The sequence below is a fragment of the Colobus angolensis genome, unplaced genomic scaffold, assembly GCF_000951035.1.
Source record: "Colobus angolensis palliatus isolate OR3802 unplaced genomic scaffold, Cang.pa_1.0 Scaffold268, whole genome shotgun sequence".
Taxonomy (NCBI): domain Eukaryota; kingdom Metazoa; phylum Chordata; class Mammalia; order Primates; family Cercopithecidae; genus Colobus; species Colobus angolensis.
The window spans coordinates 4,747,977-4,820,065 of NW_012115910.1; the positions used below are offsets into that span (position 1 = coordinate 4,747,977).

General features: G+C 38.9%; 2 protein-coding genes and 1 pseudogene across 4 annotated transcripts in view; 1 reads left to right on the forward strand and 2 right to left on the reverse strand.

The window, feature by feature from the left end:
* Positions 1 to 8,240: 8,240 nt before the first annotated feature.
* On the reverse strand, positions 8,241 to 58,401 carry LOC105515695 (chromosome unknown open reading frame, human C7orf72). Its single transcript, XM_011947562.1, has 9 exons — positions 57,849 to 58,401; positions 49,405 to 49,502; positions 38,784 to 38,860; positions 34,366 to 34,504; positions 32,433 to 32,500; positions 27,916 to 27,957; positions 26,398 to 26,505; positions 16,292 to 16,399; positions 8,241 to 8,994 (listed from the first exon to the last, which is right to left on the reverse strand). The coding sequence occupies exons 1-9, from the start codon at positions 58,399 to 58,401 to the stop codon at positions 8,871 to 8,873; spliced, it is 1,317 nt and encodes a 438-aa protein (XP_011802952.1). The 3' UTR covers positions 8,241 to 8,870.
* On the reverse strand, positions 41,127 to 43,471 carry LOC105515694 (annotated as a pseudogene). Its single transcript, XR_001002370.1, has one exon. The product of XR_001002370.1 is annotated as a protein FAM161A pseudogene (transcript).
* A 2,813-nt stretch (positions 58,402 to 61,214) lies between the features above and the next one.
* The window catches only part of ZPBP (zona pellucida binding protein), a 147,746-nt gene continuing 136,871 nt past the window's right edge, over positions 61,215 to 72,089 (forward strand). For both annotated transcript variants that reach the window (XM_011947563.1, XM_011947564.1), the window contains exons 1-2: positions 61,215 to 61,405; positions 64,976 to 65,056. In XM_011947563.1, coding sequence (XP_011802953.1) covers positions 61,279 to 61,405; positions 64,976 to 65,056 — 208 coding nt within the window. In that variant the 5' untranslated portion in view covers positions 61,215 to 61,278. The remainder of the gene's footprint in view (positions 61,406 to 64,975; positions 65,057 to 72,089) is intronic.

The window sequence follows — 72,089 nt, forward strand, 5'->3', positions numbered from 1 at the left end:
GTTCTAGAAAGTTAGAAACTTAGGGAAATAAAAGCTAAGTATTAGGGAAAATTTCCACCAAGAAGGCAAATACTCTTGTCCCACAGCCAGAGGCAGGGGTACGTGAGCGTCAATCTCAGCACAGTTGGAATTTCTAGGTCCCTGCATGCGCAGAACGGCTGCTCCTCTCCTCACCCCTGCTAAACGTCCTTCCTCCTGTCTCTCCCTGCCCCCTTCAATGCTGCCCCTCAGGCAGGAAGTGAACAGGAGCAATTCACTCACAAGAGGTGCCTCCAGGGAAAAGGGGTGCCTCTCTGCAGGGTATGATAGAAAGGAAGGGGTGCTGTCACTGTGAAGAGGAGTTTGCTTTCAGGAGCCCCAGACTCCAGGAACCTTGAAGGACAAACCATGAAGAAATGAAAGGAACTAGAATCAAACCACAACCAACATAAACACGTCACTGCCCTGCCTTAGCTAAGCTAACATTTTAAGCAGAAGAGGGTGAAGGTTTTGTAAAGGTCCTGGTGGTTTGGAGAAATACCCCATGCTCTCACCTCCACAGCACCATGGAGTTCACGCCTGAGCTCCGGCAGCCCTCCCCAGGGATAGCCTGGCATCTGGCATGAGGATCTGGCTTGTCAAACTGCATGAAAGGCTGGGTCATGCGCCCATGGGCAGGGCCTGAGCCTTCACAGAGCCTGGACTCCATCTGGGGAGAACCTTCACTTGGTTCCACTGGTTTTCAGAGCCAACAACTAACTTAACTGCACAAATGGTCAGAGCGGCCCCCAAAGAGCAGTGACCACTTGTCCTTGGATGATTGTGAAGTCCCCTGTGTATAGATCAAAGGAATCCACATGTGCTCAGGTGGGGCATTTACTCAAGACAGCTCCTCGAGAACATGAGAGGAAGGCTCTGGCCTGCCAGGCCTGGCAGCTGCTGTAAGGGAAGCACGCCTTGGCCCAGTTTCTGCTGTGCATCCCCTTTTCTGGCTCTCCTTCCTTCCCTACTTGCTTCCTCAGCTCCTTGGCTGAGGTTCCTGTCATTTCAGGACTCTGCCCCGACTTCTGGGGTGTCTGAACACCACATGGCCATCCCCTTGTCATCCTCCGAATCACAGAAGCCCAGTGGCTCTTCCTCCTCTGTGTGTATTTCAGTTGTGTTTAAAGCTTACTCAGGAGAGGTCCTTTTATTTTGCTACTGGTAAATTCATTATTAAATAATTCTTGAAGAGATACAGGCCACTGATTTTCTGCAATTTGCATCACCACACTTTAACTTATATTGAAAGCTGAGCCTTTTGGTCTTCTAGTTTTAGAAGTATATTAATATTTCTGTGACCTTTCCCAGATGGCAGTTGAGACATATTCTTTTAAATAGCAAGACCAAGAAAACCAATAACCTAAAATGAATATTTCTGACCCTAGTTTGATGAGCAAATTAGGAAAGATAAGTTTTTTCCCAAAGAAAAAATGAAGTCAAGGGGACTTTTAAGTTCAAATAAAATGATATGTCTGTATCTATCCATATTCCAAGATATTCAAATATGGATAGATACACAAAATATTGAAATATGAATATATTGATATATAACATGAATGTATGAATATATCCATATTCCAGTTTTTGTAGACATGGATTCAGATACATCTTTTGATATGCTGTAGCACTTTACACCCCTTTAAATTCCATATTACATCTTACATAATCTGCTTGCATATTAAAAGGATTACACATTTAGTATTTGGATGACAAAATGAAAGATAAGCTTTCTGCTCAGCATGCAGGGCTGCTGCCTTGAGATAGATCAACAGCGAGCACGCAGCACCTTCTCTGTCTTCCTGCTGAATGCTCCTCTGTTTCCACAAACGTTGGTCCAAGCGTGGCAGGGCCAAACTTGACAATAAAACCTGGATTTAGGCCGGGCATGGTGGCTTACACCTGAAATTCCAGCACTTTGGGAGGCCTAGGCGGGCCTGATCATGAGGTCACGAGTTCGAGGCCAGCCTGTTCAATAAGGTGAAACCCCATCTTTACTAAAAATACAAAAAAATTAGCTGGACATGGCGGCACGCACCTGTAATTCCAGCTACTCGGGAGGCTGAGGTAGAATTGCTTGAACCCAGGAGGTGGAGGTTGCAGTAACCTAGGTCACGCTACTGCACTCCAGCCTGGGCAACAAATTGAGACTCCATCTCAACAACAACAACAACAACAACAAAAACCACCACCCTGGATTTGATTTTGCAGCCATGAGCCTGCTTCCTGGGGGGTCCCAATGGCTGAGGAAGGTAGAGTTGCAGTGGTTTCTCCTACCCCTATCCACATTGCTGAGCTCAGTTCAGCATAAGCTGGACCTCACGCTTTGAACACTGAGCTTCTTACCAAGGCCTGTGTCTTAACAGAGGCCACTCCACCATGATGCATGCCAAGGAAGCAACCGGAAGGCCAAGACTTTCCTTGGAAACCAGCCCAGGTGCTCCCAGCAGCGTTTGACATGGCTATTATCATAGCAGTCTATTTAGGAAAACTTTAGATTGTGGACTAGGAGTCTACAATTGCTCACATGGTCTTAGAATCATCCCAGGAAAGGACCCATAGCGGCTCTACCCTGAAACACGGACTTTTTAGTCAACTTCTCAGGGAAGACTTTGGTTGTATCTGTCTTCTTAGATAACTGGGTATGAAAGCATAGTACTAAGTCATTAAATGTTGGGGAATATTTACTCAATATACTGATTTGTGTTTGGAAGTCATTCTTTTGAGCAGGAATTGGACAACCGTCAGTGTTCTGATACCACCCCCTACCCTCAGCTATCAGACATCAGTTCTCCTTAATTTCTGCTTTGCGCAGCGCAGCTCCCACTCAGCCCATAGCCCTGACCAGAGCTCAGCAATCCTGCTTTGGAGCTGTGCTTAGCATTGCGGGGTTGCCATCCCAAGGCTACGCCTGGACTCTGCCCATGGGTCCCTCCAGAGCAGACAGCCTCTAGCTTGTGACACTGGCCTTCCAGTGCAGATACCCCAACCTTCCACAATGTGCACCCTGCAACCTCAGGGCACCACACCCTCAGCGTCTCTTCCCCACCCCTCCTCTGCCCAGACACCTCTTCCTGCCTGTCCTCACCCGGCCCTTTGCTGTCTCACTTTATCTTTTATCTTGTAGCTCTGCCCACGGAAGACACAATAAAAACAATCTACCAGCACTAGAAACATAGATTTACACTGAACACTTTTTAGGGCTTTATTTCCAAAGTGTGCATGTAAGGAAGTAAATCTGTTTCCATTTACACTTTACAGACTAGAACCAATGGGGTTTGCCCTGGAAACCCAGTCTGGGTAACCAGCCAAGTCTGGGCTGGCACAGAGGAAACCAGCACTCTTCCTGTGCACCTGTAATTAGCAGGTAAGATGAACAGGGCTGAAACAGTTCTTCACTGTCAATTTCACCACTCCATGAGGAATCTACATTTATAGAGGATGAAATGGGAATTGTTTTGATAACAGTAATTGTATTATATTTAAACCAATCATAATTTTAAAAAAATACAATAGCATCAAATAAAATCACAGTATTGTTTCTGAGTACCATTTGGATATGATGCATTTTTACACAAAGTAAAACAAACAAACAAACAAACAAAAAATGCTGAAAAACCATGTCACCCAGCCCAGAGTCTACACTGTGTAATGGGAGCAAATAGATTAAATTTTGAGTAAATTTGGAAAATTTTCACTTATTAGAAAATAATTCTGGGTTGGTAAGTTATTTCTACTATTGGATAATTGCCTCCTCTGACCACAAAGGCAATTTGGGCAATTATTAGGAGAGGGGTCTAATTTTTTTTTCCCTAAAACCAGTGCTCCATTTTGTGCATGAAACACTCAGGGGAAACAAATTAAACATGAAGTCATGTAGGTTTTAGATTTTTCTGTGTCCACTTTAAGACCTTACAGTATTAGGAGATACCTCAGATCCTTCAGGAATAGAAAAGATACAAATTTTATTAAAATGTTGCTAACGCAGGAGGAAGCAGGCACACAGCCCTCAGAGTCATCAGTGGTTGTCAAACTTGAACCTGGGTCAGGATAACTCCGTTAGTGACTTATTCAAATGTCAGTTTTAAATATGGAGCCCTGGCTCAAGTGTTTAAGCCATCAGTTCATATATTTATTCACTTCAGCTTTGAGCTCCCTGGCAGGCAGGGGGAAGTAGAAGCACTTTACCTTATGTAATTTCACTCCTGTATATATTATAAACAGCAGATTTTAGAAGAGATTGAGGTGGGTGACTTACATGATTCTCATACTCTAAAACCAGTTTTGTTTTTTTTTTTCAGGAGGGACAATCATTTTTCTGGTTCTAAATTATTAAAAGAATGTTTTGGATAGTTTCTTATGTAAGGACCTTTGAAGAGAAAGGGCATTGACTTTATTATAACTTCTCAAGCTTTCCAGTTTTTAACAATACATGCCTACTGTAGTAACAGTATAAAAGGGTAATCACCTGTAATCACAGAACTAGTAACTATTAACCTTTTCTCTACATTCTTCTATGTATACATATATTTAAAATTTAAATATTAAATACACACTGTTGTAATATCTGCTTTTGCATTTGCCAATATTGCATATATATTTTTTCATGATAATCAGTATGAAGATGTATTATCTTTTTAATGCATATATTTCAGTATATTAATGTACAACAATTTATCACATTTTCTCTCTCTCTCTTTTTCTTTTCTTGAGATGGAGTTTCACTCTTGTTGCCCCAGCGGGAGTGCAGTGGCCCAATCTCGGCTCACTGCAACCTCTGCCTCCTGGGTTCAAGTGATTCTCCTGCCTCAGCCTCCTGAGTAGCTGGGATTACAGGTGCCTGCCACCATGCCTGATTAACTTTTGTATTTTTAGCACAGATGGGGTTTCACCATGTTGGCCAGGCTGGTCTCAAACTCCTGACCTCAGGTGATCTGCCAGCCTTGGCCTCCCAAAGTGCTGGGATTATAGGTGTGAGCCACTGCACCAGGCCTATCACATTTTCTTTTGATGGGCATATTGTATTGAACTATACATCTCAATAGGGAAGACACTAGGTTCAAGAGGCTGAAGAAGAGACCCAGAGACAGCAAATGAGGCATGGGATTTTATTAGGAGCATACATACAGGGGAGAGAGTCCAATGGAGGTAGGCTGGATAATAGGACTGCCTTAATTACAGAAATGGTGGTGGTAGCCTGGACAACATATAACCACATAACCCAGTGGCAGCAGGCTGGGCAGAAAAATTGCAACTGCTTGCAAACAGCATGCAGTTTATATAGCATTTTCACTTAACATCCTCCTCCTAGTGAACTCCACCTGCCAACCTTCATGAACCCAAAACTCAGGGCCTCAATCTCTTGTTTGGTCACGTTCTGTGACAGGGGCTCAGATGTTTATCATAGATAAGAAACCAATCTCTGTGTTGGCCATTCCCAGATTCCCTAGCTCAGAACACACATCAGGTGCATCTGCCATAAGGGTCATTCTAAGAGTATGCTTAAGTTATTGCTATCAGTTGTATTTACCATACAGCACAGTAAGTTGTTCTCATTTTCTCTCAGTTAAATAAAATGCTGCACCTTTAATTCTTTATGCAAATATATTTGCTTACTGCGTGATTATTTGCTTTGACAAAATCCAAAAAGTGAAATGACCAAGTTGAAACGTATGCCACTTGTGAAAGCTCTTAAAACGTTTTGCCAAATATCCCCTAGGAAGGTGTTACCCATGTAAACTCCTACTGGTGGTATACAGACATCTATTTCTGCTCATTAGCATCAATGTGTGGGTGAAAAGTAAAATACTACAGTCATTTCTCTAATACTACTGAGGTGTAAAAATTTTATTGGCCATTCATATTTCTTATTTCTTGTTAATATCCTTTGACTTGTTTTTACTAGTATCATCATTTTTAAATCATAGGCTGTTTTTACAATGAGAGTATGAATCCTTTGACATATTTTCCTGGCAGTTTTATCTTAAAATTGTGGTTATATTTTTTATGTTGAAAGTAGCTTTTTATCTCCTTCAGTGTCCTTTTTGGAAATTTTTTTCACACCCTCCACCTTATAAACCAATTCCCCTGAATTTCCAAGTAATCTGTAACTTATCTATTTAAGTCTGTATTCCAAGAACAATTCATTTAGTGGATCTTTTGTTTCAAATAGTTGTTCCAATACCATCTATTGAAAAAAATCTATCCTGTACTCAGGGATTCAAAATGCTTTCCTTCGTTTGAGTCTAGTTTCCATTCTGCTCTGTGTTGAGTGCCATATTTTTCATATTATTGTACTTTTGTAATATTTTAATATGCTGCATTCTAACATCCTTATTTGCTGGAATAAGAGTATTAGCATGGATTTTCTTCTGTCTTTCATTTTCTTTCTTTCTTTCTTTTTTTTTTTTTTTTTTTGAGGCAGAGTGTCACTCTGTAACCCAGGCAAGGGTGCAGTGGTGCCATCATGGCTCATTGCAGCCTCAACTTCCAGAGTTCAAGCGATCCTCCTATTTCATTTTTTGACTGTTTTGTAGAGAAGAGGTCTCACTGTGTTGCCCAGTCTGATCTTGAATCCTCCTGCTTTGGCCTCCCAAAATGCTGGGATTACAGGTGTGAGCCACCACCTGGTAGCATGCATTTTCTCTCTCAGGTGAGCTGTATAATATATAACATCTTTCATCTAAATGCTATAAAAAATGCCACAGTTCTCTGTATTTGGGTCATCTCTGGGGATAGCTGAAAGCTGAGAGGGTGACTTTATAGAGGAGATGGTGCCTGGAGGGTAGGGAGTGAGGGGCAAGTTGTTAGTCCGAGGAAGCACAGCTGTGATGGCTCCTGGTGAAAGAAATCATGCAAGACCAGAATTCACAATCTGAAGAGCAGATGCATATCCCTGAGACTATCTTCCATGGCTTTTGTGACTTTTAGTTGTAATGTTGACCACAGAAGCCCAAATACTACAACTTACACCCACAGGTCAGGGTCAGGAACACTGGTAATTCTATGTTCTTCCTTGTTGTGACTGACCTTGGATTCTAGGTCTGTGGTGAGCAGGATATGCATTTTATCTTCACAAGTGAGAAGTCTGAACAAGTTAGAGTGCAAATGGAGAGTTACCATCTCTCTTTTTCTGAATGAGGCCCAGAGATGCTACAGACCAAGTCAGTATCCTTCTAGAAGCAGCATTTGGGTGTTCAAGTGCTCTGACAGGTGTCTAGGTATCAGCACTGTAGAGAATGGAAAAATTATCTTAGCCTGGAAAATGCTAAGATCCAGTATTACTGAAGCCCTGTCCAGGCCCTGAATGATGAAGAGGTGTCTCAGATTTTGAGCACCACCACCCCCTGACAAAGTGGGCTGCCAGGGATGTTTACTGCAAAATGTAATCTCAGGTACCTACGTTAATCTGCTTCCTGAAGGAAGATAACACTGCCCCATTTGTGTTTTGCTGAGAATGTTCCAAAGTTGAAGATTTTTATTTGGGTCTATTTTGTTTCCAATTTACTCTTTCTAAAAATAATTAAACTACAAGATTGGGGTCAGGGGGAGCCATTCCTTTTGCATGCAGGGACATCCGCCCTCAGGATGGATGGCTGTTGTCCTTCCTCTTTCATCCTGGTAGAATACTCACCAGCCAAGTCTCTGTTGTTGTCCATTGAGGCAATACATGATTCCATCACAAAGGTAGCTGACTTCTCCCTTTCTGTGGGAAAATCAAGAACAAACTACCCCCAAAAGCATTTACACATTTACTTGGAGTTCTGAGGTATAACTATCTTGATCTGAATCTCTTAGAAGAAGTCAGATAGAAACCCTGAGACACTTCAGAAAAGTCTAGAAACACAGGGAGGGTTTTTTTTTCTGTTTCTTTTTATAATTCATTGAAGGTTATCCAATCTGCTGAAAAAATGAAAGGGTAGGAGAGGTATAATATTTAAACTTAGAAAACCTCGGTTCTAGTTATAACTCTACTAATTACTAGTTGCGTGACCTTAAATACTTCACTTTTCCTGGCCTTAGTCTATTTTATTCATAAAATGCAAGATATTTGCAAAATGCCTGCTACAAGAATTTATTACGAGGTTGCAGGATCAAATGAGCTAAGGTTTACAAAAGTACTTTGTAAACTCCAACAGGCTTTGTGTATGTGTATGTGTATGTGTGTATGCAAATACTATGTAAATATACTTTAGGTATATATTCCGAAGACCAGAGGGCTCCCTTTCAGCCCACATGCACCCCTGAGAGATTCTGCGAGCTGGTGCTCTCTTTGGTCAAGGCCGGGTCAGGCCACAGTCTAACCCAAAGTGGTCCTGACTTAGACCTCAGGACCCTCATGGGGCCTGGGGAACGCTTCTCTCTGAAGGAAACACTGGAGCAGGCCAAGAGAGGGTAGATATTGTCCCCTTGTGTGATGTCCCCTGCGAGAAAAGAAGAACGCACTTTCTCAGCTCAGTGTTCCCACTGGCAGCATACGGATTTTTCACTTTGAGATTCTAAAATCTATGGTCTGCTCTCTGCTGTAGAATCCCTGCACTGAAGTGGTCCGATGTGAAACCTCTAGTTAGACCCAATAATCCAGCCCTAAAGAGGAATCTTCTGCAATACAGTCCCTGTTCCCCTGCTGCCGGCGGCTTCGGAGACTGAGCCGTGGCTGGCCGGCGCCCCGGGTCCAGCTGAGCGCTGCCTACCGGAGGAGAGAGGCGGGGCTGGGCAGGGATGCGCAGGCCAGCGGAGAATAGCACGGAACCCACTACACTGCGCAGCGGGGAGAAGCCGCCTTTATTTCCCACCGCCGCACAGCCCTTCCCCAGGCAGAAGCCTGGACAGCCCGCGCCGGGCAGCCTCCTCTAGTAGGCTATGGTTTCTTTGTCCTTCTTGTTGAAGGGGTTGTAGGGTCTCACAGTTGTGACCAGTCGAGACAGCGGAGCCTGGTGACGGAAGAGGTCAACTGCCATTTCTTTCTGTAAGACGCTGAGGCAGCATGGGGAGAAAAGGAGGAAAATGAGACGTAAAAGACATATAAAAACATACAACCTCATCCAACAAATGATACTCATGTGCGGGAAGGGGAAGAGAGCGCGGCACCACTGTAGGCAGGGAGCGAGGATGACTCCTGCTGCGGAGCTCTCGGCTTCAGGGATTGCACTTCTGCGTGGTGGGTGCTAGGAATGGGGGTGATCTGCAGAAAGCCACCCAGGGAACCCGACCGCATCGTGTCTGGGGAGGGCCCAGGGCACGCAGGCGAGAGCTCTCCGGGCTGGGCGGCCGTGGGAATTAAGAGGAGTGTCCTCCAAGGAGGAGTGAGGGATGGACAGACAAGGCACAGGGAAGCCAGGACAAGACATGGGGCGGGCAGACCTCGCTTAGAGGGTAAGAGGGAACATACTTGCGTCACCCACAGGCCTGGAGAAGACATGGGTGACATGGGAGGGGGAATCCGGGCCTCACCCAGTGGCCGAGAGGAAACATGGGTGGAGTGGGCCAGGGCCTCACCCAGAGGCCCCAAGAGAAGACATGGCTGGGTCACTCAGAGGCCAGGAGAAGACATGGGTGGGAGGGGCCCGGGCCTCACCCAGAGGCCAAGAGAAGACATGGGTGGGTCACCCAGAGACCTGGAGAAGACACGGGTTGGGGGACCGGGGCCACACCCAGAGGCTGGGAGAAGACATGGGTGGCAGGGACTCAGGCCTCACCCAGAGGCCAGGAGAAGACATGGCTGGGTCACCCAGAGGCCAGGAAAAGACATGGGTGGGAGGGTCCTGGGCCTCCCGCAGAGGCTGCTGTTGGAGGGTGAGCAAGGCCTGGTGTACAGGGTTTTACTGGCTCTGCCAGAGCATTTAAGCTGCCTGTTCCCACAGGAGGCTCATGACTGGGCTTCATTTTACTTTGCTTGTATACCCAGTAGGAACAAATTTGCCCTATCAAGTTTGGTGTGATAACTAAAATAATTTTGTTTAAAAAAGCTTTGAAAATGTGGAATGCTTTGCAAGTGATGTTTTATCCCCTTGGGTTGCAGGCATTCTCAGACTCCCTATTATGCCTGGAGGTGGCTGTTCCAGTATCACAGGAGTTGGGCCAGCTATTATGAGCAACCCCACAAGCCCATGGCCTGAAGTAATTTTGCTGTGAATTTGCTGCTATTTGAATCACACACAAAATGCAGTGCTTGTATTAGCAGTGAGTTACAATGCTGGCATGGGAAATTAAAAAATTAAAAATAATTAAAATTAACCCTCTATATAGTGACTCCATCTAAAACGGCTTTGTTTTATGCTACGATCACCTTGAACTAATATTTTATTTTGCTTTATATATAAAAATACACACACATACACACACATATATAATATGTTGTGAGAAATGGCTGCAGAGGTGGGAAGGCAAGTTTCTGTGAAGGTTACATTCTGGTGGGAAGGTGTGGGCAAGAAACACTGGACAGTCCTGGAAAAGGGAGCTAGAAAAAGCATTTGTGCCTGTGTTCCCCTTGCTCACGACTTTGGAGATTGGTCACATTGCTTCTTCTCCACCTCCAATACATCCCATCTCCTCACTTCAAATCTCTTTCAACTGTCCCTTCCTCTCAGTTTACATTCCATCCCAATATTCATCCTGAGGCACTGTGGGGGCCCTGTGTACTTTGCTCCAAATATGGTGTGGGAGTATATGGCCATGGACCCCTTTGTATCAACATTTGAGGCCCAAACAACTTAAAACCTCCAAACCACCAGTACAATTTTCTCAATTACAGAGATCCAGCCAAATGCACTGTTCCTTGCCTCTGCATCAAGAAGATTCAATGGCCTCTCTCTTGTCCCCCTTCCAATGTACAGCCTGGCAGGCAGGAGCATGTCACTTGACTGCTGGTGTCAGAATCTAGAGCCAGGAGGTTCAGGTTCAGGAGAGAGTGGGCAGGAAGGAAGTGAAGGCAGGAGGCCCGGGAGATTAGCTGTTTGCTTTTTCAAGAAGTTTAGAGGTGAAAGGAACGAGAGGGGAGAACAGGGTGGCAGCTCACAGGGAAGTTTGCTGGGGTTCTTCATAAACAACTGGCTAGCTGGGAGAGGCCAGCACAGCAGGGCAGAAGGAAGGAAGCAGAACTGGGACCACAGGACTCAGAGCTCAGAAATAATGATCAATAGTTTAGAAAAGTAAGAGCATGTCTTCCTGGGGGAAAAGGGAGACAGCAGTGAAGGAAATAGAGCCTGGGATGTGGAGAGGAGGAGGGGATACTAGCAGGGAAAATGAAAGGGTCACGTTGGGTGCCCCAGCAAGCAGGAGGCAAGGCCAGCTGAGAGGGGTGTGGGGAAGGGACTAGAAGCTCATGTGGCACAGAGAGGTTTGAAGACAGCCACCATAGGAATGGCATTAGCTCTTAATAAGCAAGGAACCCATTGCAGAGGAGCAGTGAGAGTACAGTAGTGGCTAATATTCAGGAGTTCCCAGGGGATGCCCGTGTGAAGATGACTTCTTAGAAATAACAGGAAAAAACGCATCAGATGAAGCAGAAACAGTCAGGAGGAAGTTAGCTCACTACGTTCTCATGACACTCATCAGAGAGAGATCAAGGCTCATACTTTCACTGGAAAGTTTTAGAAAAATAAATTATAGTGTTAAATAAAATCAGAGTGATACTTTTTGATGTGAAGAGCCTAGAAGGCCCAATTTTCTGACCACAAGGGCCAGGTCTTCCTGCTAGAGGGAACTGTCCTTATGAAAGCACGGTGAGTTTTTACATGTTTTAATTCCCTCCTGTTCCTCTGCACTGTGCTTTTTCATGCCAGAAAAAAGCCACCGCTTGCCAGGAGCTGCTGTTAGGGCAGAAGGCAGAGGTGCAGGCCTTGACACCTGGGCCCAGCACGAGCCATCACTTAGTTGTGGGTGACACTTTGGTTAGTGTCACTTTCTCTAGCGTGTTATCTGCACCCTGAGAATGAGAATCCCAGAGACGCTGCCTCAGAGGGCGCTGGTTCCCTATTCAGGCCATGGATGACAGCTGTATGTGCAGTATGTGTGTATATTGAGGACCATGGATGACAGCCATATGTGCAGTATGTGTGTATTGAGGGGGATTGCGAGGACCCCCAAGAGTCAGCTATGGGCCTGAATCTGAATGTGAAAGTCTGACTGAAAGACACAAGTTATATTCTCTGGGAGTAACAGTAAGGGGCCGTTTTTCATTTAGAAATAGAGATTAATCTGAAAGATAATAGGAAACTTTTATCACATATTGGATGGCTTGATTATGCGTTGTGTAGATACATTAGAGCAATAAGAGATCAGGGTGGGGTCCGAGATTTGGGGGTGAGAAGATGGATTGTTAAGAAAAAAAGAAAAGGGATTAGCAATGTTTATATCTGCACTGACAAAGAATCTCTGGATCAGATCCCTCCTAAATCATGAACCAGCCACAAGGTTTCATCCTAGCTCTCTTTGGACGGTGAGTCTAAATGATCAATATAAGGATGTATTTAATTTTGACATTGTTTTATGTCCCTCACATGAAGTAAATATATATTACTTGTCTAAATGTCTACCAGCTTTGCCTTTGGAAATGGATTTGTCACATTTCAAAATATGTCTTGACATTGGCCTTGGCAATGATTTCTTGTGTATCACACCCAAAGCTTGGGCTGCAAAAACAAAAATAAGTAAATATGACTATGTCAGATTAACACACTTCTGTGCAGCAAGGGAAACAATCTGCAAGATGAAAGGGCAGCCTACATACTGGGAGAAAATATTTGGGAACCATATATTTGATAAGGGGTTAATATCCTAAATTTATAAAGAACTCACACAACTCAATACACATAACCCAATTTAAAACAATTTAAAACCCAATTTAAAAAATAGGCAAAGGACCTGAACAGACATGTCTCCAAAGATAACAAAAATGGTGAGCCGGTATATGAAAGAGTGCTTAACATTGCTCATCAGGGAAATACAAACCACAGTGAGATATCACCTCACACCAATTAGGATGGCTGCCATCAAAAAGACAAGAGATAATAAGTGTTGATGGGAGTGTAGAGAAATGATAGACTGTTGATGGGAATGTAGGTTGGTGCAGCCATTATGGAAACAGTATGGGATTTCCTAAAGAAATTAAGCATAAAAATAACATATTCCATCTCTGGAGATATACTCAAAAGAAGTGAATTACCACCTCATATCTGCACTCCTGTGTTCATTGCATCATATTCACAATAGCTAAGATATGGACACAACCTAGGTGTCTGTTGACAGATGAATGGATAAAGAAAATGGAATATTATTCAGCCTTAAAAAGGAGGAGATCCTGCCATTTGCACTACACGAATGGACCTGGAAGTCATTTTGCTAATAGACACAGAAAGAAACATGTTGCACAATCTCACTTATATGTGAAATCTAAAAAAGAAATAAAAGGTGAAATATACAGAGAAAGTGAATAGAACAGTGGTTATGAGGGATTCGGTGGGGGGTAAGGCAAAAGGAGATGTAGGTCAAAGGATGCCACGCAGAAGGAACAAGCATGAGACATAAGATCCATCATGAGGACTATAGAGAGTCATAGTGTATTGTATTCACGATTTTTGCTAACTGAGTAGATTATAGCTGCTCTGACCACAAGGGGAGGGGGAAAATGGGTAACTATGAAAATGACAGATATGTTCACTATAGTAACCATTTTACTATATACCCATATCTCATCGTAATATCATGTTGTTAGGATGATATACATGACAGAATTTATCTTTTTAAATACAGGCAAATATTGAGACTGGGAAAAAATGTGTCTTGAGAAAAAACCAAATGCAAGTTATTAGCCTAGAAAGCCATGGACCTCCTTTTAAAGTATTTCTCATCAGATGGCCTGGAGGGATGCTAGACAATTACCAATCCAGAAAGTGAGAGGCGTTGATAAAGCCTCCTGTTGGCAGGCACCTTAGAAAAGGCCACGCACACAGGGCTTGTGGGATGCGTAGAACTGTCTATACACGGTGGCCTACAATGGGCTAGTCGGGGCCTGAGAGCTGCCCCTTATGGTGCCTTTACTGTGCCATGAGGAATGCTTGCTGCCCTCAATTACCTGGGACCAAGCCCCACTCCTTCAAGTCACTGCATGAGCCACTCCTCTGTGAAGTCTTCTTTAGTGCCCCCTCCCAGAGCCGCAGGCAGCTTGTGTGTGCCTCAGTTTCCTTATCTGTAAAATGGGGATAGTAACATTCCCTTCCTCACAGGATTCCTGGGACGGTGACTTGAGTTAGTACCCACAAAGCACTCAGCTAACAGAAGTGATTATTAGTGTTAAGACATTTTTCGTCATCCTCTGCTGCAATTATTTATTTCTCATTGTGAGATGGTGAGCTCCTTGCAAGCAGTTCTTGTGATTTATTGGAGCACAGTAAACATGCATTGACTCAGTAAAAGGTCATGTGAATCCACCAGCAAACGGATGAGTGAATGAGAGGATGAGCAGCTGGGTGGACCAGGAGCCACAGCTCAGGAGGCCCATGCATGGCAGCTGTTCCCATTCACAGCCATTGCGTTTCTGAAAGTTTAAGCAGCTGATCAGAGCAGGAGCTCGGGCTTGGTACCCATGGCCTGACAGTCACCTCCTCAGAAAGCTCTCCCTGACCACCAAGCTCAGTAAGCCCCTTCTGAGGAACTCTCTCCTACATCAGTCTTTCTTCTTCATTTCACTAGCTAAGATTATTATTTCATTTCTTCAGTTACTTGTGTGCTTCTTTACTGTCTATCTTTTGTACCAGAAAATAAGCTCCTGAAAGCCAGGACCTTGTCTGTTCATCCCCGTATCTTCAGTGTCTTGAACACTGCCTGGCCCAGAATTGATGCTCAATAAATATTTGATAAGGCTAGGCACGGTGGCTCATGCCTGTAATACCAGCACTTTGGGAGGCTGAGGTGGGAGCATCACTTGAGGTCAGGAGTTCGAAACCAGCCTGGCCAACATGGGAAAACCCTGTCTCTACCAAACATACAACAATTAGCTGGGCGTGGTAGTGCACGCCTGCAATTCCAGCTACTCGGGAAGCTGAGACATGAGATCTCTTGAATCCAGGAGACAGAGGTTGCAGTGAACTGAGATAGCACCACTGCACTACAGCCTGACCTACAGAGCACTCTGTCTCAAATAAATAAATAAATAAATAAAATGTGTGATAAACAAATGAATCCTCTACCAAAAGAATGTGATCTAGGAGAACAAGCTCTCCTTTTGGGGGAGAACTGCCATCCCTCTAGTCTGCCTTCCGACTGTGCTAGCATATTCATCTGCACTGGGCCAGCCACTAGACATCATTCATACTGTGTTTGCATTTCAAAACTGTTTGCAATGCCAGGAATTCCATCAGGTGCTTTCAAATTTGAGTTATAATAAATGAGTAACGATGTGCTCCTTCTCACTAGTAGCTTCAAATAAAGGAATCTTCACTAACCTTGCATCTAACATCTCCTGTTTTCTGGGATTTTTTTTTTCTTTTTAGATGGAGTCTCATTCTGTTGCCCAGGCTGAAGTGCAGTGGCACTCTTGGCTCACAGCAACTGCCGCCTCCTGGGTTCAAGTGATTCTCCTGCCTCAGCCTCCAAAATAACTGGAATTACAGGTGCCCACCACCACACCTGGCTAATTTTTGTATTTTTAGTAGAGAAAAGGTTTCACAATGTTAGTCAGGCTGGTCTTGAACTCCTGAATTCAAGTGATCTGCTCACCTGAGCTTCCCAGAGTGCTGGGATTACAGGCATGGTGAGCCACCATGCCTGGCCACATCTCCTGCTTTCAATCTGCAAAATGCAGGTTTAAAAATATATGTGACTTTCAACAGAATTTTGTCTTTTATGAAAAATAAGGTGACTGTTCACAAGAAGTAACTATTTGATGTATGTTCCATGTGTCTTCTGATGGTCATGCAGAAAGGTAATGTGTGTGCATAGCTGTGAGTCTAAGAAGCAAAGATGCCATTCCTCTAAAGTGCCTGAAATACCTTCATATGCCCTTTGGGCCACATTCATAATAACATTAATCTACACCTGGTTTTCAGTGCAATTTTGGGTAAGATTCAAAAAGAAAACACATACAAGGCTTAATAAAGTTCCCCTCAGTAGGAAAATGGAAAATTATCTTTTTTCTGTTTCGGACTTGATGCCACATTTTTAAAAACAATGAAATTTGCTTTTACTATTTAATTGTCCTTTAATGGAATAAACATAATTAGGATTTCCCCTCCTAATGTATCTGAGCAAATTGAGTAAGAGGATTCATACCTACCGGTGCAGTTCTGAATCTGGTGATGGGGTTGTTGATGGAATATTAGAATTTGCTGGGTGGGTGGCTGTGAAATGAACCTTGCCGGTATATCCTGGAATATTTGCAGCACTAAAGTGAAGAGTTAAGAGAGGAGGAAGAGAGGAAATTAAAATGATGATTTGTGAAATTGTCATGGTAACTAGCACCCAAATATGAAAAATATAAAGAAAGATGCAGTCTAATATTTTTTTTCCTGTATAAGGTGTGGAACTTGGGCTGTCCAAAAAGGAAACAGTGCAGGCCTGGGGCATGCTTATGCAAAGGTACTTAGATAACAGCCCTACGCTGGGGTCAATAAAATTTACTTCAAGTTCATGTTTTTCTAATATTTTAAATTTCCATGTCTTTTATAAACTCACTGCTGACTCTGTTTCATAATGAAGGAAGATATCAGGTCTTCACAGAGCAGCAGACCTATATCCCATATATATTTCTGTAATGCAGACTCTAATATTAATGAATATGCACACTTACATTTACAGCATTGTTACTTTTATCAAATATCTTTCTTATCACCATTAATGTACTGTACTACAAATTTCAGATGATTTCCTAAAATTACCCATTGGAAACAAATGTACCCCAGCATTAATTCTACAACAGTCTGTTTAGTCGAACTCCACTGACTCTTCTGCTTCCCTCTTCTTTTCTCCACCAGGGACAGTGGGAGATAAAAGGAAAACGCAAGCGTGAAGAAGCCGTCTTCAGTGTGTATAAAAGCTCTCTCTCTCCAGAAAGGGCAAACGAGTATTCAAGAGAAAGGTTTAAGTAGGTAGTTCAGGGGAAGGAATGTGAAGAATAACAAATATTCTTGCCATGATAGCACACAAGGTGGTTTACACAGATTATTTCCTAGGAGGTGAGTAAGGCTTATGGGACAGGCCCAGCACGAAGCTCCGTCCTGTGTGCTGCAAGGAGTTGAGGAAAATAAGATTTAAATTGTATTTCAAAGTCCAAGAACACGCCATTTGCAGATCATGAGGCTCTGTGTAACAACCTACCATCTTTGCAGAGTCGTATCAAGGCCTTGGCCTCAGCTCACTGTGCTGGCTTCAGGAAGGAATGAGAAAGGCCACCATCATGAATTTGCCCCCAGTGAGGAAAGGGCCAGTGGGCAGCTTGCAAATTTCACTCATCTCAGTGGCTTTCACTTGCCATCCTTGGGCCTTTCTCTGAGAGCAGGACATCCCTGTGTCATGGTTCCCTATTCAAATTGGCGCCCAGACAAAATGCAACACAGTAGCAACAAGCAGACCTCTGTGGGTGGTGGAGGAATGGTTCTTCAATGGCTGCCTTAGTTACATCCATGACCTTCCCACACGACCAGTAAGCCAAACAAAGCCTTCTCCAGGAACCACTTATCTTAGGAGTAATTTTCAAAAATTGGAACGTATAGGAGTTGCTCCTGAAAGTATCAGGTGACAAGGCAGGCAGAAGAGAGGTTAGGGAAAGGGGTGTGTGCTTAAGGGTTGGGAGGAAGATTCAGACCCCGGTTCCCCATATCATCTCTGGGATCTGGACTAGACATAATCTTCTGGAGCCTGCTAGCCTCAGCCTGACCCCAGGTAGTGATACCAACCAGAAGGACTTGGGTGAGGGAGAAGTGGAAACAATGAGAAGGATTCACATTGCAATTTCTTGGTGTCCTTCCCACATTGATTATGTGCAAATATCAAAATGTTAGGGGGAAAATACATATCAGGCAGGGAATTGCACTAATAAATCTCTAATTCTCTTCCAGTTATGTAATTTATGACTCTGTTGGTGATGACTTACTGGCTTGCAGGTGATATAATCAAGGACACCCAGAGACTAACAAAGTGAAGGGAAATTACACCTATGGCAACAGCAGAATAAACAGTACAAAATAACAGATTTTGTGAGACTAGGAAAATAAGGCAGCTAAAGACTGGGGGAAGCTCACTGCATTGAGAAGCAGGCTTCTGTGGCAAGTCTGACTCTGCCCCTCAACCAACTGTGAGGTTTTACTCCAGTGACAAAAGCTCTCTGGGCTTCAGCTCAGTCAACTGCAGCATGACGACAACAACACTAACCTCTTAGGGGCACTCTGGGGATTAGAGGAATTAAATGAACGTGAAAGCGGCTAGCAAATTGTTAGCACTTAATAGATGCTAAACTAATTTCAAATGAAATACAGTAATTTAAAGAAATAAAACATTTACAAAATAAGGGCCATGCACATGGAGACTGCAAAGTTTATCCAGTACAGACAGCTGAAAGATGCTGAGACAGAGGTTTCCAATGGTGCTGCACACTGATATCTCAGGGGCATCTTTAAAGGTACCAATGCCTGGCTCCCACCCCCACAATTTTTTTTTTTTTTTGAGACAGAATCTTGCGCTGTTGCCCAGGCTGGAGTACAGCAGCACAATCTCGGCTCACTGCAACTTCCGCCTCCCGGATTCAAGTGATTCTCCTGCCTCAGTCCCCTGAGTAGCTGCTGTTACAGGCATGTGCCACCACGCCCAGCTAATTTTTGTATTTTTAGTAGAGTGGGGTTTCACCATGTTGGTCAGGCTGGTCTCGAACTCCTAACCTCATGATCCGCCCACCTCAGCCTCCCAAAGTGCTGGGATTACAGGTATGAGCCACCGTGCCTGGCCCAGCCCCACATTTTAATGTAACTAGTAAGTGGTGTGGCCTGAGCACTGGGACTTTTGACAGCTCTCCAGATGATTCTCCTGTGCTGCTAAGTTCAGGAGCCTCTGTTTTAGAGTCACACTGTCAAGCTTGCTGGAGGGACCTAGGTGAGTGAACTGAAGCTGCCAAATTCTAGGCAGTGCCCTGCAGGATTTCTTGGAATTTTGTTGGAAAAGTGCAGATGTAAGTTAGAGAGGTAACCCAGAATGAGGCAAAGTTATTCATGCGTGTGTCTGTCAACCATTCATTAAAGCTTCCATGCATGTTACAAAGGAAATCCCCTCCATCTGTGTGAAAGGTTTTTTCCACTGCCTTTGAAAACACCTGCAGAATTAAAATGCCTCTAAAGTCATATCCTCCCATCAGAGCAGTTAAGAAGTCAGAGGGATGGACGCAGGCCATCTGTCAATCACATGAAGGGCTTGAAAAAAAACATTGCACAGCCTCTGAGCCTCTGTGCCTCTGTGGCATGCAGGTTACTGATGCTAAATGGTATCATATGTTACACTGTCTTAATGCTATTAGATTACATCATATTTAATACTAACATATCATGAAAGGTAGACTGATTAGCTGCTCAGGCTTGAGAATTAATTCACTTGCATAATAAACTGCCAAATATTTGAAAACGAAAGTCCTCACCCACACTACTTCTAAATCTATTCCATTTAACCCTGGCACATATGGCCATAGCAAGGGGAATTTTGCCATCTTAAGTGCAATACGGTGACCTCATATTAAGAGGAGAATACTCTCTGGGGCACACTTTAGACTGCTGCTGATAGGAGATGTTATTTTTCAGCTGGAGGGAACAAAGCTATTAAAGATACTGAAACATACAAGCTGGGAAATGGATTTCCAGATTAGATGCATGTTCAAAGAATTCCACTCCCCATTTGAGAAAAGCAGAAAGAAGCAGAGAACCACTTAAAAATAAGAAATCTTCATTTTTGCCTTTGCTCCACAGCTTCTAGTTCTTTAAACACCTTATTTTGTACTCCCTAGTTCCAAATAAACCAGGATTTTGTTCACTAATTGATACATTTGAATATATTATTGCCCAAGTCTACAACGAATTGGTTCTCAACAAAGCGTAATAAAATAGAAATTAAGTAATTTAAGAAAATCAAGAAGTTTAGTAACTCAGAAGAAAGGAGTACAGATGGTATGTAAGTTAAATATGAGACAGGAAAAATGTAGAGGAAACCATGTTACATGTAGACTCTAGTATTGTATATGTGCATAAAATTTAGGCATGTATACAAATTCTCACTCTGCACTGTAAACATGACTAATAGTCATTAAGTATGTTCTATGTTCCAGGCACCCTTTTAAATGCTTGATGTAAGTTGACTACACAGTAATCTTGTGCCATAGGTCCTATGATCATGCCCATTTTATAGATGGAGAAACTGAGACAGAGAATGTCTAAGTAACATGGCCAGCAACAACCAAGCTGGCAAGTGGTAGAACTGGACCTCAGTGTGATTGAACTGAATGGGAAGGGCCATTGGTATTACTCCCAGCCCAGCCAGGAAAGCCTTGTTAGCTCACGGTGGGCTGCATTTATACGGGGTGGGGTGTAAGTGCAGGTTCAAATCAATGTGGCAGTTTTTTATTTAGAGCCATTCTATATCAGGTACAGTTCTAGGCAGACATCAAGCTGATTTAGCTCCCAACAGCTTTCACACTAATACTTTTAATTTAAAAAATGCACATTTAAATGTTTAAAGATCCCAAGTGGACAAAGACCATGGATACAACATAAGGGAGGGGAGTGTGAGACAGACACATTTAATTTCCAGGGCTGCCCTGACCAGCTATGTGAACTTAGACCTCAACTGAAGTTTTCTCAGGCATCTCACCTATAATTGGCCATCAGTCAGGGTAGATGCACTCCCTTGGAGGGTGCTGGGGACAATGTGATACAAGTAAAGGCCCGGCACAGTGTCCAGCATGCAGCAGGTGCAGACCCATGTGAGAGGAGCAGCAGGAGACGGATGGGAGTTAGGGTGGACAAGGGGAGCAGAAAGTGGGAGAGGGAGGAAGAGTAGTAAAGTCCAGGCTTGGACGTTAGGGAGGGTCGGCCCAGAGGGCTGAGAGAAAGGAAGGACTATGGAGAACTGTAAAGGGGATGCAGCTGGAGAGGAAAAGACAGGAGTCCATTGTGAGTTGGGGTTTGTCTGATTTTATTGTTCAATGACAAATGCAAGTAAAACTGGAATCATTTTGCAATGACTTTTGGTCACTGGATTGCATTTTTCTGAATATCATAAGATGTCATGGCCACAAGATATTTTTTAGGAATTATAGGTTTATTGATTATTCTCTTCATCTAGTGGGTATAGTCTTTCCTCCTGTTTCCTTGGGATCTTCAATTCTTCCATTTAGAAGGGAATGTAGAAACAGTATAACTCAAAGCTTTTATGTTAAAGCTGAGGCTGGAGCTCTAAGAACCCATTATTTGCCAAAGGCAGAAGCCACGTTTAATGTGAGTTAAGGCAAGAGCTTGCCCTGGGGATTAAGAGGTCAGTTCTCTGGACTTTTTGCCACTCATGAAATGAGTGACCTTGCCTCTTTATGTCATTTCCTCTGGCCTCAGCCTCCTCATCTGCAAAATGGGGATAGTACTTGCACCTTCACATCTGGCCTCATCACATTATTTGAAAAACAAATGAGGGAGTGTGTGAAAGTAGTCTGAAAAGGCAGAAGTGTTGGGCTGATCTAAGGAACTACTATTCATAGAGTTATTCTTTAACCTGGGTTGTGGTAAGATTTTTTTGTTAAGCTGCAACACAGTCCAGTGGCTGACAGGGAAGCCCCCTTTTCGTTGGGAGACATTTGTCAGGGGCTGCCTGGGGGTCCATGTTGGACAATTCCTCTTTATTTGCAAATGCTTCCTCAGATATCATTGAGGTCAAAAAGCACAGTAAATATGAAACCTTGTAACGTCCTCAGATAAAAGATTATAACTTAGTGGAGGATGGTACCTCAGAGGCAGCTGCCTAGTTTGGAAAAACAAGCAAATGGTGACTGCAAGTGCTGGGTTTGGGGTCAGAAGGCATGGGCTGTGCTGCTCTGTTAGCTGGGCGTGCACCTCACCTGTGCTGAGCCTGTTTATTCTTTGGAAATACAAGGGCGAGATGCACATAGGTTAGATCCCAGAGCTCTCTTCCATATATGTCAGATACACACATACACACACACACACACACACACACAGATATATATATATATATATATATATACAATAGAGTCCATTACCAAAGAAAAAGCACCCCAACACCTCTTTCCATATCCTTGGGAAAGGACGCAGATCTGCCATTACAGATCATTCAGTTATCATGTTCCTTGTACTGATGACTCATGACTGCAAAGCACTGAAGGTCTGAAGGTATATGGCACTGTAAAATGGTTACTAAAACGGATTGAGCTTCTCTTCAAACTTGTTCACTGAGCCCTTGCAAAGAATATGGATCTTATATTGAAGAGGATAAAAACATCAGATTTGAAAAACAGGATTCTTTTTTCTCTTTTTTTGAGACAAGGTCTCTGTCACCCAGGCTGGAGTGCAGTGGTGCGATCGTAGCTCACTGCAACCTTTGATCCCAGGCTCAAGTGATTCTCCTGCCTCAGCCTCCCTAGCAGCTGGGATTACAGATGCTCAGCACCAAGCCTGGCAAATTTTTGTGTTTTTTAGTAGAGATGGGGTTTCACCATGTTGGCCAGGCTGATGTCCAACTCCTGACCTCAGGTGATCCACCTGCCTTGGCTTCCCAAAGTGCTGGGATTACAGGTGTAAGCCACTGTGCCCGGCCTGATTAAACAGGATTCTTATCTCAGTCTTACCTTAACTTTCTGCTTGACACAGATTATAAGTGGGGATGAATTTGTATCAGTTAAAAAAAATTCCTGAACACTACCCAGATCCAGTCAACAGTACATGTTTGTTGAAGAAACAAAGACAATTGTTTAGCTATACTGAGCTTCAATAATTTTTGTGAGCCCAATGACTATTTTGGATTCTTTCTATTTCCTAAACTAGTCTCAAGTTATAAGTTAGGAACTGCAGTAGAAACCGCATTAATATTTCGAGTTCCTGAACTCTAAATGTCATTTAATAACTGGGCATGCCTACCAAATTTGAAAATAATTTTAACAAGAAAACTCAGGCAACAATTTCATTTTTAGTGGTTTGCTCTAAAAGAATGCATGGATAAGTGTACAAACATATATGTAGAGGCTGCTTTTGCTATGTTCTTTACAACAAGGGCTTGGGCTACATAAACTTGTTATAGACTTGGTGGGATACATCTAGCCATTAAAAAGATTTTAATATGGAAAAATATCTAGTGCATATTTCAATCTTACATGCACACATACACTCCACCTATGCATGCACATGCAATACACTTGTACATATATGTTGCACACATTCATAAATGCATGAGGGGTAGAGTGTAAAAAGAAATCAAACTTTTAATATTGGGATTGAAAATGAAAGGTATTTTACTTTCTACTTTCAAAAATATCTGAATTATTTTCATAATGAACATTTTTGGAAAAAAGTTATTTGTGGAGCTTCAGTGTTAACATTAAAGGTAAGCATAAATACTGAGCATAATCACTGGCTCATCAAACCTCTGTAAATTCACATAACACTTCAAGAAAATGATAGCCATAAGTTTAAGAACGTTTTAAGAATGTTTACGTATTCTGACCCCGGAATCCTTTTGGAGGAGTGTCACTTAAGTAAATAACTTCAAATCAAGAAAGAGTCATATAAAGAATATTTGGGGGCATGATTTACCATATCAAAAATGGAAACAATTTACCTATGTAACCTAAGTGAATGAGGCAGTTACAGTACATCTACACAAATAGAAGCTATGATAAGCTCATAAAAACATGTACCCATAATTATGTGGTAACGTTATGGTGGTAAAAATGTTCTGTGTAATGTGATCTTAGCTATATAAATATACAAAAGCGAGATTAAAAGTGTTTATGACAGATGGAAATATGCCAACATGTTAATAATGGTTATGCTTTGTGTAAGAGTGTGGTTATATTGTTATTGTTATTAATATTTCTATACTTTTTCTTTAATGATCAGATTCAGTTCTACAATAAAAATTAAAACTACTATTTTTAAGCTATTAGCACAATCACTACCAATATAAAAAACACAGAGCATGTCAGATGACTTAGTAACCATAAAACAAAATTAACTGATGAAGGAAATTTTTAAAACTTTTGCCCTGTAGGAAAATTGGTGATTCCAGTGCTGAAACCACTTGAACTAGAGAGTAAATGGCCTTGACCCTTGCCTGAAATATGGCTTTTGGGCCGGGTGTGGTGGCTGACACCTTAATCCCAGCACTTTGGGAGGCCAAGGCAGGTGGATCACTTGAGGTCAGGAGTTCGAGACCAGCCTGACCAACATGGCGAAACCCCCATCTCTACTAAAATTACAAAAAAATTAACCAGGCATGGTGCTGTGCACCTGTAATCCCTGCTACTTGGGAGGCTGATGCAGGAGAATCACTTGCACCTGGGAGGCAAAGGTTGCAGTGAGCCGAGATCACACTACTGCACTTCAGTCTGGGTGACAGAGTAAGACTCTGTCTCTAAAAAAAAAAAAAGGCTTTCACTGAAAAGGCAAGGGTATAGCAGGGCTTCCCAGCCATGATTAAGTGCCACCAATCATTAAAAAAACCCTAAAAATATCATAAAGCCATTTCTCTTCAAGAAACTTTAAGATGAAAAAATTCAAGAGGAGACATACTTGCGTTTGAATAGGATGGTTCTCTATTCCTTACTTGGCACAAAGTAAGCTCATCTACTCATATGCAAATGACATCATATTGTTTGTATTCTCCTGTACTTTGCTTTTTAGCTCAAGCAGTATTGTGGAAACTACATAATAATTTGTTTAGAGATTCATATGTATGTATCAAAACTAGAAAGAAAACTAAGCAAAAGAAAGGCATAAAGTCTAACGAGTTTAACTTCTGAGCTGGGGAAGCAGAAGCATGGGCAATGAAATTGGGGCCACACACATGGTTGAAAACCTTTGAGTACGATTCTGTATGTTACTAGGTGGGGGATAGACAGGCGTTTACTTATGTTATTTGATATGTCATATGTGACACTATATCTTTCTGTGTCTGTCAATATTTTATAAATAAAAATGAAAAACATTTCTTTGTGTTAACAGGTTAAGATTCTGTAAAAAATTGAAAGCAAATCAAAAGAAGAAACTTTGCAACCTTGGAGGCCCTCTGGTGCCCAAATCAGATAAGTACAATTAATGTCTTCAATTCTTTTCTATGATTCGCTCAAAATATCATTTCCTTAAAAACAGAAATTAACAGCAAGATGAAGTAGGAATGTTATACGCCCAATTTCTTGAAGTTAAGTGGTTCATTTTTACATCAAATCTTTAAAATGCTGCCATACTGCTCTTCACTCTTTTTGAAGAAATGACCCCAAAGAATGTTTTCTTTAGCAAGAATGTTTCATAAAACATTTCAAAATTTAGATATACGTATCAAAGAAGAAACAATCCTAAAGTGTTGTGCCCGAAGAATATTTCAAATTGGCTTTCTTCCTATATCCTTCCTTTAGATTTTTAGAATTATTACGTGTAATAGCAATGATTTCCTTGCAGAATGTATGGAAGAATCCAGCCCACTGACTCCTTCCTCAGGACGAAGCATGGCACGACAAGCCTTCAAGTTCCTATGTGTAAAAGTGATTCCTCTCGGCCGGGCGCAGTGGTTCACGCCTGTAATCCCAGCACTTTGGGAGGCCGAGGTGGGCGGATCACGAGGTCAGGAGATCGAGACCATCCTGGCTAACACGGTGAAACCCCGTCTCTACTAAAAATACAAAAAACTAGCTGGGCGTGGTGGCGGGCGCCTGTAGTCCGAGCTACTCCGGAGGCTGAGGCAGGAGAATGACGTGAACCCGGGAGACGGAGCTTGCAGTGAGCCGAGATTGCGCCACTGCACTCCAGCCTGGGCGACAGAGTGAGACTCCGTCTCAAAAAAAAAAAAAACCAGTGATTCCTCTCTGTTAGTGATCAGCCATTTCTCAGATACTTTACAAACATTACTGATCCCTCCACGATCACCTCGCTTGGTGGCATTTTTTTTCTCACAAGTTTCGGATGAAGAAACTGAAGTCACAGAGATGAAGTGACGTGCTCAAGGGCCCCAAGTGAGTCAATCTCCAAAATCTCTTTTGTGACAAACCACATTTCTTTTAGGAAGCAGGTATCTTTCTTCTTCAGCTATGTTCAATAAAAAGCCACGTTTAAATTCCTTCATTTACAGTAAAGTCCATCATCATGTTTCATCCTCAGTAATAAAACAAGGGAAATAATCATGAATGGAACTCACCGACTTGTGTTTGTATAAAGAGGCTTAGAGCACCGCTGCTTGGCTAGTGATGTGATGTCTCCCAAGGGGTTGTCAACATCATCAGCATTTGTAGACTGCACATGACCACTGTTAGAATGGAAAGGAAAGAAGGCATACGTTTCTTTATAAGAAACATAGAAGAAACCATTGAACAGTATTCTGACTTCCAAAGGAAATTTATTTGCCAAAATAGATCAAAGGCTCCAAATGCAAAATGTAAAGCATAATGATAGAGCAATTTTCCTTAAAAAAATATAAAGATGATTTTCTCTTCTTCAGAATGAGCGGTGCCATGCTCCTTGATGTTAAGTTTGAGCCAGAGTGAGAGTAAGGGCTGTTTTGTGTTTCTGAACAAAGAAGAGGGTTGTTCCTGTAGCCCCAGCACAACTCCTTTGGAGACTGGCTAGAGGTTGGGCAAGGAAGAGGCGGGCGTATGCTGGAGATAATAAGGCTACCGGTGGATGGAAACCCTCACGGGTGCAGAGGGGCTTGGGCAACAAGCCACGTGCCCTTGAGCCTGAGAGAAAATTGAGAGGCGGAGTTAATGTCAATCAGAGAGAGTTTCAAGGACTTCTGGGGCCACTGGTAGAAATACTAGTCAACTGCAGAGCAGAAGAGGCCAAGTAATGGGAGGGGGTGGGCCAGGACTAAAGGTCCAGATCCCTCCTCCATATTCTTGGATCTACTTTGTTTCAAGGTTTTTCTTCCATCTAAAAACCAAGAGAAGACCCCAATTGGCAGATAATGTACTTTTTTGCCATCTATGGAAAGCTGGTATTAAATGTAGAAAATAAGAGGTGATATTTCCTGCACTTCACTGTTAACGAGCACCTCATCCCTTCTGCAATTATAACAGTTTTCCTGATTCATAACACCCAATAGTGGTAGCATCCAAGGTATTTTATTTCAAAAGGTAACCTATTTGGAAAAACAAAAAAAACCACTCTTTCTTTCTCTATCTTTCTTTCTTTCTCTCTCTCTCTCTCTCTTTCTTTCTTTCTTTTTCTTTCTTTCATCAAAACCAAACCTCAGATGGGACTTCTGACATTAAACAGGCACTGTGTGCCATGTAAACATTAGAAATGTGTTACAATACATAAGTTGTCTTAAAAAGTGAATACAACATGAGTAAGCTAAAAGCAACTACAACCAAAATATAAATCTGATTTTTTTTTTTTTTTTGAGATGGAGTTTTGCTCTGTCACCCAGGCTGGAGTGCAGTGGCCCGCTCTCGGCTCACTGCAAGCTCCGCCTCCCGGGTTCACGCCATTCTCTTGCCTCAGCCTCCCGAGCAGCTGGGACTACAGGCGCCCACCACCACACCCGGCTAATTTTTTTGTATTTTTAGTAGAGACGGGGTTTCACTGTGTTAGCCAGGATGGTCTCGATCTCCTGACCTCGTGATCCGCCTCCCAAAGTGCTGGGATTACAGGCGTGAGCCACTGCGCCTGGCCAAATCTAAATTTTTTTTTTACAAGACTGAGAAACATTACTTACGTGTAGAGAGGAATATATTTACTTCTAGAACTTGAACTCACACTTCAAAAAAAGAGAATAGAGGCAACTGGGTTATTTAAATTACGTTAATAAACATCAAATTATTACACTATTTCTCTAATTAAGATAAAAGCCTTCAAGGATATCTCATAGGAATTGTCCTTTAAAGCTCTGTGATTTTGAACAGAGACTATTTAAGGATGTAGTTTGCTTTCTCCAGAATGTCAAATAAATGGAACCATATAATAAACTTCTGGGTCTGACTGCTTTCAAAATGTGTTTCCGATTCATTTATATTGTTGTGTATTGCATTTGTTCTTTTTCATTGCTGAGTAGTATTCCATTGTATGGGCATACTTTAGTATCTTTATCTATTTACCTACTGAAGGGCATCTTGGTTGTTTCTAGGTTTTGGAGATTATGAATCAAGCTGTTATAAACGTTCACATATAGGTTTTTGTGTGGGTTCTTGGAAGGAACATTTACATACAGGAGCCTTCCATTGTGAATAGTATGCTGAAGAATTCTGCAGTGCTGACTAACACACATAGCTTTTCATTTGCCAGCTGACTTATAATCAATAAATTAAGTGGATACATGTAAACTGGAATAAAAAAATTATCATCTCCCTGAGCTATTTGCCATTTTACCACATGATATGTAAATTAAAAATACCAATATACCAATGAAGTTTTAGAACCAACATTCGCATATTAAGAATTAGTACAAAAAAATTACATTTTAAAAAAGGTATTCAAATGGGATCATCATCAATTTCAGCGTGCTATATAAACAAGAATCTCTTTTTTTGTTTTTTTGATTTTTTTGTTTTGTTTTGTTTTTTGAGTTGGTGTCTCGCTCTTGTTGCCTAGGCTGGAGTGCAGTGGCACAATCTTGGCTTACTGCAACCTCCACCTCCCAGGTTCAAGCGATTCTTCTGCCTCTGCCTCTCGAGTAGCTGTGATTACAGGCACCTGCCGCCACATCCAGCTAATTTTTGTATTTTTAGTAGAGACGGGGTTTCACTATGTTGGCCAGGATGGTCTTGATCTCCTGACCTCGTGATCTGCCTGTCTCAGTCTCCCAAAGTGCTGGGATTACAGATGTGAGCCCATGCACCTGGCCAAGAATCTTAAATTTTTAACTATTTCAATCTTTTATTTAAATTATTACTATTCAATTTACACATTGGAGTCTATAGCAGGGTATTTTACACATTTGAGAAAACCATACTTTAAATAATTTTTATCAAAAATCTTACACATCATTTTTAGATATGGTTCAATAAAATGGTAGTTTTCTGACAAGACTCAACATTCTTCTCCATACTGTCACTGTTTGCATTTCTAGATCCAGCAGTCAGACTTGAGTACAGTATTGTGTATTTCCATTTCATTCTTTTTTCTACCAGTTACTCAAAAAATCCCCTTTAAAGGTCACTTTATACTACTTTTATTGAAGTGGTGCAATTGTTAAAGATTTTAAAAATGATATCCTTGATACTGATTTTTGATAATTAAAATTTAGCAAAAACTCTCATTAGTTTTGCTGTGGACCAATATCTCCTCCATTTTGCTTTAAATTTAATTTGGATTAGGTAAATATAAAGTTAAATATATAAGACTGACCATTCCACTGAGGTGATGATCAAATTGATCATCTAAAAACCAGAAAATCAGATGAAATTCCAGGGAGCAAAAGATAGAATGAATAATTTTTTTCCGGAATAGCACGTGTTTTTCGTAAGTGATGTCTGTCTCTCTCACGCTATTCTCCATAATTGCCCACAGTAGTTATTGAAAAACACATAGCTCCATTTCAAAATTCCATGTGATTCACTTTATTATATTTCCTATTCAACTTTATTTTTGCAAAATGCTGATTGTGACTCAGCACTCACAGGCTTTACCCAACAGGCCTACAAATCACTCATTAAACTGTTTAGTAAGATCCTCTCATTAAACTGAACTAGCATAATTGCTTATTTACGTTGGGAAAATGGATCCCTAGCTCTTATCATAAGTAAAAATCAAATGCTTTAAAAATAATAAATGTGAAAAGCAAAATTTTGAATATTTTAGAAAAAAAGTTATAAAAGGAGAATATCTTTATTCTTTTGAGGCAGGGAAACAGTCATTAAAATCTTCACAAAAACAACAAAACCTGAAGAAAAATATTGATGAATTTCGTTACATTAAAATTCAAAACTTCAGATAAGCAAAAATAGAAGTCTTAAAATAAAAAAGTCACAGACTAGAAGGGGATACTTTGATGCATATTACCAAGAAAGGATTTTTACCCAGCATATTGAACAGAAAAGTTGTGACAATCAATAAGTGAAAACCCAACAGCAAAAGGGACAAAATATATGAGCAGGCAAGTTATAGATGTGAAAATTCAAACAGGTCATAAACTTGCAAAAACTGATTGTTAGTAATCAGGTAGACGTAAACTAAAATTATAATGGAGCACAATTTGTTATTCATAAGATTGGATTTTTTTTTTTTTTTAAATCTGAAAATTCTAAACACTGGCTGTGATGTGCAGTAATGGGAACCCAAGCACTTATAATGGGAGATTCCATTGTTAAAACTCATTTGGAGAAGAACATAGCAATATGTAAAAAGCAGAAAAGTACACATCACATGACCCAACAATTCTAGACATAAATATGAGTATACAAAACTCAGAAATATTTTTACACTTAGGTATGTGAAGGTATGTGGGCACTGTACGAACTATACTAAAAATCAGAAAATTATGAGAATGGATGAATAATTTTTGGCACATCCATTTAAAGGAAGACTCTACAACAATGAAAACAAATGCCTAGAAACACAGTTGTCAACAGATATGAATCTTACAAACACAAATATAAATTTTTGTGTAAATTAAAATAATGTAAAACTAAATAACGTAAAATTAAATAATGTAAATTATTTTATATCAATTTTTGTTTCATATAGTTACTTTGTGTTCTATTAATGTTTGAAACTATGACTTTATTAGTGTTACTTCCTCATATGTACTTTTTCATATGAACAAAATATAAACTTGCATAAATATATGTATGATACCACTAATACTGGGTTTATAAACAAAGAACACAGTTCCATATATTGGTTAACAATAACACGTATGTTTTAAAATATTAAAAGAATGCATGAAAATGTGAACGTCAAATCCAGAATACTAGTCATGCTCCCTGAGGAAGATAGATGTGCTTAGAAAAAAGTATATAGAAATTTTCCATTGTGTAAGTAATATTTTATTTCTGAAGTTGGGGAGCAGATACACAAACTATATCACATTCTTATACATTTTTGTGTACATAAAATATTCAAAAATGAATACAAGATAAAAACAAAGATGATAACCTGTGTTGTAAGTTGTGTTAAGAGCAAAAATGAAGAGACAATATTGTGATGTTTTCAAAGGCAGAAACACCAAGATTTTTTAGACTAAATGTGAAAATTACATGTAAGGAAGTAGTAGTAATAAAACCATAGTTTCTAACATTAATAGAACACAAAGTAACTATATAATACAAAAATTGATAGAAAATAATGTATAATCTATTTTATGTGAAGTCCATGGATTTTAGCGACATTATAATTGTTTATATCAGATTATTTATAAGCCCTCCCTATTTTATATTATTTTATTTATTTATTTGAGATGGAGTCTCGCTCCTTGCCCAGGCTGGAGTTCAGTGGCATGATCTCAGCTCACTGTAATCTCCACCTCCTGGATCCAAGCGATTCTCCTGCCTCAGCCTCCCAAGTAGCTGGGATTACAGGCAGGGTTTCACCATGTTGGTCAAATTCCTGACCTCAGGTAATCCTCTGCCTAGGCCTCCAAAAGTGCTGGGATTACAGGCATGAGCCACTGTGCTCGGCCTATTTATTTATTTTTTAAGGCAGGATCTTGCTGTGTCACCCAGGTTGGAATGCAGTGGTGTAATCATGGCTCAGTGCCGCCTGGAACTTCTGGGCTCAAGGGATCTTCCTGCCTCAGCCTCCCGAGTACTTGGGACTACAGGTGCACCACCATCCCTCTTGGCTAGTTAATTTTTATTTTTCTTATTTTTGTAGAGATGGGGTCTTACCATGTCTACAAAAGAGAAATTATAACTCAATTTCAATTACAGACCATCCAGGGTGGTCTCTACCCCCTGGGCTCAAGTAATTCTCCCACCTTGGCTTCCCAAAATGCTCTGATTATAAGCATGAGTCACCACACTCAGTTTTCCAAAATGGTTATGGTGCATCCAATATTCTAAATGTTAAGGAGGGTAAAGAGAAAGTAAAGGAAGCAGGCACACTGAGCAACTGTCCTGGGATTTGGGTCATCTTCCCAGCCCTAAGGATGTGAGTCAGGGGGTCCCTGGGTTGGTCTCCATCAGAGAACATATTCCTCACCCACCCCTCTAAGCCATGGGCTACAGCATCAGCTTCTTAATTATAATACATGATAATGAAAAACCTAGTGTGAGAATTTCAGGAGATAAAACTTACAAATTAACTGGTTTGACTGGTGCCAAGAAAGATCTTGTTTGAAATCTGTCCCAGAGCTCACCAACCATCTGAAAATAATCATCAAAATCAATGACAGTTAATGAGCACATTATAATTTCTGGTGGATAAGTTCCTGTGCCCTTGACAGTCCTTTCCACATCACAGCCATGTCCCAGGCTCTCTAGGAAACATATTCTTCAAGCTTTCCTAGCACTTCATGGATTCAGTCTGGAGCCACTCATGGTCTTTGCTCTGGTCTCAAACTTCCAATTTCAATTTGTTTTCTCATAGCTGGAATCTGTCTCATTATCCACCTGTTTCAGATTGAAACCCATGTGGAAGGTCTGATTTTAGTTTTCATCCTTAGCTACTGTTCTGACTTGGATCCACTGTAGCCTACCCTCTGCAAACTCAGGCCAGTCTCCCACTTCCAAACCAGGCTAGATCCTAAGCTTTGAATCTCATCTGGCCCAAGAAGGACTTTGGATGCTAGTAGAGTTTAACGCCAAGGAATGTGTAATGAAAGGACCAACTTTCACAGGTATAAAAATATTTTAAAGTAGTTTAGCAATCCTTTAAAATTACCTAGATGAAACCATATATATTTTTCTTTTAATTAACTTTTTCTATGTGAAAATCTCAGGTTTGAGTCTTTATATTAAAGCCATGTTTTTCCTCTTTCATTATCATTTTCCTCTGTAAAAGCTGAATAAATTTTACAAGAAAATATGGGCTTCTTAACCTATCATCAATGGACCTCTTGGGATCTATATTAAGAGCTGTATTTCAATATAATTGATTTTCTTTTTAATCCTATGGATTTTATGTACTCAAAAACTTCATTATGGGAAACAGTCCAAGGTCTTAACAAGACTCCTACGCAGTGAGAAGTGGCACAAAAGGATAAAGGAATCAATGGAAGTAGAAGGTACTTTGCAAGCACAAAGCTGAGACATCTAATCCAGTGTTGGGAGGTCAAAAGTGAGGGCTACAATAGGACCTGAAGAATTCTTGAGATTCACCTGGCATAAATAGGGAGAGTGATGAAGGCAGTGGAACACTCTTTGCAAAGCACACAACCTGGAAAAGAGTATGGCAGACTTGAGACTTGAGAGAAGCTCAGCAGAGATAGGACAGAGAACAGTGAGGAGTGATGTTTGGCCAATAAAGTGGAACAGTAAGAAGACAAGAATGGGACAGGGATGATGCTAAGGAGGGAACCATGGACAAATATTGGAGAATTGGGTCTGTGTCATGTCAAGGAGTATGGATTTTTTTTTTTTTAATAAAAAGCGATGGGTTTAATCAGTGGAGTAACACAAACAGATTCACACATGAGGAAAAGTTCTCTGGCTATGGCATAGATATGATAATTCATGTGATAAATTCTTCTTGATACTCAGAAATGAAAAGAATGAGTGTCACTACTGAAAAATTGGTATGCTTTGTTTTATCACATAATAAGTGATAACATCAGATAGCAATCTATGGATTTTCTCTTTTTGCCATGAAAGGTACAGAGCTAAGATCTAGATCCTGTGTGAAGAGCCATCTTCAGCATAGGTTATCTGGTAAAATTATTTCTGTCTTCTTCATTATTTACTCATTCTCTTGCAATTCCAGAAATAAACACAGTCATTGCAAATGACTTTTGAGAAAGAAGTAGTCTTTATATAATCAATAAAAGTTTTAAATATTGAAAATATCAAAGTATTTGCAGTCATCAATAACTTGTACAATTATGGAAATTTCAACTCCATACATATGTGTGTGTGCATATGTGTGCGTGTGTATATGTATATTTACCTATCTTACATAAATTTACTTCCTTATGTATTGTTAACAATAAGATAAGTATTATTTTGACTTAAAGTTTTGGAACTCATTTCAGTAACAATGAGAAATACATTATTGCTCAGAGAAGTCTGCTGACCTGAGTTATTGCTGGCAACCCTTTGTATCTTTTCAGTGTAAAACACTGTGAGATGGGGTCAGCGGCTTTTTCCAATGTTGTTTCTTCTGGAACAAGTTTTGGTGGTAGCATCTTATCCCAAGGAACATCTTCATAAGCTCTATGAAGTTATTAAATAGAAACATCTTATGAAAAGCATATTCAATTGGTGAAGTTTATAACAATATTATACTGTGATAAGAAGAATCTGAAGATGATGCCGAGGACCCCTGCCCCTTGGTGTGCATACCATATATAATCACCTCCCCTGGACAGTAGGCAGAACAAGTGATTATGATGAGATAGTACTCCTGTGTTATGTGATTTTATATGCCTCAAGAGATTGGCACATGTAGTAAAGTCCCTAATCGGTTGAATTTGAGTTAATCAGATGGTGGGATTGTCCTGAATAGGCCCAATCTAAGCAAGCAAGCTCCAAAAAGAGACACGAAACAGCAACACATGCTCTTTGTTTTCTCTTGAACAAATATCAGTCCTACAGCCACAATGAACGGAATTCTGTCAACAACCTGAATGGTCTTGGAAGATGAGAACCCAGTCTCAGCTGACACCTTGATTCCAGCTTTAGGGAACCCTAAACAGTGAACCCAGTTGGAACATGCCTAGACTTCTGACCTACAGGACTGCCAGATAACAAAAGCTACTAAATTCCTGCAGTCTGTCACACAGAAATAGAAAACTTACATACATCTTGCAGTTTCCAAAAAAATGCTCATTTGACCTTCAGAGAATACCATTAATTTACAAATAAACTATGGCTTAGAAAACTGATTTCCTTTGCTTACGGTCAGCTATTGGTCAAAGTCAGGACTCAAATCCACATAATCCGCATAAGATTCAGCAGCATTCCCACTATTCCACACTAATGCAGCCAAATTGCACAAGTTTTTTTAGCATGGTTGAAGGGCTTCAGCCATCCTATGAAATGCAATTATTTCACACACACACACACACACACACACACAAAAATATGGGGATCTTCGGAGTTTTGAAAGTTGTTCTTTTTCACAGGCATATATGACAGACACGGTGAAATCAATTCCAATTTGATCCTGAGTGAAAACCATACAACCCGCATTCTAAAGACTTTTATGACAAGATGGATGGATCCCCAGACCTTCTCCTGCCCTATCCACACTTAGTGCGAAACTTGATCTTTCCATTCTCTGGACAAGGCATACCCTTCCAAAAAAATCCCCTGTCAGTCAAGTCATTTTTAAAAGAATTATCAGTGATTCTCACTTCCTCAACACATATTTGTTCATAGTTGACTATATTTCAAGTCTTGTGCGAGGTGTTTGTGATACAAGAGAGAACAAGAACCAATACAAAAATTGTCTCTACCACATAGGAATGCTGTGAAAATTAAAAAACATAACATTGGAAAAGTTAAATAGATCAGTGATGAGTCCATAGTGTTTTTGTTGTGTGTGAACACATTTTGAACTTACTTATCTTAAAATTAGTGTCATAGAAGTACTAAATATAACAAGATATTTTAAATCATAGCAAAGTCTTAAATGTTTTCTAACATATCTGACTAGCATTGTATGTAAGAAATTAATCCGTGAGTTCAATGAAAGCTTAAAAGATACCTCACTGTTTGAGCCTCTGATAAATTTCATAAATATTTTATGGAATTTTCCATGAAGGTAATAAACTTTTCCCCAAGGACATTTTTATGTTTAAATATAGACTACTTAATACAATGATTTGATACTTTGTCTTATAATAAAACTTTTCCATTCTGAGTGAAGTATCATGTCCTTAATCAAAATATTAACTGTTTCTGAGATGATCACAGAAATTTTTAAAATTAAAATCAAGATAAGAATACAATGGGAAATAAACCCAAAAGTGAGAGAGGAATTTAGGGGCCATTTAGTCATCAACCTTCCTTTTTAAGATAAGAAAATTGAGACGAAAAAGGATGGAGGATGCCAAAGTCCCATATTCAGCAAGCAGGTATGTTTTGAGCCCTAGAGTTGGATCCAAGTTGGCTAATGAACAAGGCTTTTTTCTCATGTTGTTCTAACACTTTGAAATCCAACTTTGTATCATGTTTTAAAATGTTTTCATAACACTCCATGACTACTACATAACACATGTAGTAGGCATTCATACATGTGTTTCATGACACTATGTTTGGTCATGGGTATACTTCCAATTTGAATGAGAAAAAAATGAAGTTGAAATGTGAAGGCTGTCTGAAGTGTTCAAAACGTGAAGAAAAAAGAGTGAGCAGACATGAAGCACTTTGAGGTCCACACGTGTTGTCATTTTTTAATTCTTTTTGCTGCCTCTCTTTCCCTCTTCATCTATTTCTCTGTGCCATGCCATGTGTTTTGGCCTTCACTCTATCACTCTGCTGAATTCTAAATCCACTAGTCAGCCCCATTATCCATTCTCGGGGCTCATCCCACTTGACCTATTTTTTTATGTGAATAGGTTTTCATTACTCCTTCCTGAACACATCCTCAATATGCCTTCTAGGACCTAGACTCTTCATCTTCCTCCTGCTTTACTGGTTGCTCCTTCTCAGTCTTGATTGCTGGTTTCTCCTCTTTTTTTTCTCTTTTTTAACGAGATGCCAGGACTCAGTGCCCTTTGCCTGTCTGACTACAGTTCTCCTTTAGTGTTCTCATTCAGTGCCATGGCTTTACATACCTTTCTATAAGCTATGACACCCGGGTTGATTTCTGTAGCCCAGGCATCTGTTTCAAACTTCAAATCCACATTTCACACTGCCTACTTGACATATCCACTTGGATGTCTAATGAACATCTTTATACTCAATGTATGTAAAACTGACTTCTCCACTACCTTCACCTTGTTATGAAATGGGAACCTCAGTACATCCAGCTGCATAGGCCAAAGTCTTAGAATCATTTTTGAGTCCTCTTTTTTCCAGATTCATCACAATCAGAAAATTGTGTTGGCTCTACATTCAACATACATCCAGAACTCAATCGTTGCTTACAAATTTTTCTGCCAGCACTCTCCCCTAGGCTACCATTATCTCTATCCTAAATGACAACAATAACCTCCTAACAGGTGTTCCATCTTTTCTCCCCTGCAAAAATCCACTTTGAACACAGCAGCCACCATGATTATTATCTTCATGTATAAGTCTGATCTTTCCACTCCTCTCCTAAAGCCTCATGTCACTCAGAATGACAGTCCTGGTAATTACAATTGCTTAAAGTATCCCACAAGATCTGGTTCCTAGCACTTCTCTGACCTCTCCTTTTGCTACTCCCTCCTCTTACCCTAATGTTATCCTACTCCAGGCACCCTCGACTTTTGTTCTTCCTTAACATCTTAAGCACACTTCTGACCTGGGCTTTTGCTCTATATTCCCTCTTCGGGGAATAGAATCACTCCAAGTCTCTGCATGGCTGCTCTCTCAACTCCTCCAAATTTCTGCACACCCCTCAGCACCTGGGGAGGCCTCCCCACACCTCCTACTTATTACTGAAGCCTGCTACCCTGTACATGTGGGACTCCAGATCTTGTCCTGTTCTACCTTTTCTTCATAGACTTATCTGTCACTTTCTAAGATATGGTCTATTTACTTTCTTAGTGTATTTGCTTATTATTATCTGTTCTCCTTTTGATATGGTTTGGCTGTGTCCTCACCGAAATCTCACCTTAAATTGTAATAATCCTTACCTGTCTAGGGTGGGGCCAGGTGGAGATAATTGAATCATGGGGGCAGTTTCCCTCATACCGTTTTCGTGGTAGTGAATAAGTCTCACGAGATCTGACGGTTTTATACATGGGAGTTCCCCTGCACAGGCTCTCCTGACTGCCACCATGTAAGACGTAACTTTGCTCCTCCTTGCCTTCTGCCATGATTGTAAGACCTCCTCAGCCATGTGGAACTGTGTCAATTAAACCTCTTTCCTTTATAAATTACCCAGTCTTGGGTATGTCTTTATTAGCAGTATGGAAACAGACCAATACACCTTTATAATGAGAGATCCTGAGAGCAGAGATCTTTGCCTACTCACTGATGTAGCTCATAGTTTAAGACATAGATTCGTAATAGGTACCCAATGTATCTGTTGACTGAGTCAATGAATTCTCCCCTTTAAACTTTCTCTGTCTTGGCTTTCTAGGATACAGTACTCTTATCCCCCCCCCTCTCTCTTTGACCATTTACTGTCTGTTTTGGTTTTATTCTTCCATCAAGCATAGGTGTGCCTTAAGACTCTTCCTTCAATGTTTATTTTAGCAATCAATATAAGTAAATGTCTGCGTTTGATGTTCTCTGGGTCACTCATAAGATCCAGGATATTGTAGACATAAAGAGGATGTGTCATGAAGGAAAAAGAAATATATTCCAAAATCAAAATTCCACTGGGAAAACTGCTTACTTTTGTGTAGAGGACTTGTAAAATGAGTCCTTTGCATTGCATTTCTTGTTTGTTTGAATAAGTGGTTCACCTTCATCCTAGAAGGCATGAAAGGTAAGTTAAAAGAGACCAAATATAAATGAAAATTGCTATTGTTTTCTAGTCCTCATGTTTTCTTTTGGGTTCCTCTTTCTTCATATTTCTTCTTTCACGCACCTCTTGGATTGACCAGATTTAACGCTTCCCTACTTTTCCTCCCCTGTTTAAGGAATTTACATTGTTCTAGTGTCCTAATCATTAAATTAAAATTCACGAAAAGTATATTAAAGTTAATGGAAAGTGAGAATTTAAGAGAAAGCTCTTGAATTGGAAACATCCGCAAATACTTAGTTTTAGCACAATGTAATTAAAACATTTTTTAAACATACTGTCTTTTCTTCTAATAACATAAGGAGATTAGTTATGAGATACTTTTCTCTATCTTCCAGTTATTTTATCAAAATTAATTAATCATTGTTATAATAGTTATCTTCAATGGTTACTATTTATTTCAATTTTCAATGATATTTTATCAATTATTTGCCTCCTTTTGCTTTTTTATTATACTTGTTTTTTCTCCCCTAGGAACTTGGTTCCATTTTCTTTTTGCTGAAGTTCAATTTTTGCTAATTCTTTCACAAATGTTAGCTTTTTCTAGTTCTATGTTTTTATTCACCCTCAGTTTTGAAAAATGTTCTAACTTGGGTTTAGAATTCCAGTTCAATTCTAGTTACGATTTTTTAGTAACAAATTTATCTAATTGATTTTGAAGATGTATTGTTGCTTTTAAAATACACTGAGTTTAATTGTTTGCAGGTATTCTGTTTTTCTCCCCTCTGCTTATTTTTAGGACACTATCTTTGTCTTGGGATTTTTTACAGATTCAATAGAATTCGTTTAGGAGAGGATGCATTTTTGTTCATCTGGCTTAGGACTTGTTATACTTCTTCAATTTAACAATTCATGACTTTCATCAACGATTTCTCCATCTTTATCTATTTACTGTCAATGAATTATAATTATTCTCTTCTTTTAGAATTACTATCAGACAAATATTGGACTTTTCATCCTGTGGTTTATGTCTCTTAATTTTTGTATTGCTTTATCTCTGATTTTCGTATGTACCTTCTATTCTACTACTATCAACTTTCATATTTTTAAAATTTACAGATTTTGGGGGTAAATGTGATAATATGATACATTAATATACTCTGTAAAAATCAAATCAGACTAATTGGAATATCCGTCACCTTAAATATCTATCTTTTCTTTATGCTAGAAACATATGAATTTTTCTCCTCTGGTTATTTTGAAATGTACAACAGATTGTTGTTAACTATAGTCACCCACTGATATATCAAACACGGTCTTAATTATTGAATCTAACTGTATATTTGTACCCATTCATCAACCTCTCTTTATCCTCCCTCCACACTCCCTTTCTTGGCCTCTGGTAACCACCAATCTACTCTCTATCTTCATGAGATCCACCATTTTAGCTTTCATATATCAGTGGGAACAAGCAATATTTGTCTTATGTAGTTGGCTTATTTCTTTTTTTTTTTCATTCAAACATTTATTAAGTACCTGCCATATGTACAATCCTGTGCCAAATATTAAGGGAATACAAAGATGAATTTTTAAGTGGTGCCAACTCCCAAGGAGTTTACAATATAACAATAGTGAAAAGCAACTTAACACGAACTGTAAGGAGAAAATTACAAGTAAACATTTGCCCCTGATGGAGAAAAACGACCTTATTTTTTAATTTAAAGCATAAATTGCCAGTTGGGAAACACTGCTATTACATACACCTATATTAGTTCATCCTTTTAAAATGATGCTGATTGTTTTTAGAGAAGAAAATGTCTTACGCTGTATTATCTTTATGATTGACTTCAAATTTTAAAACAAAAATTTGCTTAAAGAAAAAAATTATAGATTTATAAAATCAGATTAACACTGTACACAGAGAGACAAAGCATGTTGGCAATAATATGTAAAAAGTTGAACACAACTGGGTCTAGCAGTAAAGAATTAAATCTGAATTACTTTGAAGACTTGCCTTAGCCAAGTTATTATGCACAATTTCATCATATATAAAACAGGGATACTTGCCCCTAATTTAGCACATGCCATAATTACTTCCATCTGTAATAATACATAGGCTTAAAAAAGCTAGTATAAAAACTTTCCCAATAATATCAAAAATAATTTGGACTAGAACTAAGGATAAAAAGAAAAAGGGATGATGGTGTAGACAATTTAACAGTAAACTTTCAGTGCAAAAATAAATGTAAATTTGCAAGTATCTATTTTTTTTCTATACTTTTAAAAATGGCTCAGAGCAGCAAAACAAGTTTGAGGATTTATTCTGTGAAGTGTATTGCAGAGAAAAAGAATAGGCAAATAGTATAATTAAAAATACTTACTGATTCACACTTTCCAAAATTTTTAAAAAGTAAATCACCAAAGACCAATACTTCTCTCTGCTTTCAATACCACGCCATTTTTTCCAGTAAAATTATGTATTTTTTTAAAACTAATCAGTTTGTGACAGCTGTGGTTCTGAAACACTTTTTAAAAATACAAAATCATAGTTGCAAACAGATCATATACAATGATTTTTAAAACTGAATAGGCAAAGCCTTACTCTAACTGATCAAATGACCAATCAGCTGGATTTGGGCTTTTCAGGCTACAGATGACTTTGATCAACAGCCCTGCACATATCAGAGGCATCCCCACAGATGTTCTAAACACAAATGCAGCTGCTGACACCCTGACGCTGCAAACAACAGCAAGGGCATAGAGAGGAGACCTTGATGATTCAGTGTGATTCTTCAACAGATTTCTCTTCTTCACTTTCTTCATTGGCTTCATCTTTTTCCTTGTAAGAATCCTGGCTGTTGGTATCAATAAAATAATTTTCTTCCCCATTCTCTCTTTCTTCTATTTTTTCTTCTTCATTAAAGCTTTCTTTGTCTTCAGTGACACTTTTTGTCTCTTGATTGTTGAAGTACTCAAGTACTTTTCCACTTTGGCCTTTCTTTGAAACAAACTCATCAGATATTCCTAGTGCTTTTAGGGTATTAGAATAATGCTTTTCTGCTGCCATTCTTGCATTTTTCTGAGCAACTCTTTCAAATAGCAGTGGCCTCTTTTTTAATTTTTCTTCTCTTTCTTCTAGTTCTCGTTGGTATTCTCTCATCCTTTCCTTTTCGCTCTTTCTGAGACATTTTACTCTGGATTTAGATATTTGAGCTAAACTTTGATGTGAGTCATAAGCCTTAGCCCGGGTTGTCAGGAGTTTCTGCAATTCTTTCATTCTTTGCTTCTGTTTAGTTAGGATCCGATTTCTCTCTTCTTCCAACATTTTCTTTTCCTCAAGTGATCTCCTTACAGCTTGTTCTCGTCCTCTGGAAGACACCGTGGTCACTGGAGGGTTGTAGTTACACGGCACAGGCTTTACACCTGCACATCTTACTGGAGACAAATAAGGCCAACGTGTTTCTTTTAACTTTTCTTCATCTGCTCTGATGTTTGCCAAAATTTTTTCTCTTTTAATAGATGCATGTGGAGATGCATGAAGATCAAATGGTTTACACACCGTTAAGAGTTTTGGAGACTTGTGCTCTGAGAGGTGTTTCTGATATCTCTCAGGAAGGTCCTCAAAATCAGGAGTCCGGCACCTAACCTTGTGTTTACGCTTCAACTTTACAGCCTGTTCAGGACACCTGGGGTTCCTGCGTCCGCAAGCTGACCTACAAGGCAGAGGAGATGAGTTCTGTAAATGCTCCTGGGCTCTCAGCTGCGTCCTAAGGTTTTGATAGAGCTCTTCTTCTTTTAACTTGTCATTGGTAGTTGAACCATAAGTAGATCGAGGAATGGGTCTGGCTTTAAATCGATTTGTTTTCTTTTTAGACTTAAAAAAGTCTCTCAGCTGCTTTTCCTGGGCTGCTCAATTCTGTTCCTCCCTTGCTATAAATTTAAATGGCTTTTGTGAAGCCAAAAGAGCTTCTTTATTTTTCTCCTTCAGAGACCTTCTCCGTTCTTCTTTTTGCTTGACTAAATCATGGTAAAGGGGGAGAAAGACAGATGCAGGAACTGGATTGGCTCGGAATTTCTTCTTACACTCTGGATCCTCTTCTTGTTTTTTGAGCAGTTTACGTACCATTTCAATATCTGATTTAGATTTCGTGGACTCTTCTTTTTTCTTCTGTTCTCTTATCATCATTTGAAAGGCTCCGGTACTGTAATCGTGGGCACCCATTCTTTTCGTTTCTTCCTTGTTTTCTCAGCTGCGTGGAAGCCAGTATCTTTACAGCGAATATAATCTTCAACACAAAAATCTTTCCACATGTTGTTGATAAGCTCCTTAGCATAGGCCATCATTCTGTTTTTCCTAGGATACTCTTTTTCTAGGTTGGGTAACTCTTCTTCAGAGGAGGACACATACAAGGAGGAAGACTGGCCTAAATCAGGCTCGACGCCTCAGCGGGCTGCGCCACTTTCTCCTCCTCTTCGTCCTCCAAGATCGCCTCTGCTGCCGCCAGGGCCTGTAAGGGGTCTTCGCGTTCGTACTGGGCGACCCGCGCTCTAGTGATGGGATTTACAGGGGTCTGGAGACTGGAGGCCACCAGCTTTGCCGCTCGGTGGGAGGCGGCCATCGCCCCGCCTCCGGGACCTGAGCGCTTGCGCTGGCCCGGGGCGGGAAAGCTGGTGCGGCCCCTGGCGACCCGGGGGCTCCTAGCTAGGGAGCCGGTTGCTATGGGCGCCGTAACTGGGGACACTACAGGAGCCGCCAGGGACCAAAAGTCACACAAACTCCTCTCAGGCTGCCAGAGACCCGAGTCGGGTGCTTACTGGATCGTGGCGGTCAGTACCGAGTCTGTTTGCTGGTTCCGAAGGTTGGCAGGCTGAACAGGGCACTTTTCCTCTCCTTTGCGTTTAACCGCCTGAACGCAGACTTCTCACATTATACAATGAAACAACTGCTTTTGTGAAAAGAGCGCTTTTTTATTAACTGCAATAATATGTTAGAAGGAGACGGTTGATGGAGGAGACGGCGGCGGAGGAGGAAAGCAGGTGGCGGCCTCTGAAGAGTAGCAAGGTTGGCGTCGCGCTACCTAACATGTCTCCCGCGGGAGCCAGCGTGGCTTATTTCATTTAACATAATGACCTCCAGTTCCATCCGTGTTGGTACAAATGACAGAATTTTATTCTTTTATGGCTGAATAATATTCCATTGTGTGTATATACCACATTTTCTCTATCCATTCATCCACTGAAGGACACTTAGGTTGAGTTCACATTTTGCCTAATGCGAACAGGGCTGCAATAAACATGGGAATGCAGATATCTTTTCGATATATTGTTTTCCTTTCTTTTGGATATATACTCAGTAGTGGAATCACTTAATCATACAGTATTTCTAGTTTTAGTTTTTTTGAGGAACCTCCATGCTGTTTTCCATAGTGGCTGTACTAATTTACATTTCTACCAACAGTGAATGAAGGTTTTCCTTTCTCCATATCCTCACCAGCATTTATTATTCCCTGACTTTTTGATAAAAGACATTTTAACTGGTGTGAGATGATATCTCATTGTGGTTTTGATGTGTATTTCTCTGATTGGTGATGTTGAGCATTTTTTCACATACCTGTTGATTATTTTTATGCCTTATTCTGAAAAATGTCTAGTCATATCTTTTGCCCCTTTTTAATCAGTATATATATAGCAAAAGATATGAATAGACATTTTTCAGAATAAGACATAAAATAAGACATATATATATATATGTATATATACACATAGCTATAGAGTTGTTTGAGGTCCTTATACACATTCTGGCTATTAATCCTTTGTCAGATGGGTAGTTTGCAAACATTTTCCCCATTCTGTGAGTAGTCTCTTCACTTCTTCTTTTTTTTTTTTTTTTTTTTTTTGCTGTACAGAGCTTTTTAACTTGATGTAGTCCCATTTTTTCTATTTTTACTTTTGTTGACTGTGCTTTTGAGGTCTTAAACAAAATATATTTGACCAGACCAATGTCCTAGATCATTTCTTCATGTCTTTTTTCTAATAGCTTCAGACCTTCAGATCTTAGACTTAAATCTTTAACCCATTTTGACTTGATTTTTGTGTATTGTGAGAGGTAGGGGTCTAGTTTCATTCTTGTGCTGATGGCTATACAGTTTCCCCAGCACCATTTATGGAAAAGACTGTCCTTTTCCCATTGTGCATTCCTGGAGCCTTTGCTGAAGATGAGTTGGTTGTAATTGTGTGTCTTTTTATCTGGGTTCCCTAATCTGTTCCATTGGTCTCTGTGTCTGTTTTTATACTAGTACCATGCTGGTTTGGTTACTACAGCTTTGTGGTGTATTTTGAAGTCAGGAAGTGTGATGTCTCTAGCTTTCTTATTTTGCACAGCATTGCTTTGGCTATTACAGGTCTTTTGTGTTTTCACATAAATTTAGTACTTTTTTTCTATTCCTATGAAGAATTAACTTTTCTGTTTATGATTTCCTTTTTCACTTTTTTCTACTTTGTGTTTAAACCTGTTCATCATATATTTTAAAAAATTCATCAAAGACATATCTAGCAAAATAATTTTCTCCTTTATTCCATTAGTATGTTAAATTGCATTGATTAATTTTTAATGGTAAGTGAATATTTCCATTCCTGAGATAAAGTTTACTTGATTATATTTTTTCTATAAATTATTGTTTATTTATTTGCTTTGTAAAGATGTTTGTGTTTGTGTATGTGAGAAATATTAATCTATGATTTCCTCTATTTTTTGTAAAATCTTTGTCTAATTTTGTTGTATAAGGTAAAGTTAGACTCCTAAAATTGTTGGAGAAGTACTCCCTCTTTTATTTTCTGAAATAACCTACATAAGATTGGTGGTTGTTTCCTAGAATGTCTGATAATATTTATCAGTAAAACTATCTAGGCCTGAAGTTTTCACTGTGGTAAGTCTTTTGATTAAAAAAAAAAGAACTCTATGTATTTTATAAATATATATATGCATTTATCATATTCTATTTTATCTAGTATTAATTTTGTTAACTTGTATTTTTAAAGATTTTGTTCATTTCGTCTAAGTGCCAAAAGAACTGGCACATAGAAGTTTGTAATATTCCCTTATCGTTTTTTAGGATCTGTAATTTTTTATATTGGTAATATGTGTTCTCTTTCCTTGATCAGACTAACAATAAGTTTATCACTTTTGTTAATGCTTTCAAAGCAAAACCTTTGGGCTTTTAAAACATTTTGTTTATTGTATTTTTCAGTTCTGGAATTACTTTTACCCCCAATTTTCTTTTCTTTTTGTTATTTTCTTTCTTTCTTTTTCTTTCTTGTTGAGACAGAGTCTCACTCTGTCATCCAGACTGGAGTGTGGAGTACAGTGGCACTATCTTGGCTCACTGCAACCTCTGCCTCCTGGGTTCAAGCGATTCTCCTGCCTTAGTTTCCCAAGTAGCTGGGACTACAGACATGTGCCACCACACCTGGATAATTGTTGTATTTTTAATAGAGATGGGGTTTTCCCATGTTGGCCAGACTGGTTTTGAACTCCTGACCTCAGGAGATCCACCTGCCTTGGCCTCCTAGACATGTGCCACCACACCCAGATAATTTTTGTATTTTTATTTTTAATACAGATGGGGTTTTGCCATGTTGGCCAGACTGATCTCTAACTCCTGACCTCAGGTGATCCGCCCATCTTGGCCTCCCAAAGTGCTAGGATTACAGGTGTGAGCCACTGTGCCTGGCCTAATATTTGTATTTTTAGTAGAGATGGGGTTTCGCCATGTTGGCCAGGCTGGTCTCAAACTCCTGGCTTCAAGTAATCCTGCCTTGGCCTCCCAAAGTGCTAAGATTACAGGTGTGAGACACCATGCCCAGCCCCTCCCCCAGTCTTCTAATTTCTGGTAATTTATAATTTTTTTACAAAAATTGTGAGCTCATTTTTTTTTCTCCTTGAACATTTTATGCATATTTGCAATGTATGGACTCAATATGTGTCTGTTTCTGTTTTCTTTCATTTCTGCTGATTCTCACTCACAGTGTACTTTCTCCTTACGTGTTTGGATACTGTTAATTATGTGTTGAACATTACACTTTAAAAGTTTTTGGCTGGGCGTGGTGGCTCACACCTGTAATCCCAGCACTTTGGGAGGCGGAGGCGGGTGGAATGGTGTCAGGAGATCGAGACCATCCTGGCTAACATGGTGAAACCCCGTCTCTACTAAAAATACAAAAAATTAGCCGGGTGTGGTGGTGGGCTCCTGCAGTCCCAGCTACTCGGGAGGCTGAGGCAGGAGAATGGCATGAACCCAGGAGGCGGAGCTTGCAGTGAGCTGAGATCGCGCCACTGCACTCCAGCCTGGGCGAAAGAGCAAGACTCTGTCTCAAAAAAAAAAAAAAAAAAAAAGTTTCAATAAAAATACTTTGAGATTTAATAAGATAATATCTTCCTTCAAAGAAAAATGTTGTTTATTTCTGTCTGATTTCTGGAAATGAGAGCAGTCTAGGATCACCTTCATCCTAGTTCAGGACTGGAAGTTTTCTTGTTTACTTGGATTAAGCTAGGCTGCAGTCTATTCAAGTGCTTTCTACTATTGACCTATCCTTACTTGTAGGATTCAGGCCTCCAGGTATTCAGCCCACAGTCATAGGTGTTTTTCATGGATCAACTCCAGCTTCTGATCTTTTACGCCTATGACACCACCAAAAGTTCAGATCAAACTTCTGGTTGCCTCTTCAAAAATTGCAAATTCTTTCAGTATCAAAGTGTCCCTAAGTGCTAGGCTTAAATTTTAGAGCATCTATCCTCTTGTTGGCCTAGTAATTTCTCTCTACCTTATTAGAAAAAAGGAATATTAATCCAGTTGTTTTGCCATTGGAAATATTGGTCCATATTACTTAGCTTCCACTACTGGAAATAATACCTAGATTTATTCACTGCTATAAAAAGTCTAAACTTATTTTAAATTTAAATAAGTATGCTAATAAGCTTTTCCATGACAAGTTCCTACTTCAGAATTCTAGTTTTAAAATAGTTAAAGCATGGAATCTTGCCATAAATTTGTAGCATAGATTTTTTTAAAAAGGCAACGAGGTCTTCAATTTCTTATAAGGTTCACTTTGATTTGCTCTCACGGGATTTACCTACAGGACCAATGGATCTTTTGATAAGAGTTTTAAGATAGAATAAGTAAAACTAATAAATAAAAATTTTCATTGCCCTTGCAATCACATTATGAATTTTGTCTAAATTCAGAATAGCCTAGAACAGACAAAATTGCCACTGTTTCTAATACCATAATTTTCTTATAAAAGAAAAATATGTAGGACAAAGAAAAACATAAAGTCCTACCATGTGTGTGACATCCTGAGTAAAGGAGGTATTGAGGACACGTACTTTAAATGACTCAGGCTCTTCGTTTCATGGCCATGTACTGTAGTACAGCTGTTAATAAGTGACAGGTATGCCCCATTTCCCTTTGTGGTAAACTAGAAAGGGTTATTGTGAAGGAAAAGGTGAGAAAAAAAGAAATCAACATGGCACTATACGGGTAAATTCCCAGGCAGATGAATTTTAGAAGAAATACATATAGGAGTCACAGAAATGGAAATTGATTCTTTACAATGTATTCATGCTTTTACTGCTAATGAATATGGGTTTTTTTGAGGTAATAAAAATCTAAAATTAGATTGTGGTGATGGTTGCACAACTCTGAATATTCTAAGAACATTGAATTGCACACTTTAAGGGACTGAATTTTATGGTGCATGACATATATCTCAATAAAGCTTTTTTTAAAAATGTTTTTATATCTCTGTGTATGTCTTAGGAGTCTTTAAGTATCTCAATTTAAATGCCAAGGATTTAGAGACTAAAAAATCTACACAGGAAGATGATTAGGAATATAATCCTTAAATTCTGAAAAATATTTACATTAAAATTTTGGTTTTATATTTATTATCTGTCTTATCAAAAGTCAGTTACTCAACATCATTGGGCTTCTGTTTTCTCAAATGATATGAGAATAACAACATTACTGGTTAAGGAGGAGGGATTCAGACAGGATTGTTGTTCAAGTGATATATTGTGGGAATGCCCTCAGGCCAAGGGGAGTGAAGGCAGTAGAATAGGAGAAGGAAAAGAAATTAGTGAGAATGCAGTCTCAGCTGGAGAGTAGCATTTATCTGTTGCCCTAAGAAGTCAGTCAGTCACTGACCAAAATTTGAAAGAGACAGCATGAGAAGGTGCAGTCGTCTAGTCTTGCGGCTATCAGCCTTTCAGTGGTCATCACTCATTGCTACTGGGAATAGACACACTTGCCAGTGAAGGGAGTCTGTGATGGGCACCAGCTGCATCTACTACTCACTCCTCCCCCATGGTATTGTAGGAATGATGCAAGGTAATGCATAATATACATTGACTGCAAGGGTCTGCACAATACCTGGAACATAAGAAAAACGATATACATAGTAGCTATTCGTCTAGGGCATATAATATCTAATAACTAAACAATGAAATAAACTAATTACATATATTGTATAATAACACCCAGCAAGAAAATCTTACTGCACATGTTGCCTCCTCATCAAATGTAAATATGTGACTTATTGAGTGTCCTTCATGATGAGGTTGTAAAGGAGTAACTTTCAGCGGGCTTGTCCAACCTGAAAACACAAAACAAGTGAATGGGACTTTGCTTAAAAACACAATAAAAGTTCTTTTTCAACAGAAATATTTACTGTTAGAAGCTAGACTGTGTGATTGTAATTCATTTTTTAATGGATTATTTAATAACTTTTCTGGATCTTTTAGCTGTGAGAACAGAATAGCTCTGGAATTTCTATGTGAGCCTAATTATAGTAGTGCAGAATCACTTGTTATTTCTTACTTATTATTGGAAGATACCTATTTGGTACTATACATCGATGTATGTGCACACAGACATGTTGGGGATGGTGGTGACACAAGGTGAGTCTGGTTATTACACAGATAATTCATGTAATGATAGATTAGAAGTCCTAAAAAACTAACAGATATAAAAAGCAGCCTTCAAAAATATTTGGTACACTGTAATTGGAAGCTTTTATATAAAGATGAAAAACAGGGCTCTTGGTTTTGAGGTGTCCATAAGCAAACAGAAAGCACAAACATATAAGTAGATAATTTCAATATGGTGTGGCAAGACAGCAATAGCTGAGCTCAGAGTACTGTGGGGGTGCATAGGAAGGATACCTAAGAATACCTAGTCCAACCAGGTTGTCGGGGCTTAGGGACATCTCCCCAAAGATAACACCTGATCTAATCTTGACAATTAAGTAGAACTTGGATGAAAACGGAGAAGTAGAGGAAGGGTAGTTGTTCCAGGAAGGGAAACAGTATGTCCAATGGTAGTCCTGCTCTACGAGAGCCTATTAATGTATATAGAAATTAAAAAATGTTAGGTATAGCACATTGTAAAATGGTAGATAGGAAATGGTAGAAGATAAGCAAAAGAAATAGTCCAAGGTCAGGGCATGAAAACCTCGGACTCAACCTGCAGATGAATTTCCCTTGAAAGGTTTTAATAAGAGAGATTGATTACTTTGGTTTGGGCAGGTGACTAGCATAGGTGAAGAACTGCAGTGCCTCTGGTAGTTTCCATAGAGATCATTTCTCTTATCCCATGGGGGCTTCTGACTTGGTCTTCTACCTCACAGCTTTGTTCCATGAATTAATCCAACTTGGCAAAATGTAAATTTAAAAGTTAAAATATGAGATCAGGATGGACAGCACAGAGATGTTGAAGCAAGAGAGAGATGCATTGTGAGAGGTGCTTAGGGAAGGATAGGAGCTCCGCGGTCATTTGTGGGTGCCACTCTGGTGGAGCTCTATCACAGATGCCACCTATCTAATATTATATATTGTATATATAAACATTATATATGATCTTATATACTTACAAGTATATACATTGTATATTACATATAATATATACTTACAAGTATATACATTATGTATATATGTATATATTTACTTGCTTGGGTTCCAGAGTGACCTTCATGAGTTATTTGACCCATCTGAGTCTCATTTTCCTCACCTTTAATGACTATTGCCAGAGTTATAAAAACTATAATTAATGAATACAAAGAAATAAGCAAACTATGGCATGTAGTTTAAGTGCTCAACATGTTTACTAATTAACGATTGGTGGTTGTAATATCATTAGTATTTTTAGTACTAATGCAGTAATACTATTTTCACGATGATGATAATGATGATGATTGATGATAATTCAGTCAATATTTGACTGAGAAACTCGGGACAGAATCTGCAATGGGGATTTGCAAAGGAGAAATACAGAACAAGTGGATGCTGGATAGTCTGTGGGTTTAGAAGGGCCAGTTAGAGAGCAGAGTATCAGCGGACCTCAGTGCACCATTGTCGACTTTGAAGCTTAAGGCAATCATGTGTAGGATAAGGGTAGCCTCTAGGAGCACACAGAGTCCCCTGGCTGACAGTGTATGAGGAAATAAACAGTTTAGACGGAAGAAACTGGATTCTGCAACAATCTGAATGTGCTTGGAAGTTGATTTTTCCCCAGACCCTCTAGATAAGAATCAAGATAACACCTTGATTTTGGCTTTATTTATTTATTTATTTGAGACAGAGTCTCACTCTGTTGCCCAGGCTGGAGTGCAGTGGCATGATCTCTGCTCACTGCAACCTCCACCTCCTGGGTTCAAACAATTCTCCCACCTTAGCTTTCTGAGTAGCTGGGATTACAGGCACATGCCACCATGGCCAGATCATTTTTGTATTTTTAGTAGAGACGGGGTTTCACCATGTTGGCCAGGCTGGTCTTGAACTCCTGACCTCAGATAATCCGCCTGCCTCGGCTTCCCAAAGTGCTGGGATTACAGGCATGAGCCACGGCTTTGTCTGGCCAATTTTGGCATTATTATTATCATAGATTCTAAACAGAAGACCCAGATGACATTCCCCAGACTTCTGATCCACCAAACTGTGATTGATGGGCTTCACTGTAAACTTTCCAGTTTGTGTCAATTTATTACAGCAGCAAGAGAAAACTAATACAGACACAGAGGTGAGAGGCCAAAGCAAAGGGAGGAAAGGAATGCTGAATCCCATGGTCATTTCGGTTTTAAGAACCATGAGGATGATTCTGCCTGTGACACAGCTGGACAAAGGAAACTCTCTAGAAGTCTGTTGTGCCAAGAGCAACAGGATGGCATTTTGTGGTATCTATCTTATTTGGAGCCATTCAAACAACTGTTTTGAAAAAGCAGGAAATTAGGAGAATAATAAAACTTGAATTCTAACGTTAAGACAGATTAGAAGGACTCAGGACAATGAAGTACACCTCAGAGTCATCAAATTTAAGTCTAAGTATGAGGATATCCTTTCCTCCACTCTGTTTCAGTATCTACTATTTGAAAAGCAAACAATTCTAAAACCTAATGGCTTAAGTCAACCACTTATTCTCTCCCGGAATTCAGAAGATAGTTGGGGGTGGTTCTTTCACGTGGTGTCAGTTTCAATAGCTGCAAAGGTTCAAAAATGGCCTCACCCACATGACTGGCAAGTTGGTATTGACCATTAACTGGGAGTTTAGGTGGGCATACTAGCAAGTGTCTTGTATTTGTTTCTGTGAGCATAGGTTGGTCTTTCACAGGATAGTGACTGAGATCCCAGAGAAGACTCTGAAGAGGACTAATCCCAATGTGCAAGTGCTTATCAAGACTCCATTTGCACAATACTTACTAACTTATAATTGGCCCAAGCCAGTCAAATGTCCAGGCCCAATGTCAACATGGGAAATAAACAGAGTTTATTGGCAAGAGTGGCAGGCACATGCAGGAACAGGGGGAATTGCTGAGGATCACTTTTGGACGAGCTACCATTCATCTCTTCTTCATAACTCACCATCCCACTTCATCACTATCATACCAAAAAGCAAATGTCAAGTCTTCTGTTAAGGAAAGCACTATAGTATTTTCCTTACTTCTTAGGAATTTAAAATGTTTAAAACCATGACCATAGTTTTATTGTGAGAAGGATTTATGTGTAACCTATAAAATGATATGAGTTTGAGGGCATCTGCCATGAACCCTATTTTCCCATAGGCCCTGTTATTTTTATTGTAAAATATCATAATATTGTGCTTTTAAGGAATGCAAAAACTATTATAGGTGAAAAATTCAAGAACCATTCTATGTATTTTGTCTTCTTCTTCATGTATTTTCTACCATCTACTGGTTATATATAGGTTTTCATAACACCTAAAATGCCCTTTGTTAATGGTCTTACTTGAGTTATCTTTCTTAATATAGCTAAAGTAGATCATGTTTGTTGATTTTTAAAAGGACAACTTTAGGTTTAGTTGTTTGTACATGTTGTTTTTCTATTCTGTATTTTATTTATATGCACCAAATATCAGAGATTCAAAATACATGAAATAAACATTGACAGAATTGAAGAGAAAACTAGGCAGTGCTACAATAATTATTGGATACTTTAATATCCACTTTCAATAACAGAATGATCAGACAAAGATTGAAAAGGAAATCGAGAACTTGAACAACACTATAAAACAATTTGACCTAACAGAACAATTCACCCAACAACAGCAGGATATGCATTTTTCTCAAGCACACATGGGACATTCTCTAGAATAGAATATATTTTAGAGCACAGAACACTTCTTTATAAATTTAAAAGGTTAAAATGATATAGTGTCTTTTCCAGTCGAAATGAAATGAAACTAAAAATCAACAAAAGAAGGGAAACTGGAAAATTAACAGATATATAGAAATGAAACATGATGCCAAGAAACAAAGGATCAAATAAGAAATCATAAAGGAAATGGGAAATTATCTTGAGAAAAACGATTTTTGTTTTTTTTTAGACAGAGTCTCGCTCTGTCGCCCAGGCTGGAGTGCAGTGGCATGATCTCAGCTCACTGCAAGCTCCGCCTCCCAGGTTCACACCATTCTCCTGCCTCAGCCTCTTGAGTAGCTGGGAATACTGGCGCTCACCACCACGCCTGGCTAATTTTTTGTATTTTTAGTAGAGATGGGGTTTCACCATATTAGCCAGGATGGTTTCGATCTCCTGACCTCGTGATCCACCCGCCTTGGCCTCCCAAAGTGCTGGGCTTACTGGTGTAAGCCACCACGCTCAGCCGAAAAATGAAAATTTAAGCAACAAAATGTGTAGGGAGTGACCTTAGCAAGATGGCAGAGTAGGAAACTCTGAACTTCCTCTCCCCAATTAACAAACTGATTCGGCAACAATTCATGAACAAGTTGCCTTTGTGAGAAATACAGAAACTAACTGAAAGGCTCTTGCACCTTGACAGAATGCAAAACAGACGCACTGAAGCTGATATGGAGATTTGAGTCACCCTCTTGCAGATTCCCTGCCCCTGGTGCAGTACCAGACAATCAGGAAGAGATTTCTTAGCTCCCATATTCACTCAGGGTGTTCTCCCCTCGATTGGTTCCCATGTTTAGCACCCCAACTTTTCCAAGGGGGCTCCCCAGAGGACTGGCTTCTGTCTTGCCAGTCCTGGAGCCCTGAGGGGTCCGGTACAATCTAATGATCCAAGAATGAACAGAGATTGCATTCTGTACTGGTGGATAGCACAAACTCCCCCATATGCTCAGCACAGAGTAAGCAGATTTTAAATAATCCTCGCTCTCAGCCCCTAGAAAAAGTTGATTCACTCATGTGTTCAGCACCCCAACTTCTTGGTAGTTGCCTAAAGAACTAGGATTTATCTTACCAGTCCTGGAACTCTGATAAATTCAACATAGTTTAACCCCCTGGGGGGGAAGACGGAGAATGCAGCCTGGGCTTGCAGATGCCACAGATCTAGATCTAGAGATAGTCATCATAGATCCAAGAGTCGATTCAGGACCCCAGCTTCTCTGGGGCTGCCCCAAAAAACAGTATCTGTCTTACCAATCATGAAACTCTGATGAATCTGGCACAGTCTAGTTGCCCATGGGATAATGGAAATGGGAGTTTGGGCTAGTAGACACCATAGTTCACCCCCTCCTCAGCATAGAGCAAGTGAACAAAAATCCCATCTCTCAGATTCCCTTGGGAAGGAAAACAGTTGGCAGAGGTTCCCAAATCTCTGGCCAGGCTGAAGGGTGAAGGTCTTCTCATTTTCAAAACCAGGTCATGAAGCATGGAATAAGTGCCTATTTTGTCTAATGTGTGAACACCTCCACAGAGAGTCAAGGAAAATGAAGAATCAGGCAAAGATCCTCCAAACAAAGGAAGAAGATAGATTTTCAGAAACCAATCCTAATAAAATGGAGTTAAATAATGTACCCGACAGAAAACTGTCACAAAATAATGTTCACCAAGGTCAAGAGAATCATAAATGCAGGAAGAGATAGACAGCAATACAATAATAGTAGGATATTTTAGTATCTCACTTTTAATAATGAATACAACATCCAGACAGGAGATCGATAAAGACATAGAGTACTTGAATAAAACATAGGCCAAATAGACCTAATACACACAGAAATTTTGGACATATCTACAACATGGGTGAACCTGAAGGACATTATGGTAAGTGAAATAAGCCAATCACAAAGGACAAGTAATACATGATTTCACTTAAGTGAGGAAACTTAAGTAGTCAAAATCATAGATAACAGAAGATAACAGAAGATACAATGGTTGTTGCCAGGAGTTCATAATCCCTGGCAGGGAGGGAAATAGGGGGTTGTTTAATGGGTAAAGAGTTTCAGTTTTGCAAGATGAAGTGAATCTCAGAGATGGATGGTGGTGCTATTTGCACAGTATGAATATACTACTTAATACTAATTAACTATAAAGATGGTTGTGGTGAATGTCTGTATCACCCCAAATTCGTGTGTTGAAGCTTAACTCCCAATGTGATGTTATTTGCAGGTGAAGCCTTCGGGAGGTAATTAGCTTTAGATGAGGCAAAGAAGGTAAGACCTCCATGATGGCATTAGTGTTAAGTAGAGGAAGTGAGACTAGAGCACTCTTTGAGGATGCAGGGAGAAAGAAGCCTTCTATAAACTAGAAAGAAGGTCTTCACCAGCAATCAAATATACCGATTCCTTGTTTCTTGACTTCCTAGCCTCTAGAACTATGAGAAAAAATATCTGTTGTTTCAGCCACCCAGTCTTTAGTATTTTGTCATGCAATGTGACTCAATACAATGGTTTAAAAAAATAAAGACATACAAAGTGGTATCAATATTGATATCAGGAGGCCAAAGTGGAGGACAATCAAGGAAGTGACAATAGATAAGCTCTATTTCTTCTGTGATAACAAAGACTGGATCATCTGCTGCAATGAGAGGCAGAGTTCTATAAAGGATTTGAATATAATTAGAGTAAGTTTAGAAGAGTTAATTGGTAGATGATAAAAAGAGGCAACTGGATCAAGAAAGGAAGTGCTGAACTCAGTAAAAGGTCTACACAAGTTTGGAATGGGGCAAGAAGAAATCAGCAATATCATATTTTATGATCTTTCTTTGATATTTGTGAAAGTCCACTGAAGAGCATACCAGTGTGTGATGAAATTAATTCTGAAATGTCCATCTTTATGAGAATGTATTAGAAATAATGTGTTTTTAGGTTTAAAACCTGAAAGTACTTATCATTTACAATTAATGATTGTTTCCAGGATGTACAAAGTCATTGAAAGCCTAGGACAAATTATATTGAACTCTGTCCCCAAATTGCAGGTATTACTTTTTGAAACTCTTAATAGCTAATAATAATAGCTACTATTAATGAAATGTTTTATCAGGTTTCAGGGATTCTGCTAAGCACTTTACAAGTGTTAATTCATTTGATTCTTACAAATGTATAAAAGAGGTACTATTATTCCTAATTTATGTATGAAGAAACTGAAAATTTTGGACTTCTTACAATCTGACATTAATTCTTTATTTTAGGTATTTTTACATGTATTACATAAAATGGCCCTTACTACTATCTTATGAAGTTTTACTCTTAGGTGAGTTTTACAAGTGAGGCTACACAGGCATAAAGAGAATAGTGACTAGCCCTGGGTTGTACAGCAACTTAGTTTTTTGCCAGAGTTCAAGGCCAGATAGTCTGAGTATAAAGCCCGTTCTCTGAATTCCTCTGTTTCATTGATTCAGGTAGTGAAATACATGGGACAGATGAGCTCTACACTTGGTTCTGACTTGGTGGTGCAAAGTCTGTTAACACCATTTTAGCCCTATGTTAGCTTTGCTAAATCATTTCTTCAACCTATCATTTCTTGGAATAATGTTTAAAAGTCTTCTTCCTATAGCATCTGGCCCTTTCCTTTTCACAAGCTAAAAAATGTTGATCTTTTTACATTCCTGTCTGCCAGACAGCTTTTATACAGGAAATAGCACCTATGGCTTTCTTTTGGAGGTGTTTCTTATCATTTAGAAGAACTCCATTTACAGGAGTTCTTACAGAGAAACCACATGGTGCAGATATCAGTAAGGAGTCATCAATCCTGCCTCCATGGCTGTGGAGCTATTTATGCAGTTTGCTTCATTTCAGCTTCTGTTCTTATTGGAACCAAAAAGTTTATGTTCAAGTACTTAAATTTTTCCTATTTTATTTCAATCCTTAAAACTAACTCTTTCATAATCATCAGTGAATTAATTCTTTCAAAGTAGAGAGACAGATAAGGAGAATTCTATAAAATTATCAAAGTGATACATAAATTCCCCTGTGGTAAAACAAGCTTATCCATATATCTAGAATAAATAATGTTATATAATTTGTGTGAATCACTTAATGAATGTTCTTTTCTTAAAGAACAAATTTTCTTTTACAAATAAGTTTATAACGTTTATCATTCCTTTTTTATAATCTGTAATTTAAAAATAAAACCTTTTTCACATCATTGTCATTTTGTAAATTTAACTGCCTAAATATTGAATCTTACGTCCATACTCTCTTCCCTCAAGTATTTAAAAAATATAAAGTTCATGTCACTTCATTTACCTCCAAGTCTTGCTCTGATAGAAATGTCCCGTACTTCCCTGGAATTCCATTTCCTGTTCTGTTGCAGTTCTTCTGATAGAATTTTTTGCCTTTTTATTGTTGTTTGAAATCCTGTGTCTGGTCTGGGAACTCGATGTTGAGGTTTCACATCACTAAAATCCACTAGGGTTGGTATGGGTCTGCCAATGCCAGGATTTAAATCAGCATCACCACCAGCACTCATAAACCCTGAACAGGAATCACCTAAGGTCACATCATCCCGAAGTGGAAATAATGGATAATGTGGCCCATATGGTGGGGGACAAGGATAATGTAAATAATAGTCTGGCAAAACTGAAGGGGGATAAGGGTGAAATTTAAGAAAAGCAGGGTTGCATTTCTTTTCAAATCTGCCATAGTTATGTCTGTTCTCAAGACCTCTCACAAAAGGCATGTTCATTTTTCTTAAGCAATCACAATAGTGTGGGTAATCTATATTCTCAACAGTTCCTGAAAGGATGGACCTTTTAGAGATACTTATCTTTCCAGGTGTGTCCTGAATCTCTACATCCATGGCCTTTCTCTTTAGAAGTTTTGATAACTATAAAGTATTTCTGATAATTCCTTTAACTATACAAACTATTTCCAATAACTCAAGATCGGTGTTAAACTAGTATAAAATTGACGCAGCTTTCTAAATGTTTGCAGATAATTTTGTTTTTCTTTTTAAGGTAAATATTTTCCTCCACCAAAGGAAGAATAGGGCAATGAAGGAACAGGACAGAAGGAGAAAAAAGCAGAGCCCTTGTTGCTCGGCAACGGCTAGAACTCTTAACACATTGAACCATTTATTATGTACATCATAATTTAATTCTTAAGAAAAACAAAAATAGCCTTGGTACTAATATTTACATGATACTTTTCTCCCTGGTGCTCAGGAAAGCTGTGTTCATTTACTTATTTTAAAATTTTCCATAAGTTGGTATTTATGGGTATAAAATATATTTAAGGAGGGTAAATAAAGCAGTTAATTCAGTGACAATATATTTCCCAAAAGTATGTATGTGACTACAATTAAGTATAGATATAACACTTGCTATCTAAATAAATGTAAATATAAATGCACTGCAAAATACAAACATTACTAAAGTTAAATTGGTATATCTAATTTTCTTTTTTTGAGATGGAGTCTCGCTCCCAGGCTGGACTGCAGTGGCGCGATCTCGGCTCACTGCAAGCTCCGCCTCCTGGGTTGATGCCATTATCCTATCTCAGCCTCCTGAGCAGCTGGGACTACAGGCGCCTACCACCACACCTGGCTAATTTTTTGTATTTTTAGTAGAGACTGGTTTCACCATGTTAGCCAGGATGGTCTTGATCTCCTGACCTTGTGATCTGCCCACCTCAGCCTCCCAAAGTGCTGGGATTACATGCGTGAGCCACCGTGCCGAGCCCCAGTATATCTAATTTTTAAGAAAAACAGAAAATTATAAAGAAAGTACAGGTACATATTTACATGCCCTAAATTATCTTTACTTTCCTTAAATTTACCATAGTGTCCAGAGTAAGAACAGTAAGAGTTTTAAATTCATTTTAGGAAACCACAATGGGTGTCAGTTAACTGTCTACACACACAATATCATTTAAATCACTAATATATTGGTTCACTTAAAAGCTCTTTTATCTGGATAATTTCATCTTGCATGAACTACTGTAAGAGGAAATCCAAATATTAGAATTTGGGGTAAAAGTTCACATCATCCTTACTGCAGCAAAAATGTTAGAACAGGCAAGATTCTAGCTTTGAAGAGTCAGGCACATAATCATTAATCAGGCCAACTGTCAAGGGTGATATGCTTGGTATAATCAGAATGCCTATGCCCCACTGAAAGTCTTCACAATTTTGAGATATATTATTAAACAAGTGAGGAGATTAAATTAGGTGGTTAGGCTGTCAGTCTTAAATCCCTCATCCAGATCATAGTATATCAAGTGACAGTTTTTAGCCCACCCATGATCACTCATTTCTTCATATCAAAAGTGATAGCTCATTTGTAATTAGGCATTCTATGTTTAGTTGCTCAAACTTCATTCTTCAGTGTATTAGCACCAACTGCTTTATTTCTATCACAGCTCTGCTCCCATTAAGTAAATCCTTCCAGCAGCAGAAAAGTAGAGGCATGAGTCTCTTTCAATTTCTCTAAAACAAGTTCTGGCTATAAATGGCCTCTTAGGCTGTGTATGGGAAAAAAATAATCCTCATAACTTTGTACTTAGAATGAATCCTTTACAAGAGACAGATTAACAAGAGAAAAACAGAAGTTCATTACTATATTTCATTTATATATGAGGAACACCCAGAGAATGAGTAGTTCTCAAAGAAGCACCTTTGAATTCCAGCTTGTATAGCATCTTCAACAAAGACTAGGAAATTTTTAGAGATGTGACAAAGGAAAACGACTCTGAGTCTCTATAGGCAGTAACTTGGGCTAAGCAAACAAATAGCAGACAAAAGATGGTTAAAAAAAAAGCTAATATTAATTCCTCTGGTATCATTTCAAGGCTAATGAGGGTCTGAAGCTGTCTTCAGTGGTTAACCTTTGTTCTCTCTGGTAAAGGAGCAGAGCAGGATACCTCTTTGTCTTTCTAAATCTATGTCTTGCTTCTACCTAAAAAGAGCGAAGGTGGACATCTCTCCTGCATCCGCTGGTTCTTGTCTTCAGGGCAGCAATCCTTCATATTTGAGAAGGTATATTCTGGTCTCCCACACAGGATAGGTGGTTTTGTATGTTTTGCTGAATTTAGGTGATACTGTAAGATGATTTTCCAGTCTATTTTAGAAAGTAAACTTCATCTATGGTTGTTTCCTCTGTCCTTCCATCAAACTTCTTTCTGAGGCTGAAGGCCTTACTTACCTTTAATTCGCACTGTGTATTGCATTTATCTCCCAATTAAGTTCCACACATCCATAAAATACTAGTTGCTGACATTACTAGATCAAAGCAATCCACTGAGGGCTCTACACGTCTTAACTCATGCATTCTCACTATCTGTTGTTCGAAACTTGGTCCCACATCTACCACCTGGCTTACAAAAAGGGCCTTCCTTCTGATCACAAACCCTTTGCAAAGGTAAAAACACTGGCTTTGGGGCCCAACGATTCTTTCTCAGCTCTAGGATCTTGGACAAATCACTTATGTTCTTGAGGATGCCCTGCGTGGCGGTGTTGTCCTGAAGGCCTGGGGGCCGCACAGCAAAGGAGGCGAGTGCAGGCCCCACCAGCTATGTGGAGACACAGGCTGACCTCCAGTCTACCATCCCGGCGGAAGTGGGAGCACGTCCATCAGGTCCGTCGTTCCGGTCCTCCGCCCGCCAACTTCCGGCTGCAGGTGGAGGCGCGTTGCTTAACGACCTTCCGCGCGGACGGTGGGCAGGCGACGGCGGCGTGTGGATGGAGGCCTCGGCCCTCCGCCCGGCGCGGCGGGGCAGGCGGCGGACCCGGGCCGCCGGCTCTCTGCTCTCTCGGGCCGCCGTCCTCCTCTTTATCTCCGCCTTCCTTGTGCGGGTGCCCTCATCAGGTGAGGGTCCGCGCCGCCTGGCCAGCTCCGCAGGGACAACCGCAGCTTCCCCCACTCTTCGAATTGCCTTTCCTTGTGTCACGTGCATCCCTGTTATATAGAGACACCTTGCTCCCTAATATGTGACAAGAAAGGTTTGTTTTTTATAGAAGTCGCACTCTGTATTTGCATAGAGGAGTGAATGACAGGAAATTAAGGTATAGGTAGATCACCTACAGTTGAAGTTTTAAAATTAAATTGCTTTGTTAATAAACTCCTTGATTCAGTCCAAGGGTCATCTGCCAGGTTTGCATTTCAGTGTGTGAACTCTGTAATGATGTGCTCAGTGTTTTTCAAAGTGAATAGGCAACGTGCTGCTTTGAAATTATCCGTGATGGTGGAGCGCCATCTATTGGTTTTAGCTGTAAAATATAGGAAATAATGCGATTTTAAAGTTTTGACCTCTAAAGAGTTGAAGTACTTTTCTATACTGTTTTAAAAATACATTTAAGGCCGGGCGTGGTCGCTCACGCCTGTAATCCCAGCACTTTGGGAGGCCGATTCGGGCGGATCACAAGGTCAGAAGATACAGACCATCCTGGCTAACATGGTGAAACCCCGTCTCTACTAAAAATACAAAAATAATTAGCCGGCGCCGTGGTGGGCGCCTGTAGTCCCAGCTACGCGGGAGGCTGAGGCAGGAGAATGGCGTGAACCCGGGAGGCGGAGCTTGCAGTGAGCTGAGATCCCGTCGCTGCACTCCAGCCTGGGCGACAGAGCGAGACTCTGTCTCAAAAAACAAACAAACAAAAAAAACAAAAAATACATTTAAGATACTGATGAACAAACACCGAGGAAGGAAGTGAAAGTTTAATTGAACTGTTCTTTAACTAGAAAGGTTTGGGCTGCATTATTTCGTGTTGAAATTCTAGACTCATAAAACAAAATATCTCCCAGAATTGATAAAATCACAGATTTGCTTCATATGAAAAAAGTTGTTCAAATAAGGAATAATGAGAAAAAGAAGTCCTCCGAGAATATAAATGTAAAAGGAATGTGGAGGTAGGCAGGGGATGGGGGAGGAGAAAGTAAGTAAATGGAGTGAATAGAGATTTAAAAATAAAAGTCCAGGCATCAGGAATCCAAAGATGATTATTCTATAAGTATATGAATAACTGATAGCCATCAATTGCCATGTAGGAGGAAGAAGCTTCTTGGATATGGTTCATGGTCGTGTATTAGGTGTGAAAGGGTTTTTATTTTAAAATTTTACCTGGTGATCTTTTGATGAAATAATGAGATTAGACCTTTGAGGTATAAGAAATAGAATAAGCAGTTAGTATCTTATAAGTGATGAATAGTGAAGGCCTCTTATATACCTTTTTACAATTTTTACAGTATTCTCATTTTCTACAGTAACTGTAAGGATGGAATTATTATTAGTCCCATTTTGCATATGAGAAATCTGAAACTCCTAGAGTCAAAAGTGATTTTCCTAAAACCAGTACATGGCAGAATTAGGATTTAAACTCAAGTCCTCTGACTTTGATACCACATCCTTTTCTTTGCACTTTGCTATTCCTGTCTGCTAAAGGCTATTTGGGTATAATGCTTTATTGCATTTTTATACTGCCCCTCACATTATTATGCCCATCACATTTGCTCATTTAACAATGAAGACTATCAGAATATGTTTCACAATTGTTATTTAATATTTACAGGGTGCAAGGTATAGTGTTTGATACTGATATTTGATAAGTTAACATAAACATTGATCCCACTATCAGTGGAGCTTATAATCTAATAAGAAAAATGATATGTGTGCATCAAGAACTATAGTACAATGTAAGCCGGTGTCTACAAGGGTTTTTCTGATATTATCTTCTAGAATTTTTATAGTTTCAGGTCCTAGATTTAAGTCCTTAATTCATCTTGAGTTGATTTTTATAAGGTGAGAGATGAGGATCCAGTGTCATTCTTCTGCATGTGGCTTTCCAATTATCGCAGCACCATTTAGGCAAAGATTTTGTGACCAAGAACCCAAAAGCAAATGCAACAAAAACAATGACAAAAATGCCAGACTTAATTAAACTAAAGAGCTTTTGCACAGCAAAAGGAACAATCAGCCGAGTAAACAGACAACCCACAGAATGGGAGAAAACCTTCACAATCTATACATCTGACAAAGGACTAATATCTAGAATCTATATCTAGAATCTACAAGGAACTCAAACAAATTAACAAGAAAAAACCCCCAACAATCCCATCAAAAAGTGGGCTAAAGACATGAGTAGGCAATTCTCAAAAGAAGTTATACAAATGGCCAAAAAACATATGAAAAAATGCTCAACATCGCTAGTTATCAGAGAAATGCAAATGAAAACCACAGTATGATACCACCTTACTCTCGCAAGAATGGCCATAAACAAAAAATAAAAATTAATAGATGTTGGTGTGGATGCGGTGAAAAGGGAACACTTCTGCACTGCTGGTGGGAATGTAAACTAGTACAACCATTGTGGAAAATTGTGGAGATTCCCTAAAGAACTCCATATTGGAACTCCCGAATGTAGAACTACCATTGGATTCAGCAGTCCAACTACTGGGTGTCTACTTGAAGGAAAAGAAGTCATTATATGAAAAAGATACTTGCACACACATGTTTATAGCAGCACAATTCACAATTGCAGAATCATGGAACCAGCCCAAATGCCCATCAGTTAACGAGTGGATAAAGAAACTGTGGTGTATGGTATATATAAAAATATGTGTGTGTTGAGGGGGGCATATATGTATACACATAAATGTGTGTGTGTATAAGTATGTGTATATATAGGTATATGGAATACTACTCAGCTATAAAAAAGGAATGAATTAATGGCACTTGCAGCAACCTAGATGGGGTTGGAGACTATTATTATAAGTGAAGTAACTCAGGAATGGAAAAACAAAACATTATATGTTCTCATTTATCAGTGGGAGTTAAGCTATGAGGATGCAAAGGCATAAGAATGGTACAATGGTCTTTGGGGACTCAGGGGTGGGAGGAACGGTGGGAAGGGGGTGAGGGATAAAAGGCTACAAATTGGGTTTAGTGTTTGTTATGTGATGGGTGCACCAAAATCTGAAAATCCTTACTAAAGAATTCATGGAACCAAATACCACCTGTTCCTCCAAAACTTATGGAAATTAAAAATAAAGAACTATAGTACAGTGTAGAATGAGTGTTATTAAAAAGGTACTGGTGATGTACTGTGGCAGGTAAGAAGTGCTAAGGACAAATGAGGTTTGAAGGAGAAGGGACTTGTAATTTGCATCTTGAATTGTGGGAGATGTGAGCTTCTAATAATGAAGAGAGTATTCTAAATGGATTTAGAAAAAATCAGAGGTGAGATATAATATGGAGAAGCAGTAGGTAGATTAAATTTATTAGATCATCTGGGGGGAATACAGTTGGAACAGTGATATCAACTGTCAGAGGAGATTGAATTATGGCTCTTCCCCTCAACCAATACCAAAGATACTGTAATACTATACTTGAATATTTTAGAATATCTAATGAGACAAATTGTTGATCTTTTTTTTTGATAGTTGGACACTTGGTTCAATTACCAAGAGGTTTTCGCTTGACCAAAGATTCAGTGAAAATAGTGGGATCGACAAGTTTTCCAGGTATTCATGAATATATTTTCACTAATTTTTAAATAAGTTATTAGCATTTGTTTAAATTTTATCAATCTTGTCCAAAAGGCTAATGCTCTTCAGTTATCCTAGTCTCCTAAGGCCCTTTTCTTTCTAGAGAAGTGGATTAAAGTTGTTTGCATATGATTAGACTCATCCAGTTCTAATACTGTATGCTATAACTGCATAAGTGTACAAAGAATAATTATTTCTAAAAGTTATCTAAAGTTGCCTGTAGTGGATTTTTATTATATAATAATCAGCTATAATATTAAATGTATGCAGTGCAAATGTGGTAATACAAATCATACATATTTTGGATTCAAAGATTTGCAATAGTCACATGAAGTGTAGCAACTACAGCTTGTTTTGGTGTTTTTTAAGTTGTAGCAAATTCACATGCCATAAAATTCTTCCTTTAAAGTGCACAGTTCAGTTGTTTTTAGTATATTGACAAGATTGGACAACTGTTACCCCTATCTAATTTTACAACATTTTCATCACCCCAAAAAGAAAGACCTAATCCATTATGCAATCATTCTTCAGCCCTGGAAAGTACTTATCTACTTTCTGTCTCTATAGTTTTGCCTGTTCTGAAAATTTCATATAAATGGAGTCATACACTGTGTGTCCTTTTGTGTCTTTCACTTAGTGTAATGCTTTTGAGGTTCAGCCATGTTATAGAGTGCATAAATACTTCATTCCTTTTTAGGGTGAAATAATACTCACTTCTCTACATAGCAGTACATATGGGACATATGGTAACTCTATGTTTAATATTTTGAGGAGCTGCCAAACTATTTTTTAAAGAGCCTAAGCTATTTTACTTTCACACGAGCAATGTATGAGAGTTCAAATTTTCCAATATCCTAAACATTGTTATTGTCCATCTTCTTTTTTTATAGCTATCGTAGTATGTGTAAACTGGTATCATTGTGGTTTTGATTTGCATTTCTCTAATGACTAATGATGTTGTAACTCTTCATGTGTTTTGTGGCTATATGGATACGTCATTTTCAGAATACCTATTCAAGTCCTTTGCCCATTTTTAAATTGGGTGGTTTTCTTTTTGTTGTCGAATTGTAGAGTTCTTTATATATTCTATATATTGGATATATGATTTGCAAATATTTTTCCCAGTTGGTGGATTGTGTTTTCACTTTCTTAATGTTTTCTTTGAAGCATATGTTTTAAACTTTGATAAAGAAGTCTAATTTCTATTTTTTATATGGTGCTGGTGCTTCAGGTATCATATCTAATAAATTAATCAGTGGTTACAAAGTGTTATTCCTGTATTTCTTTATAAGAATGTTGTAGTTTTAACTCTGACATTTAGGCCTCTGATCTATTTTGAGTTCATTTTTGTGTATGGTGCAAGGTAGAAGTCATACTCATTCTTTAGCACATGGCTATCCAGTTGTTTTGTCACCATTTGTTGAAGAGATTATTCTTTTTCTTTTGAATTGGCTTGGCACTTGTATTGAAAAGCAATTGGCCCCAGATGTATGGGTTTATTTTTGGACTTTAAGTTCTATACAATTGATTTATATATCTATTCTTATGCTGATACTTTGCTATCTTGATTATTGTTGCTTATAATAAGTTTTGAAATCATTAAGAGTGAGTCCTTCAAATTTGTTCTTTTTAAGATTGCTTTGTCTTCCTTGGGTCCCTTGCAATTCTGTATTCTAGAATCAGCTTGTCAATTTCTGCAAAAAAGTCTATTGAGATTTTAACAGGGATTTCATTGAATCTGCAGATCAATTTTAGGAGTATTGTCACCTTAACAATAATAAGTCTTCTTATCTATGAAATTGGGTTGTCTTTCCATTATTTCAATTTATTTAGATCTTTAGTTTCCCTGAATTATATTTTATAGTTTTCAGTGTGCAAGTGTTACATTTCTTCTGTTAAATTTACCCCTAAATATTTTATTATTTTCAATGCTATTGTAAATGAATGGTTTTATTCAGTAAGTTTTTGGATTGGTCATTGCTAGCATATAGAAACACAATTGATAGTTTCATACTGATGTTATGTAAAACTGGTATCAGTTTTCACCATTAAGTATGATGTTAGCTGTGAGTGTTTTGTAGAGGCCCTTTATCAGGGTTACGGAGTTCCCTTCAATTCTTAGTTTGTTGAGTTCTTTTAACGTGAAAGGGGTTGAATTTTGCTAAATGCCTTTTCTCCATGTATAGCAACGATAATGTGTTTTTTATTCTTTATCCTGTTAATATGATGCATCACATTGATTTTCGTAGTTTGAACTTGCTTTGCATTCCTGGGATAAATTCCGGTTGATTATAATGTATAATCCTTTCTTACGTTGCTGGATTTGGTTGCTAGTGTTTTCAGGATTTTTATGGCTATGTTCATAAGGAAAATGGGTCTGTAAATTTCCTGTGATGCCTTTGATTTTGGTTTTAAGGTAATACTGGCTTCATAGAACAAGTTGGTATGTAATTACCTCCTCTTCTGTCTTTCGGAAGAGTTTGTGAAGGATTGTTGTTAATTCTGTTAATTGTTTGGTAAAATTCACCAGTGAATTCATTTGATGCTGAATTTTTCTTTGTAGGAGGTTTTTGATTACCAGTTTAATCACTCATTTTAGGCCTATTCAGACTTTCTATTTCATTATGACTTTTTTATGAGAAACTATTAATCAAAGGTTACTTGTGTGGGATGAGTTGCTTCTCTCTTGCTACTTTCAAGATTATCTCCTTGTTTATGGATTTTGACAGTTTGATTTTGATGTGTCTGGCTATGGATTTCCTTTAAGTTTATCATAATTGGAGTTAATTGAATTCTTGGATATGTGGATTCATGTTTTCAATCAAATTTGGGATGTTTTGTCATTATTAAAAAAATTCTTTTTCTCTCTCTCCCCTCTTTCGGGACTCTGATTATGCATACATTGATATGCTTAATGCTTTTTCAAAGGTCTCTTGAGTTACTGATGTTTATCCTTTTTTTCTTCTTTTTCTCAGACTGGATAACCCCATGTTGACCTGTCTTCAAGTTAGCTGATTCTTCTGCCTTCTCAATTTGCTATTGATTCCTTCTAGTTAATTTACCATTTCAGTTATTGTACTTTTTAATCTGCAGTTTATTAAAAATAATTTTTGTATCTTTATTGATATTTTCTATTTGGAATATCACGCATTCTTTATTACTTTAGACATGGTTTTCTTTGATCATATGTGAAATATCTAACTTAAAATCTTTATCCAGTAAGTCCAACATTTGGTCTTTCTCCAATAATTGGCCTTCCTTGGAGTCTGTTTCAGTGGGCTACCTTTTTTATGTACATGTCCTTATTTTCTTGGTTTTCTGCATGTCTCATATTTTTAGTTGAAAACTTGACATTTACAATAATATAGCAACACTGGAAATAAGATTCTTTCTACTTCCCAGAGTGTGATGTTGCTGCTGTTTGCTGATATCATGTATTTGTTCAGTGAGTTTGTGAACTAATTGTGTAAGTTTTGTATTCTTTATCGCATAGCCACTGAAATCTCTGCTTAATTAACTTAGTTAGGCTAATGATTGGACAGAGTTTTTATTAAACATCTTGAACCAGTTAGTCTCCTAGTCTTTGCTGAGGGTGTCTTTGTGCATGTTGTGACATACTTTTCAGATAGTTGGCAACTCTACCTTATCATTCACTTTATGCTGTGCAGAACCTCAATTTCAGCCAAAGGAGAGAACTTAAGGCCTCTTCATCTTTACTGAGTATACAGATTGTCCTGGGCATGTACACAGTCCTTTGCATGAATATGTCCTGCTATTTTTTCAGGAATATTCAGAACAATTCAAAGTTCCTGTGGACATGACATTCCCCAGCTTTTCCTCTTAAGGGTTTTGGTTAGCCTGTTGCTTTCCCCAATTGTTGCTCACTATATCAGGCAGTCACAAAGTTAAATGAGGGCCTCTAATTGTTTTTAATTAATTCTTTTGGGGAAAAGGCTTTTTGCAGTAGGCGAAGTCCAAGTCAGGTCAAGCACGGACAGCCTTTAATGTGAGATCTTCCAGGATGTTGACTCACAGGTCACATACTGATAGTACTCTGGGAAGGAGGCTTTAAAGGCATTCTAACCATGCCTGCCCCTTCCATTGGCTGCCAGGCCGCTGGTTCTCACTGGGATTGTAAACTGTTGGTTGTCATGACTCCTTATTGCAGAGCTGGGAAAGGAGGCATGGGAATCAGGCACGTTAAAATGCTACAAGCTCACTGTTTCTACCGATTGTAATTAGTTCCTTAGGGATGCTGGAACAAAAGAACCATAGACAGGGTGGCTTAAACAACAGAAATTATTGTCTCACAGTTGTAGAGGCTAGAAATCAAAAATCAAAGTGTTGACAGAGTTGGTTTCTTCTGGAGACTTTGAGGAAAGAATCTGTTTCAGATATTTGTCTTTGACTTTTAGATTACCCTCTTTTCCCTATCACTCTGTATCCTCTTCCCTCTGTATTTTCTGTTTCCAAATTTCCCCTTTTAATAAGGGGATCAGTCATATTGGATTTGGACCCAGCCTGATGACTTCATTTTAACCTGACTTCCTCAGTGAAGACTATTTCTGAATAAGTTTATATCCTGAAGTACTGGAGATTAGGACTTCAACATATTAATGAGAGAGAGGACACAATCAACCCATAAATCAGATCCAGTTGTTTTTCTTGAATAAGTGTTTTCTGGATTGCTATATTTGATTAATTTTGAGTTTGAGTCCTGGAAATGTTTATTCTGATAATTTCTACATTTTTCCTCGTTACTTTTATGAAGGAGGTAATTTTTGGAGTTCCTTATTCTGCCATTTTTATTGATCTCCCCAATGATAATAAAGCTGAATTATAAAATGTTATCTGGGTAACTAATTTCCCTTTTATTTTCTTTTATTATATAATATTAAATTTATTCTTAAAATAGATTACCATTTCAATTCACTAGGTAGTTCTTATATCTCTGAGTAGATTATTATATGATATTTCATTGGTTTTGGCCCATAATATACTGACTGCATGATTTTTTGTGCCTTCTGTTTCTTCTGTCATGTAAGGTCTTGGCATCTGTCTGTGTTGGCCACTTTTCAGATTTGTGACCCTCTTTTTAACTCGTTCACCTTTTGCATATTCTTTTCAGGTCAGTTAGTTTTCCATTTTCATTAACTCATGTATTAATTCACTGAGCCTTTATTTATATTTTGTTGCACTTTTAGTTTATTCTATTTTTTTCGGTGTATATAATAAATGCCATTTTGTATTTTTTTTTGGTACCTGTTCAGAAGTTTTCTGGGACTGTATTATCCAGGAGAAGAGGTTTTAGCATCATAGGACCTGAGCATTCTCAATCTCACTGACATTGCTCTTCAAAAAGGCTGCATCAGTTCACACTTCCTTCAGTGGTACTTGAGGGGGTCCCATTTTCCCACATCCTTATCAGCACAAAATTTTACCCAACTTTTTCCATATTTGCTAAGCTGAAGATTATGTTGCCTCTGCGCATTCTTTTCTTTGTTGATTTCAAAAGAGTTCTTTTCAATATTGTTTATATTCCAGTTATAAATACGTTATTAACTTTGTGGCAAATATCCTTTGTTTGTTAACTTTGTCTATGTTTTACTGGCACCATTTGTTAACTCTGCCTATGTTATACAGGATCAAACAGAAATTGTTACCATTTAAGAAGTTGAGTTCAGTAGTTTTATATTTGTGCTTTTTGCATTAAAATAATTTTCTATAACTGGTTCAGACAAAAAGGTATTATTTTCTTTAAATAATGACTTGCCTTCAGGAATTCAGTGTACCTGGAATTTATTTTTATATACGGTAAGAGGTATAAATCTAAGTTTACCTTTACATATATTTTGAGATAACTTTTAACTATAATTTATTGATAATCTATATTTTCTCCAGTGATTTTAGGTACCACATCTACCACATATATATCAGTTATTTATACCAATTTGATTTTTTTCCCTACACCCATTATTTGTTCCTACACCAGGCCTCCCTTTTTTTATTTAGTGTAAATGTTAATATATCTCAGTAACTCTTATTCCTAGTCCCTCCTCTTTGCTTTTCTGTTATAGAATTGTTTCAGATATTTATGAAGCTTTAATCTTCCTAATGGATTTTAGAATCAGTATTGAAGAGCTTCTTAAATAATTTCTTCTGGGATTTTGCTTATGTGTTGATAAAGACATTTGGGAATAAATTGACATCTTTAAAGTTATGTGTATACAATCATGATTATGGCATTGTGGTCTAATTTTATGTCTTTTGCTAGAGTCTAAAGATATTCCCCACAGAGGTCTTATTTGATTATGGAGGGACTTTTGTTTATTGTACTCTAAATATTATCTTCTTTCCTGCAAAATGGTTTAATGCATTATTGTTGATGTAGAGGAATATTATTTGTTTTTGTATGTTGATCTTGCATTGGGAAACTCTTCTGGATTCATGTATATTTGCTGTGAAATAGGTACAGGGATTAGTGGGGGGAGAGGAAGAGTACAGTCATGGTATGAGGTACTGTCAAGCCAAAGCACAAAGGATATACTTATGCTGATTTTCCAAAGATGAGGAGGAACTTACACCAATAAAATCACAAAAGAATGATGCTGTGTGCTGCTATGGCATGGTTAGGACAGAGGGTGTGAAAAGAGGTATACTGAGATATGTGCAAAAGACAGATCATGGAGAGTGGTGCCAGTAAATCATGCTGAGGAGTGAAAATGTATGGGGTAAGTATTTATTAAAGAAGTTATTAAAGAAGTTAGGCACTCTATTAATGCAAGCATTTCATTAAAGTATTCAAAAAGAAAAAAAATCACCTCAATCAACATAGAAAAAACATTTCTTAAAATTCAGTGCTGATTTATGTTTATGATTAAAAACAAATAACCAAGAACAGAGGGGAACTTTCTTAACCTGTGGAAGGGTATGTACCTAAAAGTACATTCAATAAACATCATGCTTTATGGTAAAACTTTAGAGGAAGTCTCTTAAAAGTCAAAGAGAA

Coding starts and splice junctions, on each gene's coding strand:
- LOC105515695 (XM_011947562.1), bottom strand. CDS start 58,401: ATGGATGTAGAGATTCAGGACACACCTGGAAAGATAAGTATCTCTAAA. Junction 38,861..49,404: donor ATGAGGAGGCAACATGTGCA/GTAAGATTTTCT, acceptor CATGCCTTCTAG/GATGAAGGTGAACCACTTAT. Junction 26,506..27,915: donor AAATATATTCCTCTCTACAC/GTAAGTAATGTT, acceptor CCATTCTAACAG/TGGTCATGTGCAGTCTACAA.